At 43.1% G+C, this 72,089-nt stretch overlaps 1 long non-coding RNA gene across 1 annotated transcript; it reads right to left on the reverse strand.

The window, feature by feature from the left end:
- Positions 1-14,890: 14,890 nt before the first annotated feature.
- Positions 14,891-27,024, reverse strand: LOC125961418 (uncharacterized). Its single transcript, XR_007472128.1, has 3 exons — positions 26,732-27,024; positions 16,159-16,592; positions 14,891-14,996 (listed from the first exon to the last, which is right to left on the reverse strand). It is a non-coding gene; the product is annotated as an uncharacterized LOC125961418 (long non-coding RNA).
- Between the last annotated feature and the right edge of the window lie 45,065 nt (positions 27,025-72,089).

Here is a 72,089-nt window from a genome sequence, read left to right on the forward strand (position 1 = left end):
TCCCTGCATCTGGCATGTCCTAGTGAGGTGTATATTCATTCATTCATTCCATAAATCCAATGTATTTATTAGGCTTCTACTATATGTCAGACTCTGTGTTAAGAGTAGGAAGGAGACAGACAAGGACATGAACCTTGCATTCTAGTGGGAAGAGAAGGCAAGTAATTAGATAGGTCCTTGGAAATAATATGGGGGATGGGCTAGGGAAGACATGGGGGTTGGACAAGGCTATACAAATTCAGGTGATCTGGGAAGTCTTTTCTGGGATGAAGTGGGTGAAGTGCTCTGGTTTGAGCCCTTGGGGAGGGGGACTGTGGAGCAAACTGGTTCAGGCCATGGACAGAACCAGAGCAGTTGTTGTGTCTTGCTGGATGTATATCAAATTATGGAATTAAAAAATAAAAATAAAAAAAAATGAGAGAGAAAAAAACCAAGAGGATAAGAAAGAGAAATCAAAGTTGTCATATACCAAAGAAAGTTTGAAGAGGATAAGGCCTCAGACGAGAGCTTGGACTCCTGTGGAAAGAGGAAGAAACCTAAAGACACAGAAGGAAATTGACCTAATATTTATTTAGTATTGGATACTGAGCCAAATGGTTGACATATATTGCTTGATTGAGTTCTTTATCAAAACAAAGAAACAAACAAATCCCCATAATATATCATGATGCCCATTTCACAGATGGGGAAACTGAGGTTCAGGGAGTTTAAATACATTTTTTCTTGGTCATCCTGCTGGGGGGTGGGGGGTGGGATTCAAACCTAGGGCTCATGTCTCTAAAAGGCATGTCCTGTCCATGATGTAAAGCCATATCCCTATGAGGATGAACAGCTGAGTATTTTGTCTGAGGTAGAGTATAAGGAAAATTTTATGGGGTGAAGAAGGGACAGGGTGGTACATGTGTAAACTAGTCAGTGTTGAAACATTTGGTGGGGAGGAGAAAGAGAGTGGGCAGAGAGTGGCTTGAGCGGGTAGGAACCAGAATTCAGATTTAATGAATGGAGCACATCCAACAGATATTGAGTTGTGGTTACTGATCACTTTTTCTTCCATTTTGATCTCTATACCTGTCTTATCCCCTGGACTTGAAGACAAGGGTCATTAACTTTTAAAAAATACATGTTTAGCATGTGCTCATGGTGAACTCAGGCAGTATAATGAGTTACACAGTGAAAATCAGTCTCCCTTCTCCTGTCCCTATATCTCATACTACCCTTATCAGCTAAGGACCATTTCAAACTTTAAGTGTGAGCTTGAGGACTTATAAGCCTTGTTACTTTAGGGGCTCTATTGTACCTTTCTAAGCCTCATTTATTCATTAATTAAACACATAATTACCAAATACCTATTGGGCAAAGTCTTAGTTACTTTTTCTGTATGTTTCCTATTATGCTATAACAAATTATCACAAACTTAGTGACATAAAACAACATAATTTATTACTTTATAGCTCTGGACATCAGAAACCCAAAATGACTTGGTAGAGCTGCATTCCTTCCGGAAGCTTCAGAGGAGAATCAGTTTCCTTGCCTTTTCCAACTTCTAGAAGCCACCTGCATTCCTTGGGTCCTGGTCCCTTCCTCTGTCTTCAAAGCCAGCAGCAAAGCATCTTCAAATCTCTCTTTCTTTGACTCTGATTCTCCCCTTTTCCCTTATAAAGATGTTTGTGAGTAGCTTGAGCCAAACCGGATAATTTAGCATCATTTCCCCATCTCAGGATTCTAAACTGCATCTTCAAAGTCTCTTTTGCTATATAAAGTCACATGCAAATCAAAACTACAATGCGATATCATCTCACGCCAGTCAGAATGGCCATCATCAAAAAGTCTACAAACAACAAATGCTGGAGAGGGTGTGGAGAAAAGGGAATCCTCTTGCACTATTGGTGGGAATGTAAGTTGATACAGCCACTATGGAGAACAGTATGGAGGTTCCACAAAAAATTAAACACAGAACTACCCTACCACCCAGCAATCCCACTACTGAGCATATACCCTGAGAAAACCATAATTCAAAAAGAGTCATGTACTGCAATGTTCATTGCAGCTCTATTTACAATAGCCAGGACTTGGAAGCAACCTAAGTGTCCATCAACAGATGAATGGATAAAGAAGATGTGGCACATATATACAATGGAATATTACTCAGCCATAAAAAGAAAGGAAATTGAGTTATTTGTAGTGAGGTGGTTGGACCTAGAGTCTGTCATACCGAGTGAAGTAAGTCAGAAAGAGAAAAAAAATACAGTATGCTAACACATATATATGGAATCTAAAAAAAAAATGGTCATGAAGAACCTAGGGGCAAAACGGGAATAAAAACACAGACCTACTAGAGAATGGACTTGAGGACACGGGTAGGGGGAAGGGTAAGCTGGAACAAAGTGAGAGAGTGGCATGGACATACATACACTACCAAATGTAAAACAGATAGCTAGTGGGAAGCAGCCACATAGCACAGGGAGATCAGCTCGGTGCTTTGTGACCAGCTAGAGGGGTGGGATAGGGAGGGTGGAAGGGAGGGAGACGCAAGAGAGAAGAGATATGGGGATATATGTATATGTATAACTGATTCGCTTTGTTATAAAGCAGAAACTAACACCATTGTAAAGCAATTGTACTCCAATAAAAATGTTAAAAAAAAATAAAGTCACATATTCACAGGTTCCAGGGATTCGAATGTGAACATCTTTGAGGGGCTAGTATTTAGCCTACCACACCATCTAACATGAATATGAATCTCTATGCCCAGATTTTAAAAAATATCATATCTCCAAAATAAGTTAAAATTCATCCAGTTCTCTTCATTCCATTGATATCACATAGCTGTGTTATCCTTGTCTCTCAGGTCACTGTAAAGACTTCACACTAGGATGCTGGTACCTGGATCAGTTTTCCCATCGAGTCTGCACTCTGCTGCCAGGTGGCCTTTCTAAGCCTACATGCTGTTCATCCTATTCCCCTTTTAAAATATCTCAGTGACCCCCCATTGGCCTCCATATGATGTAAAACCTCCCTTGCAGCATTAACGAGACTTCACAACGCTACCCTGTAGCCTCCTGAACTTCCTCCAGCTCCTCAGGTCTGGTCCGCCTGCCCCCTGGCCTTTGCATGTGCTCTCAGCTTACGTGTTAGCTCCTTAGGGAAGCCACCCCTGACTCTCTACGGCTAGACTAGATTAAATCTTGTCTCTGTGGTCCAACAGCAACTCTGCATCACCTATCAAACCCTCATTGTGCTGAATGGACATCAATCTTGTTCATCTGTGGTTGTTTAATAAGTATTTGTTGACTTAGTGACTGCATGAATGAATGAATGTATGAGCCACACTCTCACCAGACTCACCAGAGAAACAGAGTGTCTGATTTCCACCCCACTCTGATGTTTATCATTAACCTTGATTCTCTGAGTGCAAAGTCTATTTGGAAAGGTAGTAACTGTTATGGAGGGCTGTGGGTTTCAGCTTCTCATTAGAAAAAGAACCATCTGTATATATTCGGCATGCATTTTGGCATGGGGGTGCATCCAGAAACGTTTGAGCTTTTAGAGTCGGGGCCTTGTCTTGCTCTCCAGCTCTAGACAGATCAGTTGTGCAGAGCTGAAAGCCATCAAAAGCTAGAAATAGTTCAACACGAACTATTGCCAGTGTAGACTTGTTATGGACATACTGCATGCTCACAAGGTTTTAATAGACAACCATCCAAAAGCAGTTCTTTGCACCAACATGCATTCTATCTTCCTTAACCTTCCCCTTCCACAGAATATTCCTGGCCTTCCTGAAAGCAAAGGACCAGGTTCAGTGAGCTGAAATTCCCCAGAGAAGGGAGGAGAGTCAAGCAGGGGACTCTGGAAGGGGTGGGGACACTTTTTTCCTCCTTCCGGACATGCCATGGAAGGCAGTAAACCACACACGCAGCTTGTTTGGCTGGAAACAGCAGACCCAGTGCAACGCACGACGTGGCGGCATCTCTCAGGGAGGGTTGCAGCTTACAATATTCCACTATTCTAATGCCAACCTGGCAGCTGAGATGGACAAGCAGGCTTTCCTACCAGGAGAAGTTTCTGCTTCACACAGAAGGTGGATTACAGGAAGGATGTGGACGTGCCATGGTTCATATCAGGAATTCTTCAGCAGGAGAGAGCACGAAAGGTTGTTTATCAGCAGATCTTGCCAAATAGATCAGGCATATTTGATACAGGCTGGCAGCTCACCCAAGCCCTAGGAAAACTATTTCCTCCCCCTTCCTCTCCTAACTTCTCTGGGTCAGCTTATTTGTTCAGCTCTCTAACTGGCCATCCCAGATGAGCAGGTAAAGTAACCTTCCACGTCCTCAGGCAAGGCATAAGTTGTGGCTTTAGTTCCTGATGTCTTCCAAGAAGTAGTCGTTCCAGAGTAGACATTTCATTCTCTTTCTCGTCCCCCAATTACAGGCTCTGGCCATTCATGAACAGAGAACTCAAAAAGCTATTAAAAGGCCAGAGAATATGGGGAGGGGGAAGGGTAAGCTGGGACAAAGGAAGAGAGTGGCATGGACATATATACACTACCAAACGTAAAATCCATAGCTAGTGGGAAGCAGCTGCATAGCACAGGGAGATCAGCTCCATGCTTTGTGACCACCTAGAGGGGTGGGATAGGGAGGGTGGGAGGGAGGGAGATGCAAGAGGGAGGAGATATGGGAACATATGTATAACTGATTCACTTTGTTATAAAGCAGAAACTAACACACCATTGTAAAACAATTATACTCCAATAAAGATGTTAAAAAAAAAAAAAAGGCCGGAGAAAAGCAGAGTGGACTCAATTCACTCCTTGTCTGGTGGTAGGTCTTCCTAACTAAATACTGGCCCAAGAGATTTAATTAACCATGACTAACAATGAGACCCTCCCCATGAGACCCTACCAGTCGCCTGGTAGGTTTGTGAAGCTGCAGCTTTCTGAGTTTTCCCCAGACCTTGTGAATCAGAACCTCTGGGTGTAGGCCTCAGGAATCTGTGTGATGCAGGGGTTAGGGATGGGAATGGAGGTTAATTTTGAGCAAATTTGCCCTTGCACTGAGGATGACCATGGAATGCATGTATCAATTGGTTTTGACTTCGGATGGCTCTGGATGTGAATCTTAGCTCTGCTGCTTACTAAGTGTGTGACCTTGGGGAAGGTACCTCTTCTCTCTTAGTCTCAGCTTTCTCAGCTGTAAAATGGGAACAGTGACAGTATTTCCTATCAAGGCTGCCATGGGCATAAAATGAAGTTGTGCAAATAAAGTGTCTGACACATAGTAAGTGGTCCATAGATGGCAGTGGGTCCTAATGGTGTGGCTTTGAGTAACTATGTCTGAGTAGGGAAAGGATCTCCCATCTTCTCTGGGCCAAATGCTGAGTTTCGCTCTAGGAATAGATGGGCCCCTGATGTCTAGTGAAGTATGCTTCCTATGAGAATTGACATATGTGACTAGAAAGTGACATCTAATCCATGGAAGAATGGCAGGAGGTGGCAGACAGATCTGGGTTTGAGTCTCGCCTCTGACTATGAGATGTTGGGCAAAATTTTCTGTCTTTCTCAACCTCCTTTTTAAAATCAATTTATTTTTTAGTAAAGTGTAGTTGATTTACAATATTGTGTTAGTTTCAGGTACAGTCAAGTGATTCAGTTTTATATACACATATTTTTTTCAGATTCTTTTCCTTTATAGATTATTACAAGGTATTGAATATAGTTCCCTGTGCTCTACAGTAAATCCTTGTTGCTTATCTATATATTTTATGTGCAGTAGTTTGTACCTGTAAATCAGCCTCTTTTATTTGAATTATACAAATAATATTTGTCTTGAAAATTTTCTAGGGAGATCAGGTGAAGCCTCTATAAATTTTAGTGTTTTCATTTTTTTTTGACCTATTCTGGTTCCAAATGATATACTTTTCTGTTCATGGATTACACGTGACAAATACTATTTGGGGAAAGTGAGCAATTTGACGGTATTAATCTTTTACATATTGAAGAAATGTACATTAATCATGGAAACTACAAGGAATATTTGCCAGTCTTTGGGGAGATGGAGTTCATTCATTCATCGTACAGTCATGACACATAAAAGTAATTACTAAAGGGTCATTTAAAAATTAATATTGCTAATATAGTAACATTCATATTAATAATAAAAGTCAGTTTGGACTAGTACATGAAGAATGTGAGTTGAGACGGAGCCAGCTATTCCAGTGGTTAGAAGCTGTGTGACCTTGACTAAGATACTAAACCTCTCTGAGGCTGAGTTGTATCATCTGTAAGAACAGAAGGCTATACCCACATTGCCAGTTTGTAGTGAGAATTAAATGGTGTACATCATGCTACGAAAGACCACAGTCGACATTCAACATATGTGTATATTAAGCCACATATCTTTCTACTTCTCTTAAATATCTTACCAATTTTTTATTTGTCTCTTGGATTTTCCATATAGATAGGATTATCTGCAAATAGTGATACTTTTGCACATTCATTATCCATAGTTAAACCTCCTTTTTTTTTTCTCATTGTGGGGAGTAGGACTTCTAGGACAATGCTAAACTATAATTATAGGTGTCAACTGCTTCTTCTCCTGTTTTGCATCAGTGGGGATGATTCTGGTATTTTATCATTAGGTATGATTTAGTTATCAAACTCTAGTAGCATTATTGTATTCTACATTTTTTTCCTATTTTTACTGTAGTAAATTTTGTTTGTTTGTTTTTTTCCTAATCAGGAATGAACCCTTATTAACTATTTTGTTTTGTTTCTAGCAGTTCTCAAAGTGATGTTATGGTGTCTTCTTCTTTAATCTGCTAATCTGTATGATTGACGCTAAGAATATGCAACCATCCTTGCATTACTGGAATCAACTCTACCTGTTCCACTGAGTGCAAATGAAACACTTTCCTCCTTCTCTTCTAGACCCTGGTCCTGTAGTAGTCTCTCTGTTGTCTGCATCCCCTGTTCCATGGCACGGTCTTTTTAGAGGGAGGGGGAAATGAAGATGGGGCCCATTTGCAAGTGCATATGGGAGGAGATTGTCACAAGACTTGTTAGACATTCGGAGAGAGAAACCCATGAGTTCCTGGTTCCTGTTGATATCAGGTTTAGAGGCCTTTGGAGTCTGTTCTCTTGTGCCATCCCATCCCCTGCAAATTGCTGCTGCAGCAGCCTCCGACCAGCTGCTAGGCACCTGACCTCACGTCCCTCTGACCACAGAGGACCAAGGCCACGTCTGCCCAAGGCCATTTCCATAGAAATGTAAATACATAGCGAGTGCTTCCTCTTCAGGCCATCTTGTCCCTCTCTTCCCTTTTTTTTCTTCTAGATCTTTTATGACAGTAGCTTGGATTTCACAACAGAGAGATGTGTCATTCAGTCACGCAGTTCCCTATGAAGAAATAGATGTACTTTTCTTCTCTCTATTCTTTTTTGAAAGCACGGAAAATAATGACAGATAAACTTCTGGGTCTTGATGAGGATGTCAAGTGCATCTCTCCTACAGGGGACGGGAGAGAAATAGGGGCTAAGCCCAGTGGACTCATTGCACATGGGTCTGATTCCAGGTTTGCCAGATAGAAGGGGAGCTCTCACATAAGGTGATGCATAGTGTTGCATCAGCTCCCAATAGCAGTTCAGACCCAACTCTGTCAACGCTAAGCGTGGGTATAAGGATTTCTGTCTTCCTGGAAGAGGCACGGCTCCTTCTGCCCTCCAGCTTGCCTCCCCCGTGTCAAAGACTGTTAACTCAAAATCTGTATGGCCCCCTGGGAGTGAGGGAGAACCCACTTTTAAGCTTCAAGCTGTGTTGATTGGGGTTGAGTTATTTATATTCAGTTTTCTGAAAGACCAAGCTCTGGGAAGGTGCATAGGCAGGGCATAAACAATGAAGGATTGAAGCCAGGAAGTGTGTCTTAGGTCAGATGCTCAGAAGCAGACTCTGAGATGAGGATTCATTAGCAGGTAACTTATGAAGGGAAACTGGGAAGAGAGGGTCAAATCAGACAGGAATGGGCAGCGGATCAAGCAAGAGTGTGAGCTCAGGCAAAGTCCTACGAGGTCGACTACGGCTTGATCCAGCAATGATACTGGATTCTTAGTTAAACCTCAGAGGTATCCTGATTTGAAGTAAGGAAGTTGAGTTTTCATGCAATTGCACACCACAGTCACATTAAAAGTTCTCAGGGAGGACATACTTTCCTAGGAACTTCCAGCTTTCTGTGCAATCGGACAAAGTGGGCTCAAGTAGCACAAGGGTGGTCCCCTGAGAAAACCACAGGCGCCAAGGGACACCCACAAACGGTTAAAGGGGTTCTGCAAGGATCTGGCTGCACCACCCAAACTGTTTTCCCATAAAGGCATTAGTCATGTAATGGACCTGGGTTAAACCTACAGATGCCCAGCTCTCACCGAGGCCGACGGGATCAGTATTTCTGGGAGTGGAGCCCAGAAACCTGCAGGTTTGTCCAGCTCTCTGTATGATTCTAATGCCTTCTAATGGTGGAGAACCACAGCTTTAAGTGTTGCAAAGGGCTGAGGATTCGATCATGGCAAACAGCAAGTGGGGGGTCAAGGCAACAAGAAGCACAATTCTTTAAATAGGAAGAAAGAGCCATGTGTGAGACTGAAAATGATGCAGGCTTTGCAGCCAAACACACTAGAATCCCTTTCCCGGCCCTGGGATTCTGGGACTTGGAGAAATCCATTTTACCTCAGTTTCTTCATCTCTATGAGTCATAATACTGAATTCATTGAGCTCTGTGGAGTTTATTTATTCATTTGAGAAATATTTATTGAGTACCTATGCATTTTCCCAGACATTTCCCCAAGTTCTGAGGGCACGAGAATAGATCAGACAGATAGGATTCCTGCCCTGGTGGAGCTCAGGGGCTGGGCGGTCACATTCCTGCCCTGTGAGAACAAAGCCTTGCTTTCTTCCCAGCCTTCCTTGAAATCCTCCTCTCAGTCTCCACTGTGGCTTCTCCATCTTCTTGATTTTCTGCAGTTCTTCAGGGCTAAGGAGACATGCTAAATGATCAGAGGTGTTACAGTAAGTTTTGGAGCAAATGCTGCCGTAGAAAACCCACTGATATAAATAGAATAACATGAGACAGAAAGAATTGTCTCTCCGAATGAAGGAAGTGTTTGGAAGCCCTGGTTATATGCATGAAGTTAAAGGTACTAAGTGTATTATCTAGAAAAAAAGAGATAAAAGTACCCAGATATTTCAAAAGATACTTTATAGTACCGTGAAGAGGACCTTGAACAAACAGTAATTCATTCATTTCTTCATTTTTGATTCCTGTAACCCAGATGTCAGCCAACCCCTGGGACTGGGATAAGACAGCCTCAAATGCCCACTTCTGTGGTCCTCCTCAAGATCTCCCTGAATCCTCACCATCTCTCGGATTCACGACCTCCTGCTCTTCAAATGCAATCTTTGTTCTGAACCACGCTGATTTTTTTTTTTTTTTTTTTGCGGTACGCGGGCCTCTCACTGCTGTGGCCTCTCCCGCCGTGGAGGGTTGTCTATTCTTATAAGAAACTTATCTAAGGCTTCCCTGGTGGCGCAGTGGTTGAGAGTCCGCCTGCCGATGCAGGGAACACGCGTTCGTGCCCCGGTCCGGGAAGATCCCACATGCCGCGGAGTGGCTGGGTCCGTGAGCCATGGCCGCTGACCTGAGCCTGCGCGTCCGGAGCCTGTGCTCCGCAAGAGGAGAGGCCACAACAGTGAGAGGCCCGCGTACCGCAAAAAAAGAAACTTATCGAGTCTTTCCCCATGCAGAGATAGTTACCTTCCTCCGAGGAATTCTGACACCCACTGGTGGATATGCAGCCTCATTATAACCCTTTCAATCCGGTAGACACCCATGAATCCCCTTGGTGGTGGTTTCCATTACCCTCTCTTATAACTAGGGATTTACTTTATTTCTTGGGATGACAAGTTTTCTCATATAGAAAACTGGCTCACTTTTGTGTGTGAGAGTATTTTGAACATCCGCAAACATCAACAATGGCTCATCAGTTCTTCTGACCTCAGCGCATGTGTCATGATTCATTTCTGTAGCGTAACCTCTTTTCCGTAAGTTTACTCCACTCCTCACTCACTTTGTAGCAAAGTTTCTCTCTCCTTTCTCGAGGCTTCTAGAACTTATACACTTCTCCAGAGTAATATTTCCCCACTGGATTGTTATTATTCATGTAGGTGGAAAGTTTCTTGAGATGCTTAATTCAGTCATTATTATTATTATTCTAGGAAGTCAGATAGAATGGCAAGGTAATTTTCTCCTCTTCTTGCCTGGGAGAACAACCAAGCCCATGAACCTCAGACAGGCAAGCATCCCTTATCCTAGGGAGAATCAGGACCTTTGGTTTAGGACACTGAACATTATTGAGGCTGACCTGCCTGAGTAACTCCCTTTGGGCTCAAGTTCTAGGAGTTGTGGATTCCTATATCTGCAGAGCATAGACATGGCATGGCTTCTGGTGGGGGTAGTACGTGGCTACCTGCTTAGTGGACAACTGCTATTGTAGCCCGTTCAGCCTCTATTGCCCCTGTTTCTGGTAAGAGGACCACAGCACTCTTTGGGGAAACATATTTCCCCTGTAGTCAGTCTCCCAGGGGTCTCCCAAGGGTTGACTTCATTGTTATTTTCAAGGAAGGGTATTGTCATCGTGTGGCCAGAGTGTTTTTCATACTTCTGGCCTCAGGAGTGGGTCCAGGGATGGGTATACAATTGAAGCCAGATAATGAGGCTTGGTTTCTCACACTGGGAAGGTCCTACTCATCTCTTGAGACCAGAAACTTGAGTTGCTTCCGCAGAGCGCTTTGCTGCCCTCTCAGAGAACCCATCACGTGGGCTCGCTCTTCTCTTTTCTTATCTGCCTTCCTTGGGGGCTGTGACGTGCAGGGCCAAAGATTATTTTTAATTTACTGCCAGCACATAATAGGGAAATTGGCCCATGGTAGGTACTCAGTCAATTTTTATGGAATGGCGGCGGGGCGAGGGTCAGGAAGGAGATTTCAATCTCGGTAACGGGGAGGGTCAGGTTGAGGAAGGACAGGGCCAAGGGCTCTGGGTTCTGGTGAGATCACACTTCAGAGGTGATCACCAAAAAGCCTTATTAAGAAAACAGCAAAACTGAGAACTGCAGTGATGTCTACGGCAGACCTCCAGTTCCCATTACTGACTCCTGTAATAGCTTTTCATTGCCTTCCCTTTCCTTAAGAAAGTCTCACATTGTCATCCAGGCCTATTAAATGTTCTGTGAGCCCATTATCAAAATAGCATTTTCAGCTTCATTGAACACATGTAGGAAATGTTGTTGTGTTTAAAAAAAAAAAGAAAGAGAATTATGAGAATAAGCACAGCTGGTCCTGGGGTAATTATCTCCTCTCCAACAGCCTTTTGGAAAGAAAAGATATTTCTAATTTTTGGAAAGCTGTACGTCTAACAGGGTAAACTGTCACTAATTAGATTAGTAACTCAAAAATTGAAACCCAACATCAAGTTAACTTCTCCTCCCCCTCTGCCCTCCACCGCTCTGGTCAACCCTTCCTTCCCCATCATAAAGAGGGAAATCACACAGGTTTTTGATGGATGCATTCATTTTGTATTGCATTTCTGCAGGAGTATAAAGCAAGTCCGTACATCTAAGTGGTGAATAGATCCCACACTTCTGATGGTGACACTGGTGTTCAGACCGGGGTCACCCTGCATCAAAGGCCTGGCTCAGAGTCACAGATGAGCTGTGGGCAAAGAGGGGTCCTCAGGGACCCTACAGGCCTGGGGAAGAATCGAGGTCTTTGGTTATCTTTAGCCGTTTGATGGCCACTGTCTCCGGTGCTCAGTGTCATGTCGTCACAATATCCCTGCAGATGGGTGGAGCTGAGGTTGAGGCCTGGCTCTGACATCTATCAGCATCACAGTCATCACTTAAGCTTTCACGAGCTCCAGTCTCCTCACCTGTCAGATCTGAGTGACAACATTGCATGGATGGCGTCGTGCAAGCCATCCATAAAGGCAAATACGCACCACGGCTGCTCAGAAAGGCTCACCTTATTTTCACACCATTATCTGACCCTCTTCCCACCCTCCCATCTAATCTGAAGTAGCAGACCCTGCCTGGGTGGCTCCAGATGCCCAGGCCCACAGAGGAAGGTCGTCCACATCATACAAAGATAAGCAAATTGCTATGAACTGCACAGAGAAAGGCACGAGTGGCTCAGCTTTCTGGAGCCAAGGAGGCTTCCTAGAGGGAGTGGCAAGGGAGCTGCCCCTGGGAGAAAGTACAGACATGCCCCAAAGGAGAGAGAAGGAGAGGGTTCCTGGATGTGGGGCTTGAGTGGCATGTCATGGGCACATGGGGAAGATGAGGATGGAGAAGATCAGACTCAGTCACTGAGGGCATCAGGCTGTATCACATGACAAGGGCTTCTGGATTAGTGGCTCTCAGACTTCACGGACGTGCGGATCATCTGGTGAGTTTGTTAAAAATGTAGCACCCTGGGGTGGGGCCCAGGAATCTACATTTAACACCAGCTCCTGGGTGATGCCATGCAGGTGGTCAGAGGAAGACATGGAGAAACAGGGCTACAGATGATGCAGAATGAATATAAGGCAAGAGCTTGGGAATCCCCTCCCTCCCCAGGTAGAGGAGTAGAGTCTGGGTTCTCAGGATCCTGAGCGTGAGGTAAGCTAGACCATGGGCCTGGGGTTGGTGGGTGTGAGGGAATAATCTGAGAGATAGGAGATGGAGGAGCTCCAGAATAAGAACCCCAGACAGATGATCACCAGTGTGTTAGGAATCATCCGTGGCTGGTTGGGTAGCGAGGGCAGATTCAATTATGAGGGTTTCAGTTTTGAGGCGTGACTTGGAGAGGAGAGGAAGCTTGGAGGCAGGAGCACACCAGGAGCAATTTGTGTAGTGATGGGCGTAGAGCAGCAGCCACTGAGGCTCTGGAAAGGGAGGTAAAAAATAGTATATACTAAGTACCTGACTTTATTCTACTTATTAACCCTTTTAATTCTCATAACCACTCTAATTAGAACAGATTGAACGACTCTCAAAGAATAGACAAAGAAACTGAGCCCCAGAACTGAGCTCAGTGAGTCCGTGGCGGATCAGAGTCCCAAACCCAGCCCCTGTGGGTCCAGACCTTGCAGGGGATGTGGGGCTGGGGGTCTCAACAGCCACACTGCTGCAGCGTCACCTTTCACCATGCATGTGGTCCCAGCTCTGCATAGAAGGACCCGGGGTCCTCTGGAGGCTGGGAGGCCAGGGAGGGCCGGGACCTGAGCCCAGGTGAAAGATGCTACAGTCTTCACTGGGGCTCTGGGCCATTGAGAGAGAGTCAGCCTGGAAACGACTTAAAGATGGAGAGAGCAGCACTTGGTCTGCTGCTTGGGGGGCCTCTGAGGGACCAACGCTGGCAATCACCTTCCTTTCGGTGGATGACTCTGACCCTGGTGTAGGCCGGGAGGTGTTTGGTGGGAAAGTGAGGACACTAAACTCAAAACTTGGGATGTAAAGGAAGAGTTAAGAACCCTAGCAGGCAGTATGGAGTTGCCAGGAGAAAAGACTGAGTCTTCTCTCACATTAGCAAAGGCTGGGAGGCAAACCCTCTGCCTCTGGACCCTGTGGCTCCCTCCCCTGCAGCTCTCCGAGAGGGTGGGGCTCAGGTGTGTAGGCTTGCCCCTCCAGCAGAGCCTCTCCAGCCCAGATGTCATCTTTCCTTCAAAGATGAGCGCACATTTGAACACACATTCAAAGCACGATTCTGTTGCTTCTTGACTGTATGATCTCGAGCAAGTTGTTTCCCATCTCTGAGCTTCAGTTTCCTCATCTGTGACATGGATATCATAAGTGACTAGGGACTGGCTTGGCTGTCTCAGGATCCTGGAGGAGGGTGAGGTGAGACAGGGGAAGGGAAAGTGCTTTCTGCACAGGTGGCAGGAGGCATCGTGGCATGTCCTCCAGAGCAAGTTGCATCTGGGTCCCGGGCATCAAGCATCCCTTGAATTCAGAGAGGTGCGCTCTTCTGTCGCCCAGGAAGGTGGTGATGCTGCCTACATTTGGGAGAATCCAGTGGGGATTTCTGGCAAGTTAGCATCTGAGCAAGGTTGAAGAAGCTTCAGGGCAGAAAGAGCAGTGTTGCAGGCGTGTGTCTGTGCTGGTGTGCCACGTGTTAAGTCACAGTGAATAGTAATTGGCCTCTTCGTGTGATCCACCCTGGATGACAACCGAGGAGGTGGGGACAGCCTGTCAATAGCAGAGCCAGCCCACAAACTCCTGCTACCGTCTCAAAGCGAGCCCCCAACCCTGCCGAGTCCCCTGTCAGCTGGCAAGGATGGTTGTGGGAGGCCAGAGGGGAGGCAGGGGAGGGCCAGATGGGCTTCAGGGGCCAGCAGGAGCCTGGCCTGCTCAGAGGCCATGCTGAGCGTTTGGGTTTTTGCTCTGAGCACTGGGAATTCACTGAAGTCTTTGAAGCAAGAAGGTTGTACGATCAGTTTTGTGTTTCAAAAAGCTGGTTCAGGCTGCCAGGTAGAGAATGGACTGAATGAGATAATCTGTGTCAAGGGCTTTGCTCAGATTCTGGGGGTTATAGTAAGTGCTCAGGAAACATAATCCATTGCTGTGATTAATCTGTTAGCTGCCAGGTGCCTGTTGGGAGTGGATGGTAGTTCAGCAAATGGGCCTCAGGCACTTCCTGTCTCTAACAAAGGGACAGAGTCGTTCCAGCCTCCTTGGCCCAGCCTGGCAGCTTTCCTGTGGAGCTGAAGACACTCAAAAGGGAGCCCAGCCAGGCCTGAGACAGGGGCGAGCGAGAGCTTCCAATATGGAAGACAGGGCAAACACGCGGTGGGGAGGAAGGAATCCCTGCCTTGCTGGCTCTGGTGCACGATCCCCGCTTCACAGCCCTCCTGCTGGTCTGGGCCAAGTGACAGCCTATAGTGCTGGGTTCCCATGGGGCTCTGGTTGCCCAGACCTGAAGAAGGAAAGGCAGGGACAGCACAGGGACAAACCACACACTCCAGGGGAGGACCACTTGGGTTGATTCGAGACTCCAGTGGGGAAATGGGTGGCCCTACAACCTGCCAACTCAGGGGTCTCTCTGATCCTCCCCGGGAATATGAACAGGAGACAGCCTGCAGTTGGGGGTCACCCTACCAGGCTCTAGCCACCCAAGGCCACCTGTAGCAGGGGTCCACGAGGCCAGGACTCCAGGGACAGTGCTGCAGGCTCCTTAGGGCTCTTTTCTGTTCCATCCTCAACACAATACGCTGTCTTATACATGCAGGGGTTCTCTGTCCCACAGGGCCTATCGGACGCTTGAAAACTGGCTCATCAAGTTGAGATGTGCTGGAGGTAAAGTACACACTGAATATCCAGGAACTTAGTATGATATAGCTTACTAATAATTTCCCACATTGCTTACATGTTGAAGTGACAATATTTGGGATATATTGGATTAAACAAAATACATCATTAGTATAGATTTCGCCATGTTTCTGTTGGCTTTTTTTTAACGTGACCAGTAACAATTTAAAACTTGTATATTTGGCATTATATTTCTATTGGATAGAGCTGGTCTAGGATTTAAGTAGGTGAAAAGGGTCCAATAAAACAAAGACAAACAAAAATCCCTTTAGTTCTCTCTAAGTTATAAAGAGGAGAAGGGTGAAGTGAATCCCCTTGACTGGTAAGGTGTGCAGAGGGGTCTCCAGTGCCTTGAAGTGGTATGATGAAAAAAAGCACCAGCATTGTAGGGAGAGCTTCACGGATTCATAACCCTGCTCTACCTATTCTTTCTGTGTGATGTTGGGCAAGTCACTTAATTCTCTGAAGTAGGCCAGGCTCCTCTGAATAAAACAAAGTTGGGGATGTAAGCCTAGCAGAACTGCTAAGAGGAGATTAAGTGGAAGAATGGGTGTAAGTTTCCTAGTGGCGTGCTTGACACTAGGAGGCATCAACTTTATTTTCTTTCCCCCCAAAATGTGTGAGAAGGCCACTCCTGGCTGAAATTTCAGAATTGGGAGGATCCTTCTGCAACCAAGGCTGAGAGTCCTTCTGGTCCTTTAGATTCATTCATTCATTCAACGCTTCTTTGAGTTGGCTAGAGTGGTAGATGAGGTGGACAGGATACCTACCATCATGGATACGGGCCACCCTTATGACCTGCATTGGTATGTATGTTGGGGGTTTAGGGATGGGGGTGTGTTCTTTCTTGGAAAATGCCAGGAGTTCTTTCTGCTTTCCTGGCACCACACTCAGCTCCACTTCCAGCTCAGCCAGGCTCTTCCATCCCCACTGGAAATGGCTAAAACCCTCCCCAAGTCACTCATTTGTAACCAACCCTCTTGTCAACGTTGTGAGGCTCAGTGTCACAATTTCTGTAAAGCCAGGCTGAAGGCAGCCTGTTGGTGAGACCCGGTTCCTCATCCCACTTTATTCGGCCTCCAACTCCTGAAGCCCACTTCATGCTGTGCAGGTAGTCCCAGGGGACTTTTCCCACTTCATGGTGATGCCCAAGTGATGAGGGCCTCTTGTCTAGCAGTTCACCTCCCTGCTGAGCAGGTCTGAGCTTCCGGGGAAAACAGAGAAGAGAAAACAGAAGATCAGGGTCTGCAAAAGGGGAAATGGGGTCTAGGGATTCTCTGAACACAGGCAGAAATGAGGCTGGGTTTGAATTCAGAGTGAGGGGCTGTGAAGTCTACCATCATCCTCGTATTGAAACCCTGGAGTATGCTGAATGCATTGCATGTAGTATCTCTGTGAATTCTCCTAAAACCCTTAGGGGTAAATCCTCTACCATTCAGATCTCTCCTGACTCACTCAAGTTCTTTCAGAAAATGAGTGACAGAGTCTTGTTTTAAATGCAAATCTCTTATTCAAGAACCCTATACCAGGCACCATATACCCTACATGCTTGGGCAGAGGGTTGTTAAGAACATTCCCTGCCATTATCTGACTGTTCCATTTGTCAAAACTTAAGCCCACAGGCCAAAATGAAAGTTCAGGAGACAATGTCTGAGTCCTTTTAGGCCCACCCAGGATGCATTGCTGTGCGTGGTGGCTTCCCTTCTTCTCTGCTCTTTCCCTTCTTCTCTGCTCTTCCCTTCTTCTCTGCTCTTTCTCTTCCCTTCTTCTCCGCTCTTTGTCCAGACTGGGTGAATCTACATGGTCATTCTTGGAGGCACAAAGATATGCACACACCAGAGCTATGTGTATTGCTTCCTAACTTCAAACTATTTAGGAGGAAAAGATTTCTTGAAGAGTTTATTCTTATTCAATGCAGTTATCAACATAGTTGTTGGGAGAATTAAAGGCAATGATATTTGAACCTGGCTCAAACAGGGCACAAATTAACGGCATGATCACTTTTAAAGAGTTGATGTATATGAACATTTTTCACAGAATGGTTGGCCTATAGAAGGTGCTCAATAAATTCCCAGGAAGGAGAAGCCGTTATTGACTCATGTGACCTTAGCAAGGATGGAGGCTGCAGTTCTCCATCTTGGGTGTGCAGTGAAGTCGTGGGGAGATCTTCTGAAAATGTAGACTCCTGTAGTCTCCTCCCTGCTATTCTGACTCAGAAGATCATGGGTGAAGCCACAGACACTGCATTTTTAATAAGCTCTCCAAGTGATTCTTATGTGGGTGTTCCCTTTAGGTTACTCTTAGAAATTCACTGGGCTGGGTTGTTGGATTATATGGTAATTAAGCCAGAGAGGTTGGAACACAGGATAAGTAACTCATGCTGGGAGACGTGATTCGGGTGAAAGATGTAAACCTGGATTATGGGATGGAAGCATAGAAGTATTCTAGGAAATGGGGTGGGAGTGAGGGGCAGGATGGTCTTGGGAATGGGGAGAAGGCACTCCAAGGGGAGCTGGTAGTATTAGAATGCACCCAATTCTGGGGTTCTATGCTTTTAGGCTTGGGAATCCCTGTGCCTTTCATAAACCCTCCCTGCTCTGCTGAAATAAGTTTTAAGACCCAGTTCAGCTGTGACCTCTTCTAAGAATTTTGCCTTCAGCCCCTAAGGTAATTTAATTATTCCATGTATCCAGTACAAGAAGATCTCTTTCATGTCTCTATCCCCAGTGACCAAAAAGGAGCTGACAGGTAGGAGGAGTTTAGTCGATCAGTAATGGCGATTGAATGGCCTGTTTTTTAGAATAGCTAGTGAAGACTTTGAGGGGTTAAGCTTCAGCAACGTTATTTTGTGCAAGGATGTAGAGGGCAAGCCACCAGCAATGTGATGAGATTCCCTGATCCTGTGGGTTCAGAACTGGAGGCCAACACAAGGACTCTGGGGGAAGGACTGAAATATTCCCGTTCAAGTGGAAATTGTGTGGGGATAGGTCATCAGAGAAAGTGAGGGGCGAAAGAATGGGATGACTGGCCAGTGTTCAGAGAGTATAAAGGGAAAAAGAAAGAGGGACGGAGGGTGAGAGAAAAAGAGAAGGAGAGATGGAGGTGGAAGTAGAGAGAAGGAGAGATTTGATACCATTAGTCCCTATGCTATGCCTAAAACTAAATTATGTGTATTAATTTCTGAATATTCAGAGCGGCCCCCATTCATAAAAATGAGGAATTTGGACCTGGAATATTGGTTAACTTTTTCAAAGCCACACCATCCATTAAGGGGCCAATCAACTCCTTTGACTCCAAGGCTGGTTCTCTGTCTTCTACACCACAGGGAAAGCAAATGAGCTACATGTTTGTCTTGTTGCCAATTTCCCACTTTTGTGGCCATATTGGACATTACCAGTTAATCATCTTTTTTCCCCCATTGAGCCCAAGTAAAACCTCAGAATCTTCTACCACGTTCCTGCAACATACCACCTCCCTGTAAGATTTAGCATTTTAAATCAGACTTCCTTGCTCTTTTTTTCAAGATTAAACTATTACAGAACTCGAGGGAATTTATTTCCAGTGGCTATTCCATTTGAAAATGCTGGGTATACATATATCAATCATTGTGTTGTATACCTTAAATATATAAGATGTTACTTGTCAATTATATCTCAGTAAGTTTGGAAAAAATTAGTATTTGTCTTTTGCCAAATTAAAATAAATACAACAACAACAACAAAAAACCCTCACAAAAAACTCCAGAACTCTGACTATGTTTACTGGGGGAGAGAAGAAAAAGAGAAATCAAACAGTGTTTGATTCTCGAAACCCAGACTGTGAAAAGACAGGAGTTACAGGGAAAAGGTTTAAGCTATATTGGCAGGGAGAGCTGCCAATGATGTTAACAAAATAAAAATAATAGTGATCACTATTATTTATCGAATGTTTACTATGAGCCAGGAAAAAAAGTAAGTGTATGATATGAGTTCTTTCACTTGCCCTTTACAATAACATTATGACATTTACGGATGAGGAAACTGAGGCACAGAAAGGCTAAGAGCTTTGATCCAGGTCATACACCTGGAATGTTAGAATCAGGATTCCAGGCTGGGTTCTGGAGCTGAGATATTAACCAGTAAACTCCACCCTGTGCAGGTTTAGAAGGAATAGGAACTTTCAGATACCCCAGATACATACAAGTCACCACTTCCTTGGTCATTTCCCCAACATCCCCACTCAGAAAAGGTCAAGGAGTTATGGAACGGGGTTGGAAATCCTAATCCCGGCACCCCCGTGGTTTATTTAGAAGTTAGTCACAATTTTATGTCAGCTCTGGCCACTCCCTTCCCTGCTGTCATGGGCGAGGAGTCTTGTAACTGAGCACCATGGAGGGGAAGTTAGCACATGCAGGAAATGACTGGGCAGTGGATTTCTGGGACCAGAACAGTGATTTGGGGCTCCTGCCCTTCCTTTCCTTCTGCCTCCATGGTTGAGTGGAGGGAGTGGGATAGGCTTTGTGCTCCTTTTTATGGGATCCATGCAGGGTGATTCCCCTCAGGTTGATTCTCCTGTCAGCTCTATGGAGTAGACCCTATGGTTACCCTGTTTTTTTTTTTTTAATTAATTTATTTTATTTTATTTATTTTGGGCTGCGTTGGGTCTTCCTTGCTGCGTGCAGGCTTTCTGTAGTTGTGGCGAGAGGGGGCTACTCTTCGTTGCGGTGCGCGGGCTTCTCATTGCGGTGGCTTCTCTTGTTGCAGAGCACGGGCTGTAGGTAAGCGGGCTTCAGTAGTTGTGGCTTACGGGTTCTACAGTGCAGGCTCAATAGTTGTGGCGCATGGGCTTAGTTGCTCCATGGCATGTGGGATCTTCCCGGACCAGGGCTCGAACCCATGTCCCCTGCATTGGCAGGCGGATTCTTAACCACTGCACCACCGGGGAAGCCCAGTTATCAGTTTTAATGGGAGCAAGCTGAGGTTCAGAGAAAGTGAGGATGCAAACTTGCTTGCTGTCTAACTCTAATCGGGTCCGCACAAGGAGAAATCAGGCTTGAGCATCAGAGAGGGAAAACCAACGAGGAACCAATCAACAGGGACCATGAGGACCGATGCGTTCCAGTGAAATAATTTTGGCGCTTAGAGCCAATTTTGGATTTCGCTTCCCTGGGCCTCAGTTTCTTCACCTTTCCTGTAGGGTTTTAGTGAGGGTCCAATACATCTGCATGGACGCAGACCTCAATATGAAAACTTTCTCCCACTTCCTGCCATAATCAGGATCATTGTAAAATGACAAAATTTTTATTTTTCCTAGAATCATAGGATTTTATAGAAATTGTGTAGTTACTGGTAGAAACTTGGTTGGCATGAATGCCAATTTAGGAAAACATAACCATATTTACAAACCCTCACTTGTTGTTCAAGCTGAAGGTAGCTTTGTAGACTCTCATGGGAACCATTTTTCTTGGATGATTTCCTATATTGACTAAGAGGGATCAGCATGGATGTTGGCTGTCTCATGACTTGGATACAGATGCTCCAGGGTGAGCAATTATATAGATCCTTGATACTCGAGGTGTGGTCAGGCGACAAGCAGCAACAGCAGCATCTAAGATCTTGTGAGAACAGCAGACTCTCAGGCCCCAGCCCAGACCTACCTAGAGAACAGAATCTGCATTTTAACAAGAGCTCCAGGTGACCTGTGTTCACATTACAGCTTGAGACAAGCTGATGCGGATGGTTTTTTTTTCCCTGAGCCTTTAGCTTTGAGTGGAGGTTTCCATTTGAAATTAAGCTATAGGTCTTTCACGGAGTTCCCTCTCTGTACATTTCAGAGTTTAGGTGCTGACCACACTACTTGTCAAAGGTTGGCAGGGGCATAGGAACTTCAAACCTTCATTACTGTAGCACTCAATCTAGTTTTTCTTTGCTGCATCAGACATTGTCGATCAGACATGTCTTGGGCAGAAAGATGCCTTTTCTAAGATGGAAGAAAAATGTTTTCACTCCAGGAAGGTAAATCAGTGTTTATTATTATTTTTATTATGACTTAAAAAAAATGGAGCCCTTCCTACCTTTGATGAAGGGAAAACCATTTAAGCTCATGTTTTGAGCATCATTTGACTCTTCCATGAGCCACCAAAGGCTGCAGAGGGAAAGAAGAGAATTAGCCTTTGATGTGGGTAAGAGGCAGATAGGCTGGGGAGCACAGGGGAGTAGAGGGTCAGCAAAAGATAGAAAGTGAGGTGTCTGTCTGGGGAGGTGCTAGAGAAAGAGCTGAGAAGAGGACCTCTGGGAAGGGGTTGATTTGGGTGCCCAGCACTTGTGTTGGGTTGGAGGTCAAGTCTTCCATGAGCTGGTCTGGTCTGCTGGACACTCAAGATTACCCACACCCAGAGCCTTCATACTAGTGGGAACACGACTACCTTCTCCAAATGCCCTCTCTAGCCAGTGAGAATAATGTCTAATCCACGCCATGGGTGGGTTCTTCCTTCTATAGGACCCTTCCACAGGACCTTGACCTACAACTCTATCATGGGTAGAATTATGTCTCCTGAAATATATGTTCAAACACTAACCACTGGCACCTATGTGAATATGACCTTATTAGGAAATAGAGTCTTTGCAGATATAATCAAGTTCAGATGGGGTCATATTGAATTAGGGTGGTCCCTAATCCAGTGATTGGGAAATTCAGACACAGAGACCCACGGGGAGAAGGCCATGTGCCCATGGAGGTAGAGAGGAGAATAATGCAACTACAAACCAAGGAACACCAAGGATGGCCAGCCACCAACAGAAGCTAGGAAAGAGATAAGGATGATCCTCCCTTCAAGTCTTGGGAGAAAGTATGACCCTGCCTGCACTTTGATTTGAGACTTCTAGGCTCCAGAACTGAAAGAAAATAAATTTCTGTTGTTTTAAAGCCAGCCAGTTTGTGGTAGTTTGTTATGGTAGCCCAAACTGACTAACATAGGTTCTTAGGAGAATCCAGTGGAACCCTGGATACTTAGCAAGGGCCCCCATGTCTATATTTCAGGAAGTGGGCATTGAATGGGGGACCCTGTAGCACTCAGAAAGGCATTACCCTCATAAGAACCCCCATGAACACAGCACAGATGTTTAATCTACCCAATTCTGTGTCCAGCCTACCTCAGCCTGAGAACACCCATCATTCTACATGTCTAGTTTTGCATACAACCCACAAAGCTTGTTGCCACTGATCGAGAAAAAAAAAGCCCCAGTCTCAACTTTCCCTAAGGCTTTGGTCATCAGTAACTGGCCAGAGGAATGGCTTTCAGGGTCCAAAAGTTAGTTACGATTTTCAAGCAATTTCCCCCATTCGTGATGTTGCAATTGCCGGGTGCAGCTTGGCGTGCCTTTGCATAAACCACTCTATCCTTTTCCTCTGGGGTTCTGTAAGCCACCCAGCAACCCCCCACACGTGAGTCACACGAGTGACTCCTGGGTTGGCGGGGGGAAGTGCCTTCAGCAGCTCCTGCACCCTCTCCGGCAGCCCTCCTTTCCCTCTCCCAAGCTGTGCCTAGTTTGCTGCTGGGCAAAACTCAGTCTTACTGCAAACTCGGCGCCTGCCTGCGTGTGTGTAATTGGGTTGGATTTACATTAAGAGGGTTCCCTGTGGTGAAAACCACACTGCTATTTCCAATTTGAAGCTGCATCAAACATTCAATTTTCTAAGTATCCTTCAGCTGCTAGCGCTGTGAAAAACGGAGTCTCCCCGGATGGATAGATTGGGGGCCGCCCACTCAGTCCCGTAAACCCCCAATTATTTGTGCTTCCAGAGGGAATTGTATTATATGGCTGTGGATAATGAAGGGTTATTCATCTAAGTATCCACTCACTCCTTCAACAAGCACGTTTGAGAAGCTAGTCGGCACCAGGCACTGAGTGTCTGATCAGATAAATCCCTCCTCGGTTAAAAACCCTTCACACTGGCTTCTTTCTGCATCCTCAAACTTTTTTGCATCAGCGGACTTTTTCTGTAAAGGGCCAGAGAGTATGTGTTTCCTGGCTTTGTGGGCTATGAGGTGTCTGTTGCACGTACTTGGCCATGCCATTTAGCCTGAGAGCAGCCATAGACGGCATGTAGATGTGTATAGATATGGATGGGTGTGGCTGTGTTCTAACAAAACATGATTTATGGAAACAGACAGCAGGCCAATCTTGGCCTGAGGGCCGTAGTTTGCCGACCTCTAATCTCAATACCTTACTTTGTCCTATTGAGCCCTGTAACCTGCTTCCTCGGGTTTACCATACACGGTCTGCTCTGGGTACGATAATTTCCTTTTATTCCGAGAGCCATCAAGCTCTTCCCTGCCTCAGGACCTTTGCATATCCTATTCCTTCTCCCTGAAGAAATTCTCTCGCCTTGGCTTTTGGCCAAGACTGTGTTTCTTCATTCTTTCTGTCAACATGGGAGCCCCTCAGATGTCACCCTTTGTGTCTCATGTGACATCCTGGTTGAATGGAGCCTCCTTGGAAAGATTTTCCCATCAAAAGCCACTTCCCCTTCATCTCAATCCTTTGGTTTCCATCTTTGGAAGGACATATTACAAATATTAATTATCTTATTGCTTACTTGTACTTTGGTTTTGGTTTCTGTCTCCCTCCCCCCAACCCCCCTTGAATTTAAGTCCTAAGAGGGCAGGTTCCTTGTCTGTCTCACTCTCTGCTCACTCCTATTTTTTGGCACACAAATAGTGGTCTCTGGATTTAAAAAGCAAATACTTAAAACCTCTCGATCAATCATTATTTGATCAATAAGAGACAGTCCCCAACCTCAGGGAGCTCACAATTAAGTAAGGGAGTTAGACGCATAATCACAACTTATAACATGAGGAGGATTAAGACTGCCATATGTCTGAATAATAGAGGGCTGGAGGGATTTCTGAGCAAGAAGCCTGAGAGAGGCAAGTAGCCCCAGAGTGGGTAAAGAATAAAGTAAGGTAAAGAGACAGACACACAGTGAGAAGCAAGGGTGTGGGGCAAGGCAGGAGGGCAAACATCTCACATTCCACAGACGGAAACAAGAAAAGAAAGGAGAAGGTAACTGATATTTATGGAGCGTGATGTTGGTGTCAGCTACTCAGTCAGGGATTATGCATACTTTTCTTTCAACAACCTTCCAACATAAATAGTATTATTGTACCAATTCTACAGCTAAAAATGGAGGATCAGAGAGGGTAAATAACCAGACCAAGGTCACACAGCTGGGAAGTCAGCATTCATACCTAAGTCTTCTTTGGTCTATATATCATGTGACCTGAGATGTAGGGTAGGGGCAATGTATTCATTAATAGGCCTGCATTTTCTTTTCTTTTTTTTCACACATACACACTGTATTTTATTTTTACAAGAGAGAAATAAACTGACACCAAGCATCGTAAATGGATGACCACAACAGAAGGAACAATGATTGCAATTACCAAACACGAAACACACTCACACTATGTCATAATATTGACATTCAGTCCAGTAATCCTCCACTGTAACAGCTCCTTTACTTTGTAGTGAAAATTGATTTGTATATTTTTTGCCTCTGAGTCCTTGTGGGATTTTTTCTTTTTTTTAATTCAAACTGAAAGTTACAAAAATTATAATCATCCTCATCAGTTCACTCAGTCCCATGTATGGCCTGCATTTTCTTCAGGAAGGTGTTTCCTTCTCCCCAAATCTTGTCCTAGATTTAATTACCTTTTAATTATCTTAATTACCTTGGTGGAGCTGTTTGTCTTCTCTAGATGCCCCTTGATCAGTTACGCTGGCTAAGAGGGGAAGGACTGAGGGATCTTTAATGAATGTCTCATCAGCTGTAAACACATGATTCCATGATTCCATTTGCTCCTCATGGCAGTCACCCTGGGATGCAACAAACTGTCCCATTTTACAGAAGGGTTAACTACGGCTGGAGAGGGTCGACAGCCCACGGTCTCCCAGCGACGAAGAGCTGGACCTCCAGTCCCTGTCCTGTATCCCCCACCCCACATGGCCTCAGCACCCTGAAGACCAGTCCAGTTTCTAAAGAATTGAGTGGGATGCAGGGTTCAGAAACGGTGACGAGGGAGCTGGCTTCAGCTGGCCTCTCTAGATGGTGACAGCCCCTCCTAAGTAGAGACTCTGAGAGGGAAAATAAGAGCACACCTGTCTAAGCGGGGAGGTCAAATTGCCTGAGGAGAAGCTATTAGATATATGAGGAAATTCTGAGGCGATTCTACTGGAAAAAAAGTGCTTACCTGTTTTTTTTTCCCCCCCACTGAGTGTTCATATAAACCTTCTGGGCAATGGAGAGGAGAGGATGCTGTGTCTGAAAGCCCGCCAGTCTCCTTCTCCCCAGGGGGACTGGGACTGATTTGATTCTGCCAGCTAACGTTGTTCAAGGCCGACTTCATCTCACCCAGTCTTCGTCAGAGCTGCTAATAGGCCCTTCAGAGCTCATAAAGAGATGACCAAATCTGGAGCTGGGGGACTCCAGCTCATTTATCTTCCACAGGCCCGATCAGATCTGATTTTGTACGCTGACGGCTGGATGCTCAAGTGTGGTCCAGCCTGCGTCTCGGACTCCTGCTCAGCTAGGCTGGGTGTAAGGACCCCAAGGAGGGGCTGGGGCCCTCTGACCTGCTGGGGTCTCACTGTTCTGACATGGAAGACAGACACTTTCCTGCCAGCCCTATTGATCTGTGGATGAGAAAATAAAAGCGTTTAAGCTTGGAAGGGAAGGATGAAGCCCACTAATGGGGGTGTCAGTTACCACTTTGGGTCCTCTGCACGCTGCAGTGGCATCCGTGAGTGTATGGCTGTGTATATCTGCACGATCCCTGTGCCTCTTGTTATGTCTACGTCAATCAATTTGTAAGCTTCTTCCTGGGGAAGATGTCAAACAAACGTGGAGTCACAGCTACACGCACATACCACCTCCCAACACAAATACATGTACCAAATCCATGTTAGCATCTTTAAAAAAACTAATAACATTCTGCAACCTTGCAGACGAATTATTTTTAGCTGAAAATTGGGCTCATCTTTTCCATGAATATCTCTTATTCATCTAATTAGGAGAGGCTGTTTGCGCAAAAAAAATAATTGGGGGATTCTCATCAAATATATTTAACCCATATATTCTTCAATTAACTGAAACGGTGAAAGTGATGATAATAATAATTACCATCATTTGAGTGCTTCCAGTTTGCCAGATGCATGGCCATCATTTACTTTTCATAGAACTCAACAAGGCGGCCACCTTAATGGAACCATTTTACAGATAAGGAAACTGAGGATTAGGGGATGTTCTGCTTAGCTATTGCCACATAACAAACTATCACACAACTTAATAGCATAAAAAAAACACCTGTCTTAGTGGGTTCGTAGAGTCTGTGGATCAGGAATTTGGGCAGGACACAGCAGGGCAGTATTCCCCTGTTCCATGAGGTCTGGAGCCTCTCCTGGGATTTCGTGCGTGGCTGGAGTAATCCAAACAGCTGGGGTTTGGAATAGATGGCTTCTAAGACTTCCAGGATGGCTTCTTCACTCCCATGCCTGGTCCCTGGGCTGGGTTGGCCAAAGGCTGGGCTCAGCTGGAAATGTAGACTGGAGCATCTACCATGGCCACTCCAACGTGGTGGTCTCAGGGTAGTCAGGCTTCTTATATGGTGGCCCAGGAGTCCAAGGGTGAGTGTTCCTAGAAACCAGGAAGAAGTTGCTTGGCCTTTTATGATCTATCCTTGGAACTGTGACATAGCGTTACTTCTATTAAACTCTATAGATCTCTAAGCAGTCCTAAGTCCACTCAGACTTGAGGGAAAGGAACATAATCTTCAACTTTCAATGGGGGAAGAGTCAAAGAACTGGGTACCATGTTTTAAAACTACACCAGAGGGGTTAACTAACCTGCCCAAGATTTCAGAGCGAGGAAGAGGCAGCAGAAAGATACGAAGCCAGGTAATCTGACCCCAGGAGCTTTCTCTCTTAGTAACCGTACAATACTTCAAGCATTGCTGGACAAGCAAGAGATGTTAAATTTATGTGAGTAAAATATGATTCAGTTTAATTTACATTATCAATCTATAGGGCAGACCAAGAAATGGACAAGGAGCGTTGTTTAGGGAGTAGGTGAAAGAGGGGTGACCAACTGGAATCAGGCTGTGAAAGGGAAGTTTCAAAAGTGTTTGCTAACGTGAGTGTTTTCACGATCAAAATTAAAGCCGTGACGCCTTCAAACTATAGAGGAATCAAAGAGATGCATCTCACTGTTGCAGCCCCTCCCGCTGCGGAGCACAGGCTCCGGACGCACAGGCTCAGCGGCCATGGCTCACGGGCCCAGCAGCTCTGCGGCATGTGGGATCTTCCCGGACCGGGGCACGAACCCGCGTCCCCTGCATCGGCAGGCGGACTCTCAACCACTGCGCCACCAGGGAAGCCCGAGATTTTCTTTATTTAAGTCTCCGCATTTACACTATGGAAAAGTTCCTGCCCTCATAGTTGAAAAGACGCATGGTGGCCAGGAACCAGCCAGTTGGCTCAAAGAGTTCGTGGCTCTGTTTCCATGAACACTGGGAGAACCCAGAAGACCTGAGGCTGAAGTTTGCGAAGAACATCTGTGATTCTTCAGAGCCTGTGTCTGCAAGTGCTCAGCCTGAATCCAGCCTTAGGGCTTCTCAAGGGAGTAAAGACTGTGCATCCAGGATGGTTGGGCTGGGCTCAGAGTTTGCAGAGTTTGCAAACCTGCCTGCAAAATTGAAGAGTCTTTGGTGGTGATCCCTCCTGCAATTCTTTCCATGGGAGATAAAGTTCCAGGGAGTGACTTCTGAGGCTTCCAAATGGGCAAGGGGTGAAAAGAAATGTACAGACAGAGTCATGGGAGTGTCCAGTTGAGGCTCTGAATCCAAGTTTTGGACAAAATGTCCTGACTTCACCTTTGATTGGCATCTGGACCAAAGAAGCAACTGGCCAGGCATGTTCTGGCAGCCAGGGCAGGTTAGGGAAGCTTCTTGCCTTACCTGAAGAGACAGGTTTATTCACAGGCCTGTAGTTGGCTTCCCTGGAGGCTGGAGGGTTGTACCTTGGAGGAGCGCCTTGGTGGTCTCCCTCTGCAGGCACTGAGCTCACAGCACATGGAGATAGCCTGGCTGGTGATACATGCGGAAAGGACTGGGCTTTGCTGGCTGACCCAGGCTGATAGTTCACTCTGATGAGCAATGTCAGTGTTTGGGTGGCAGGGAGTGAGGTTTCTCCCACTGAGGTGAGGTGTAGGCTTCTCCTGTAACCCCTAATAGCTGAGCCATTTAATACTGAGGGTTTACAAAAAACCTAGTGCTATGCTGAGGATTTGTCTTGGGGTGGGTTCTCCCAGAAGCAGACCCCAAGACCAAGATTCCAGGACAAGTAGTTTATTAGGGAGGTCCAACCCTCCCTAATAAGGAAATGGGGGAATGAGACAAAGAAATGAAGGCAGCAGGATAGAGTGTAGTATTGCACCAGTTAACATCGGGGGGGATTGGAGCCTACCCCTGTGGGGAAAGTCTGGAGCACTGTGTAATACATGCATTTCAGTCATCCCACATGAGGAGTGAGGGAGCCGTGGTATTAATACATTGGATGCCAAGGTTGCTGCTTGAAGCCTGTTGCCGAAGGTGTAATTTTTAGCACTTCCAGCCTTCTGTGTGTTTGTGTGCATGCACACACACACATACACGCCCACACACACACACACACAGAAACTTTCTGCAGTTTTGGCCAAATTTTAAAAACAGACATGTTGGCCTTCAGTCTTATAAATACAGATTGTGGGAGCTGGAAATCCACTTGAACTCCTTGAAAGCTCCAAGGGACTTGGAGGCACACCCACTAAGGGGCAGCCTCTAATGGTCCCCAGCACACCCTCCTCAGCTCTCGCTAACTCTCAACCCCACTGACCACCATTGCCATCCCAGCATACCTGAGAACCTGGCATAGTGGTGTTGTGACTTTAGTTCTACGCATAAAGATGTGGCATGAAGATGCTTATAAGGCTCTCTTTTTTTTCTTCATTCATTCATTCATTCATCTAGTGCTCTATCCATGCAACCATTCAACCTACTATGTGGCAGGTATTGTGTCAGGGACAGGGCATGTGTCCACGAAGAAAAAAGTCAATGCCTATGCCCCCATGGAGCTTAGCATCTGGAAGTGACAACAGACAAAAAAACAAGCAAGCATAAAATACATTGTAAAAATAACTATTTTGACAAATGAATAAGGCTTCACAATCGAAAAATAAACATGATGAGAATGGGGATCTGCCAAGATAGGAAGGTCAGTGGAGATCTGTCTGTGGAGGAGATATTTTGAAGCTAAGAGCTACCGAACTAATGGCAAGGTGCTAACCATATGAAGAGAGGAAGAGAGCATTCCAGAAGATAGAACAACATGTGTGGGGCTCTTCAGGGGAGAAATAGCTGGGCAAGTTCAGGAACAGAAGTCAGTCCATCCCAGTAGGATCCTAGTGAGTGAGGGGGAAGGTGGCATCAGATAAGGTTGTAGAAGTGGGAAGGAGATGGGTTAAAAGGGCTTTTTGAGCCAAACTGAGGAACTTGCGTTATAGTGGAGGCCTATGAGAAACTGCTTGAGAATTTTCCGTATGGTGCTGACATAATTTTCTTCATTAAAAAAAGTCCCTCAAAAGATGCTCAATATCGCTAATTATTAGAGAAATGCAAATCAAAACTACAATGAGGTATCACCTCACACCAGTTAGAATGTCCATCATCAAAAAGTCTACAAATAATAAATGCTGGAGAGGGTGTGGAGAAAAGGGAACCCTCCTACACTGTTGGTGGGAATGTAAATTGGTGCAGTCACTATGGAGAACAGTATGGAGGTTTCCTAAAAAACTAAAAATAGAACTACCATATGAGCCAGCAATCCCACTACTGAGCATCTGGAGAAAACTCTAATTTGAAAAGATACAGGCACCCTAATGTTCATAGCTGCACTATTTACAATAGCCAAGAATGGAAGCAACCTAAACATCCATTGATAGTTGAATGGATAAAGAGAATGTATTATATCTATATATCTATATATCCATATATCTATATATAAAATGGAATATTACTCAGCCATAAAAAAGAATGAAATAATGCCATTTCAGCAACATGGACAGACCTAGAGATTATCATATTAAGTGAAGTAAGTCAGAAGGGAAAAACATCATATAACATCACTTGCATGTGGAATCTAAAAAAATAATATAAATGAACTTATTTACAAAACAGAAACAGACTCATAGACATAGAAAAAAACTTATGGTTACCAAAGGGGATAGCAGTGGGGGGAGGTGGTGGTGGTGGCAAGAGATAAATTAGGAGATTGGGATTAACGTATATGCACTACTATATATAAAATGGGTAAGTAACTAGGACCTACTGTATAACACATGGAACTACATTCAATATCTTGTAATAACCTATAATGGAAAAGAATCTGAAATGGAATATGTATATATTCCATTTCAGATTCTGAATCATTTTGCTGTACACCTGAAACTAACAAAACATTGTAAGTTAATTATACTTCAATTTAAAAAAATAGTTAATAAAAAAAAGTCCCTCAAGACACTTTATGAAAATTAGATTGAAGCAGTGGAGGGGTGAAACCAAGGAGACCTGCTTGAACTCTGTTGTATTTGTTCTGGTGAGAGATGATGATGGTGGTCTGGCCAGAGGTTAGGTGATGGAAATGCAGACACATGACATATTTGAGGTGTGTTTTGGAAGTAGGAACAGAGGGACTGTTTTTAAAAAAATTAATTTTATTTATTTTTGGCTGCAGTGGGTCTTCGTTGTTGCATGCAGGCTTTCTCTAGTTGCGTCAAGCGGGAGCTACTCTTCGTTGTGGTACGTGGGCTTCTCATCGCGGTGCATGGGCTTCTCATTGCAGTGGCTTCTCTTGCTGCGGAGCATGGGCTCTAGGTGCGCAGTTGCAGCACGTGGGCTCAGTAGCTGTGGCACACGGGCTCAGTTGCTCTGCAGCCTGTGGGATCTTCCCGGACCAGGGATCGAACCCATGTCCCCAGCATTGGCAGGCAGATTCTTAACAACTGCGCCACCAGGGAAGTCCCCAGTGGAACTTTCTGAAGGGCTACATAGGAAACAGCTCAATCCTTTGCCAAGAACCAGGAGTCAGCCTTGTTCAGATTCTGGGCCTCAGAATGAGTGAGAAATGTGTTCACCCAATGTGGTCTGGGGAATAGACAGAAAACAAACAAACAAAAAGTCAGACTTAAATCACACACCAAATCTCTGATAAGCAGAGGACCCTCGCTCTGGAAAATGTACATGTATACTTACGAAAATTTTGGTGTACAATTTCAGTTGACGTTTGGATTCCCAAAGACCCTCCATGGACCTCCGTCCCCCTACATGAAATGTCAGGTGGAAGTGATGTGTATGTAGCAATCCAGGTTGTATCATCCTCCAGCTTCCTTCTTCCCTTGCCTCAGATCCTGACCATCACTGGGAACGTCATAAGTCTCTGCAGCCACGATTTAAAAATGTATAAACTAGAGACTTACACTGACTCTCCATATTCTAGAAATCTATACCTTGAAGAGTGGAAAATGGCAGCCCTCTTTCAGGCAGGTTTATACATAATCAATCTCTAGTCTAAGTTCTCCAGGGACAGAAATTCCAAGCGTCTCCTTCAAGGGGCCCTGCAGTGTTCTGCCATGATTAAAATGCAGTCCTATCCTGTTCCCATTTGTTTTGTCCCCTGAGAGAGGGATGGGCCAGTCAAAGTGAAGCCTTGAAGTAATATGGATATATGAACACATGTGGTTATTAGGGTGGAGGTATTCTGGGTCATTGTTTTCTAATTTTGAGTTTTCTGTTTTGCTGGTATAACACTGCTTGAGTAATACATTTTAAAAAGAACCCCAATGAGATCAGACCTCAGAAATTATCTCTATTTTCAGTTTGAACAAACAAACAAAACAAAATATCCCAACACAATCAGTAAGTCTTTTTTTTTTAAGTCTTTTGCTGTTCACCAGTAGATTAATTTTTTCTCTGTGTGTCAATTTTTTATCGTGTCTCTTTCCCATGTGTCTTTTAAATGCAAAAGGCAACTCCACACATTCAAGGACGTATAAGATATCCTCACCTCATGCTTTAATCACCAGAACTTCTTGCCTTTCCTGATTTGTGAGGCTATTTATGACTCCATGCCTTGCATATACTCTTCCCTCTGCCTATGATGCCCTTCCCACTATGTCTTCCTGGGAAACTTGTACTTTTATTTAGGTCCAGCGGAGAGGTTGTCTCCTCAGCCTTTGTGAATCCATAGACAGAGGTGTTCCTTCTGTTTTCTCTACTTCAGTCTCCTCTCACCCAGCCCTCTGTCGTACTATGGGTCATATTTTATTTTTAATTATTTGTTTCCATGTCTGTCTCTCCCTCTGGATCCTTGAGGGAAGGGATAGAGATTTATTTATACCTTAATTGCAAAACCCAGCCAAAATCTGGCACATAGTCTAAGCACAATAAGTACATGCTGAATGTATGCAATAATTTTGGGGTGCTGATGCAGAAGGTGAGTGATATCCTAACCCTGGCATCTCAGACCCTTACTAACAGTTCCAGTGTCATGTTGATGTCATAAGGAAATGTTTTTACTCATGGAGTGGAGTGCCTTCTCACCCTCCATCTACTTTGACTCATGTCTGTTCTTACAGGCCACTTCTGTTCTGCCTACCTGTGTGATTTTGATGCCCAAGGCTATTCACTTATTCTATCATATATTTACATATTTCAGAAATATTAATCGAGCATCTATTGAGGCTAACACTATGCTGAGCACTGTGATACAACTATGAACAGGATGGACAAAGACCCTGCCCTCTTAGAGCTTGGAGTCTGGCTTGGAAGACAGAAAAGGACCTGGTAACCATAAATTAAGAAGAAAGTTTAAGAAGATGACAAATGTTACCCATGAAGCAAAGACATTGTAATGGTAGAGATATAAGTAGATGGTGTGGTCTGGATTCGAGGCAGGGGAAGAAGGAGGCTGAAGGGTAGTACAGCCCGACTGCTAGATACACATCACCCTACATTTCATTTGCCTAGAAGTAGTCACATGATCACACTGAAAGAATGACCAGCAGGCTGGAAAGTACATTTCTTGGGTGACTTAGAAGAGGGACATGGAAAAGGATTTGGTAGCCCCTTATATAGCATCATTTCTGATGTTTCAGCCAAGACCATAAAGATGAGATGGAAGCATCTAGAAAGACTCCTACATGGAAAGACTATAAGCTAGGGGAAAGCAAATTGGCCCTTGATGACTAAAAGGATGTCATTATGTCTAGCACATAATAAGCAAGGAAGAGAAAACTATGAGATGAATTAGGAGAGGTTGGCAGGAGCCAGGTCATTTAGGATTTGCTTCCGAGAGCTGTAAGAAACCATCAAAATGGGCTTCCCTGGTGGTGCAGTGGTTGAGAATCTGCCTGCTAATGCAGGGGACACGGGTTCGAGCCCTGGTCTGGGAGGATCCCACATGCTGTGGGGCAACTAGGCCCGTGAGCCACAACTACTGAGCCTGCGCGTCTGGAGCCTGTGCTCCGCAACAAGAGAGGCCGCGATAGTGAGAGGTCCGTGCACCACGATGAAGAGTGGCCCCCGCTTGCCACAACTAGAGAAAGCCCTCGTACAGAAACAAAGACCCAACACAGCAAAAATAAATTAATTAATAAACTCCAACCCCCAACATCTTCTAAAAAAAAAAAAAGAAACCATCAAAATGTTTTAAGCCAGGACTGTCATGACCATTTTTAGAAGCTCACCCTAACTGCAGTGTGGAGAAGGGTCTGTGGGGGAATAATAGGAGCAGGGAGACCACTCATGAGGTTGTTACAGGATGTGAGGAAGGAGATGATGGTGGCTAAGAATGGGTGGTAGTGTCAGCGTTTGTATTTCCATTTTCTAAATCACAGAAGTAACAAAGTGGATGTTGCATGCTGAAATTTACTCCTTACAGATCAAATACTCATTTCCCCTATGCTCCATTAATTAGTTGTTTATTGTGTCATTCTTCTGTGTATAATACCATATTGGTTTGTGTCTGTTTTCTAAGCACAAGCATCTATTATCGAGCTTCTGTCTGGCCAAGGGGCATGAACTGGAAGTGCTAAGGAAGTGAAGAGAAGGAAGAAGGGACACTGGCCAGGGATTAAACCAAGGAGCAATTCACAGAGAGTGCAGAGCTTCTGGCAGGGATTTGGAGGATGGAGAAGCCACAGGAACCATAGAAAGAATGGGGATTCCAGAGACAGTGCTCTGGTTTCCTGGGAAGTACCTTTATATGAGTTACTTTAAACTCCCTGGACTTTGTATGGCAGTTTTGAAACTAATTAAAAGGGTGCAGATTTTTAAATCCAATAGAAATGGGTCTAAATTTAGGTTTTACCTCTACAAGTTGTGTGAGCTAGGGAAAGATATGTCTCCCAGCTTCAATTCCTCATTTGTAACATGGCAATTGTATTAGTCAGCTTGGCTGATGTAACAAGCATCCCCAATATCTCATTGACCTACAAGAAACTTTTATTTGTCATTCAGCTGTATGTCCCCTGCTATGCCTCTGCTCCATGTGCTTTCTCATTCTAGGATTAGGCTGTGAGCTATTCTTGGGGCAGAAGGAGAGAGCAAAAGAGAAGGCAGAAATATGTAAGCCTCTGAGAGCTTCTTAGGGCAAATAGCACATCTGTTCTCATTCCATTGGCCTAAGAAAGTCACATGGCCCAATCTTTTATTAGGAGAGGAAAATATATTCTATCTACAAAGAGGCACAATGAGTCATATGACCATGGGAGAGTGTGTATAGTTGGAAACATTAATAAAATATGCCACATCTACCTTGCAGAATCTCTGCAGGAATTAAGTGAATGAAACATACAAAGCACCTAACAGTGTCTGACACAGTAAACACTCTGCAAAAGTCAATTCTTATGAAGTAGCCCAACTTCAATACATATTTGCAAACGTAGAATTAAAATGTGCTTCTCTTTGCCTTCTACTCTCCTCTTTCCTCTCAATAACCACCTTCCTTGCACATAAACAGTACCTTGTGCAAAACGCACATCTTTCAGTGGCAGGTAGACCTTGGTTTGAAAGTCAGGTGTGTTGCATACTCTTGTGTGACTGGCTGAGATCAGCTGTTCTCTCTGAGCCTCAGTCTGCTCATCTGTAAAATGGGGAGAAAAGGATTGATGTAAAGGTTAAATCTTCTTGCTCAAAAAACTCAGAAATTTCTCTTTCCTCAATAGATTTTTCCTAGTTTCTGGCAAGTTCTTAGAATAAGTGTCTTCTATTTCAATTTGAGGCAAGAAAAGCTCATCTTCATGCCAGATACTCAGAGCAAGTAAACCTCGAGGCTTTCTCCAGTAATTATTGCCATTCCCTTTACTGGAAGAAGACTCAGAACTCTTCTCTGACTGTCAAATACATAGAATTTCTTGAGGGTCCCTAGATACTCCAAGCTTTCCCATGACCCCATGCTTTTATTGGTGCTGGTCCTTCCACCTGGGATGCCTTCATTTATCTGAAAAAAAAATTCCTTTGGTGAATGTTCCCAGAGCCTTCTCACCACCCCTCCCCCATCATCAGAGTTAGTTAAGTAATTACTCTTGACTCTATGCTTTTAAAATCAGACATACATTTACTTGGTAACATATGTTAGTGGACTAGGGTATTGACTTTTGGGTGTGATTACTTGGATCAAACCCCATCCCTCCTTCCTCAAACCCCAGGACTGAGGCAAGTAGGGGCCAGTTTGCTATGAGTGAGATGCTGAACAGTGCCCAGGTCATCCTGAGAGATCAGAAACCTACCCGAGGCCAGGTAAGAAAGTGACACGATCATGCTTGCACTTGAGAATGATATCTCCATGGCTCTGAGTGAAATGGACTGGAAGGGAGCAAGGCTAGAGGACACCGTGACCATCCAAGCAAAGGATGGCGCCCTCGGTCTTCAAGAAAACTTGTTGGTAAATACCACGTTTCCTGGCTGGGTTTCTTTTCTTTTGTTGACTGCCTGGGATTGTGGAGTGCCTGGGTTTCTGGCAGATTCATTCTCCTCTAACGCTGCGCTTCTCAAAGTGTGATCTGCCTCTGACTGGAGCTTGTCTGTGGACTTTCGTTACCAGCCCTCTATAAGAGAAGCACAGAAGCTGAGTATAAGCATTCATAAACTTTAATAAGTATTTGGTATCCAAGTTCATGATCTAGTAACTGATTTTTATTTTATTTTATAAAAGTAGTGGCAGGTAATGGATGAGGATGAAATGAACAAACAACGAGCACATTCAACCAGCCCTTCACCAGAGAGAATTCAGTAAGCATGGATGTCATGTTCCCTGTGACATTCTCTCTCTCTTTTTCTTTGCTGGGGCAGGAGAATTTTAGTTATTTTCTGGATTTTAGTGAAATCAGATTACAACACAGTTGAGTTTCAGACACTTCTAATCTTTTACTTTGAGTGTATTTCTTGGAACCTAATGTCCTACTTTCTTCTGGTTACAAGACTGCCAACATTTTGTCTGGATAGGGAGGGACTGTTTAAATGTTTAATCCCACATTCCCACCTACATCTCTCTCTCTCTCTCTCTCTCTCTCTCTCTCTCTCTAATTACTAGACTTTCTTTTTTAAAGTAGTTTTTAGTTTACAGAAAAGTTGAGCAGAAAGTACAGAGTGTTATTACATACCCCTCTCCCCTGCCATGCAGTTTCCCTTATTAACATTTTGCACGAGGGTGGTATATTTGTTGCAACTGATGAGTCAATATTAATACCTTATTATTAACAAAAGCCTATAGTTCACTCTTCGTGTTGTGTATTCTATGAGTTTTGCTAATTGCATAATGGCATGTATCCATGAATACAGGATCAAATAGAAGACTTTCACTGCCCTAAAATCTCTGGAGTTCCATCTACTCATCTTTCCCTCCTCTCCCCAAACCCCTGGCAACCACTGATCCTTTTTCCCATCTCTGTAGTTTTGCCTCTTCTAGAAGGTCATATAATTAGAATCAGACAGTATGCAGTATTTTCAAAGTCTCTTTCTTGTTCTTCTTTTCCCCAAGTCTTCATGCCCCTTCCATCATCTCAGAACACACACACACACACACACACACACACACACACACGTTTCCTCTAAAACAGAATAGAAAAGTTGAGAAAAAGATAAAAGCCTGTAACTAGTACGGCTCACAACCTCATTAAGGGCATTTGGGGGGTCATTTTCTATCTCTGCCTACCTTCCTATCAGGAAGTAAGCATTGACTTTTCACCCCACTTAGGAGAGCCAGGCCTCTCCTCCCAGCTCGGTCTGCTCACTTCTTATTTCCCTAGAAGCAAGGGCCTCTTTGCCTGTGCTGTGTCTGGGTGGTAATTACTTTGTGTCTGTTCTGCTGCCTTCAAATTATTTTTCCCACCTTCAGAGTAATTGCCTCCCACTTCTTGACTGTGATCTTCTACAGGGCGCAGGGGACCTGTCTCTTGACTCTCATGTTTTTGCTTCTGATGTAAAAAAGTCCCCTTGAACTTGCATTTACAGACACCAGCAAAGCCCGAGTGTCTTCACATCAGCGGACAGGTCCCGAGGGAAAGGTGTTTGCAATTACAGCCAGAGCTGGCTGAGGGATCAGAGAGCTGCCAGGCTGGTGAGGCCTGGCCTCGGGAGCATCTCTGATGAGTGATGGGGTCATTATTATGAATGTTATGTGGGGATGTGGGTAAAGTCCCATGGCAGGAACGCTTTTCTCCCTTTATCTTGTCTCCGCTGTAAAGACAGACATACATATACATACATATATGCATAGACTCCAACGCAGCCCAGCTAGGGTGTGGGGAAGTGAAGTTAGACCAAGGATTTCTCATATGTTCTAGAACAATCCTTTCACAGGGCCTCTGTCTTCTCAAAGTCTCCTCCTGCCAGGTCGTCTTCTCTCCGGGGGCATGAGTGTGGCTTAGTCCTAAATTGGAGGATTGATTTCCTTTTTTTCCAGCTTTTTGGTTCTAACATCTAATAATTTATATATTTTGTTGAGATGTAGGTTTTCTCTCTATGGAGATATTTTCTCCGTTTTTGTTTCTTGCAGGGAAGATTAAAAGAATACCTAGTTGATCCTAGCCTCTTGCATCAGTATAGCACTTTTTTGGGGAACCCACCTTTCTCTTGCTCCTCACTGTGTGTGTCTAAGTTCTGTGCTGCAGAACGTTGATAATCATCCCTTCTAGCCTGTTTGGTAAATCTATGTCCCTGTGGGTGGGCCTAGTGTCCCCTGAAGAAAGGAGGCACACCCAGTGTTAACCATATAAGGACCAGGCCATGCTTATCTGGAAAATTCCATTTTAGGAGGCATGGAAGGGACCTCCCAGTCTCTCCACTTTAGTTTCAGCCTTTGAGGAGTCTTGATATCCTTAGGGTGGTCCAGAGTTTCAGGGGTTCAAGATCACCTCCTAGATGGGGAGGTGTGATGGCTGGTCTGCTCTGTGCCTTAAGTTGTCTGGTTATTTCTCGCCTATTCATTCCCTTCAGTTAACCTAAGGCATTTAGAAAAGACCCCTTGGAACCTTACAAATTTATCTCCAAAACACTTCTGAATTCAGGCAAGGTCCTCGCCTCGTCATTTCAGGGGAGTTATAAAGAGACTATAGTGCCTCCCAAGGTCAGCTGCAGTAGCAAGGCGTGTTCAGAGTCCATGTTTTCAAACCATGACTCGTATTTTAAAATAGTCACCATAGCCCATCATTATCTTCTGAATCTTAAAGCATCCTTATAAGGTGATACTACTCTTGCTTCCTTGTTGCAGATGAGGAAACTGAACGTTTGAGACTCTGTACTCCCGCTACCCATTCGCATTTGACATCCTCTATCTTCTGCTATCTTTGGAGGATCTGTGCTGCATATTAGAAGAGGAAGTTGAAATTTTTGTTGGACTTTTTGCAACATGCAAAAGCACCTTTGCATAGTTGGTGTAGCTGGATGGTTGAAGTCTGTGTGCAGAGCAAGACAGAATTGTTTTTTTCCTTTCCTTTCTTTCTTTCTTTCTTTCTTTCTTTCTTTCTTTCTTTCTTTCTTTCTTTCTTTCTTTCTTTCTTTCTTCCTTCCTTCCTTCCTTCCATCCTTCCTTTCTTCCTTTCTTTCTCTCTTTCTTGGAGAATGACACTGCAGTCCCTGGGAGTTATGTGAAATACATGGGGGAGAAACCACATACCAATAGATGGAGGAAGCAGTACTCAAAATTATTTCAAGTCCAGGACTCCTTCCTCTGGTGCTTTATTTTGGCCTAACTCAGAAGATGGCCAGATGTGGAAATGCCCAGGATTGTGAACACAGTGGCAGCACAGAGTCAAATATGGAAGGACCCCCAAGCCCCAGTGGGCCACAGCCCTCCTAAATCAGGGCTTTCTATACATTTGCCTGGCACATCTCCTGGCCATTCTGGAAATGACCACAAGGGCTCCTATGGATGTGTCAAATATCTCAGTGTGTCAGTTCATAGGCTCTGACAAAGGGCCAAAACACTGCGGAGATTTGAAACAATTCTGTGGATACCTTGGTCCTCTACCTGATTTCACCAGCTCACAGAAAACCAAGGGAAGAACTTGATGTTTTTTTCTGCTTCGAGGATCCCAGTGATTATTCTCTTTCTCTGTTTCAGCCACCACAGGCTACTGACAGACTGTAACGCTCTGACAACTCCTGAACACCAGAGGTGAGAAGGATATTTACATCTGAGGATCTTGACTACTTGGTGGGAAGGAATTACCTGCTAAGTATGGTCTCAGAAAGAAGTTCTTTCAGAGGTTGTATGAGGACAAGCTGAAGAAACTAAGCCATAGCTCTTTGGAATCGTAACAATATTGCAAGACAAATGTTTCTCAGGGCCTGGGGTTATATTTCCTACATCTGTCACACACTCAGGGTGTGACATGGGGGAATGTACTTCCCCTTCCTAAGCCACAGATCCTCATCTATAAAGCAGGGAGCTTGGAATTTGAAGGTCCCCAATATCAAGCCTTGACCGGGGTCAGGTTGGCGATTCAGAAGCTCAGGCTTATTGAGAAAGGACGTAACCAGGTTGGGGCAGGGCTTGTATTGAATAACGAGAAAGGGGCATGGTGATCAGGACATGAGCCAGTTTGGAAAGAAAGTCTAAAAAAGTCTAATCTGGTGGCCCAAGAGGACAGCGGACGTCTCCTAGGAGTGACAGCCAAGCCAGGTCAGGCTCTGGGCAGGCTGCCTAGTTTGGGGAATGGCATTGATGTGCGGGGAGAGAGCGGACAGGTGTCAGGGCCCAAGCCAAATGAACTGGAGGTCAGGATGGGGCATTAGTTCTAAACAAGGTGCCTGAGTGCAAAGCAGGCCTGAGTCAAAACCCATTCACCCAGACAACACAGCATGACTGGGTGGCCACAGACAGACCCGCTCTGGGTACAGGGGACCCCGGGTTTAAGACAGCAAGAGTAATTCTGGGCTCATTTGCCTTCTCAGGGCAAATATATGTCTTGGCTGGAGGGTTGGAGAAGCTGGACAGACACTTTTAGAGCTGAAATATGGTATTTCCACTTTAATCTAATTAAAAATAACAATAGCCAGTACACAAGGGTTGCTTTCTCTGTGCCACAGTATTCTAAGTGCATCCCATGTGTGAACCCCTGGGCAGGCTGGTTTTAAAGCTTTTTCTTGTTAAACACTATGGTAGAAAACACTTTTTTGTTGTTGTTGTTGTTGCCAAGATCAAACTATGGCAATATCCATCCCTCTAACTATGACCTATGCCACCACTGAAGAATCCAGGCAAAAATATAGAGAGTGGGGAGGGGTACATGGAAACCTGTTTAGACTGAAGACTCTTAGGAAAGAAGGGCCCTTTCAATGACAGCATCCATGTGGGTTTCATTGTCAGTCCTTCCTTTTCCAGCGCGATCACGTGATTAATCACACTTGCATGCTTCACCCGTCACCCCTGCGTCTTTCCAGCAAGGCGTCCGTGCTCCCAAGCTGGAGGTGTCTCCAGGCACCATCGTCCAATTTCTCCTACAAATGTCTCTTAGGTTCCTCTAGGTTTGGATGTAGGGTGACTGTGGAGAAACTCATGTGGGATATTAAAAATACTATAAGAAATACTTTTTAAATGTTTTAATCACATTTATCACACGTCAGAAAATGTAAAATCACACTTTCCCATAATGTCTGTCGTTTCCGACCACACTCCTGGGGAATCAGGTGTATGGGCACACTTTGGCTTTCTAACACTAATTACATATTATTTTAATTTAAAAAATTTTTTGTATTGAGGTATAGTTGGTTTAAAATGTTCTGTTAGTGTTAAGTGTACAGCAAAGTGATTCAGTTATATGTAGACAGATACTTTTTTCATATTTTTTTCCATATAGATTATTACAGAATATTGAGTAGAGTTCCCTGTACTATACGGTAGGTCCTTGTTGATTATCTACTTTATATATAGTAGTGTGTATATGTTAATCACAAACTCCTAATTTATCCCTCCCTAACCCATATGATATTGACACCATAATCTCTCTTCCATCTCTCTAATCCCACTAAAAACGCCCTAGTTCTGACCTCCTCTATCTCTTTAATCGCTGTCTGACTTACCTCCCTGCCTCTCCTATCTCTTCACTTCAATCTGTCCTCCACGCCCTCAGAAGCAGCAGCTTCTGGCTCAGAATCGTCATAAGCCTCCTGTCACTTACAGATCTATATCCAGAATCCACATTCCACAACTAAATCCCCTAAGAACCCCCCTAAATACCCACTCCTATCTTAGCTTTCACTCATGAGTTTCATACTCTCCAGGCGCAGCAGACCTGATCATGTTCTCAGTGTCCCTAACTTAGTCTTTTCCATCTGTCAAAAATATTCTTTCCCATCTCCATCTGTGAGTAATTAATATTGGAAAGTCCATTTCCGTATTCAGTGTCCAAATCAAAGGCCAACTCCTCCAAGAAGTCTTTTTTTTTTTTTTTTTTTTTTGCGGTACACAGGCCTCTCACTGTTGTGACCTCTCCCGTTGCGGAGCACAGGCTCCGGACGCACAGGCTCAGAGGTCATGGCTCACGGGCCCAGCCGCTCCGCGGCATGTGGGATCTTCCCAGACTAGGGCACGAACCCGTGTCCCCTGCATCGGCAGGCGGACTTTCAACCACTGCGCCACCAGGGAAGCCCAAGAAGTCTTTTTTTAAAAAAAAAATCTATCTATCTATCTATCTATCCATCTATCTATCTACCTATCTATTTTTGGCTTCGTCCAGTCTCAGGTGCGGCATGCAGGATCTTTTGTTGCTTCGCAAGGGCTCTTCATTGTGGCATATGGGCTCCTCTCTAGTTGTGGTGTGTGGGCTCCTCTCTAGTTGTGGTGCGAGGGCTCCTCTCTAGTCGTGGCATGCGGGCTTCTCTCTAGTTGTGGCATGGGCTCCAGAGCGTTTGGGCTTAGTTGCTCCACGGCATGTGGGATCTTAGTTCCCCAACCAGGGATCGAACCCCTGTCCCCTTCATTGGAAGGCGGATTCTTAACCACTGGACCACCAGGGAAGTCCCCCACGAGGCCTTCTTATACCTCCAACCTCATACCTCATCATTAGAAAGGATCACATCCGACTCTAAATCCCCAATGCTAACTTTCTTACCTCTAACTTACTTCCTCTAAGAATTGCAGGTATCCCTGCTATCCAAGAGTAGAGGGTTCCTGGGAGGTCTTTTGTAAGGTGAAATGGCATAAAGTGAAGAAGCAATTACCTTAGGACAGTCTTGCCAATGGATGCACAAAATAAATCGAGTTAAAACAGAGTTGCTCATAGACACAGTTCAAAGCTATGGCAGCTTGATGCTGAGATGCTGAGTGCCATTCTTGGGGAAAAAGCTTGGCAGTGTCTCTCTCGATCCTTGGGGTGGAAGCTGTCTTTATAAGACTTACTGCAAAACCAACACTGAATGCTATTTTTGCTTTTCGTCTTTTTTTTTTTTTTTTTGTAAAAGTGAAAATCCTCTTGGGATTTCTCTCAGTGAAAACAGGTACTAATGTAGGTCGTTTGTAAAGTGAACTTTTGAAAAGTGGGAGAGACCTGTACCTGTGTTTATGTCCACATTAACCACTGGCTGGGATCACCATGAGTGAATGACCATATTCTCCAAACCAAAACTGTCCTGGCACACAATAAGCTCATGGTAGTATGGTAGGTTGCAACAATGGGCCCAATTCTTCATCTCTATCTGCATCTACACTCTTTGCCTTATGATTTCGAAGGGCCTACCCATCCAACTCTGACTCTGGGTTTGGCCATGCTGTTTACTTTGGCCAATAGATGGAGTGGAATGATGATGTGCTAGTTCTAACTTCAAGCCCAAGAGGCATTGCCTGTTTTCAGGTGCTTTCTTGAAGCTCTGCCAAAGTCTTATAAACATGCCTGGATCAGCTGGCTGGAGGGTACGAGACACATGGAACAGAGCAGAGCCACTCCGTTTGCTACAGTTGAGACCATCATAGGTAAGTTAGACATGTGAGCAACCCCAGCCAAAAATCAGCAGAGCCTCTAGATTACTTCCCAACTTACCCAGAAGCATAAGCAAAAAGTTCTTATATTGGATGCCACCAAGGTGTTGTGGGTGTTGGTGACATGGCATTTTTTTTAGCCAGAGGTAACTGATGCAGGTGAACCAAAATGCATCCAGCCATCTTAGGTGTCAGTAGATCCTCCTCCCTAAAAGTTTTACATATAATGATGAAGAAAAGAATATATATACATATATATGTATATGTACATATATATATGGCACATATATATATCAATATATACATACACACAATTGTACCAAATTATATGTGTAGTTAAATTAAAATACTAAATATGCATACACACTATAAATATAAAACACATATATGTATGATGTTTCTATACATATATGACATCTGTGTATTTATATAGATGTGTCCCTGAAGGTGCACATAAGAAACTGTGGTAAACTCCTGGAGAATGGGATAGGCGAGTGGGGTAAAGGAGAGAATTTAGAGTTTGTTTTTTATTCCTTTATGTATTTCTTGACCTTATAATGAATGTATCATAATTTAATAAGTTAGAATCTGATTAAAATAAATAAAATAATTCATGCTAACTGTAGAAAATTTGTCTGTAAGAAAGAATAAAGCAAACATTTTAAAAGCCTCTCATGCATATTCTTTATGGATTCTCTCTCGAGATGACACACATACTATATTTTCGTCAATTCTTTTAGCATTTCATCTTTACTCTTTGAAATTTTAGTCAGTTTAAATCAAATTAGGTCAATTATATGAGGTAAGTGGTGGTGGGGGGTATTTGTCTTTCTCTAAACCCCAAAATATTTAACCAATCATCCATGCCATATTTATTTAATTTAATAATCCTACCCCACACTTTGAATTATTTAATACTCATATATTTATTCTGTATTTGAATTACTGTAGCTTTTTAGTATGTTTTGACATCTGGTAGGGCAGATTTTACCTTTTACATTGTATTTTTTTTTTTTACATTTTGAGCCATTTTCATGCATTTCTTTTGTCTAGCTGAATCAGAAACAGGCTGTCAAGTTTTCAACAAAGATACATGTAGAATTTTGAAACTGTTTCTCTCACTAAGTTGGGCATTTTGTTCTTTTCCTCCTCCTTCTCCTTCTTTTCCTTCTTCCTCCTTTACCTCTTTTTAAGAATCTCCATCTCTCCCTCACCCTCCTCCTCTCCTTCTCATGCTCCTTCATCTTGCTCATTTCTTCATCTTAATCTTCATCTCTTTATGGATTGCTATTTACAAGATAAATATTCAAGCATACAGAAAATAAAAATATCGGTCAAATCTTGACAGGTTGTGTTTGGTGTATACGTTAGATACCTTAAGATGGAGATCTGAAATGTTACAGAAACAGGCATACTCCTCCACCCAAATTTCCCTCCACCCTCCACAGTAACCACAGTTATGAAATTGGAGTGTACTCTGTCTGTGCATGTATTAACATTTACTTTCACAACACACATTTACCTGTGCATGTATTAACATTTACTTTCACAACACACATTTACCCATAATCATGTGTAGTATTGTTTTGTATATTTAAAACTTTCGTACAAAATGTTCCATGCTGAGCATGTCCTTTTGCATCTTGATTGTGTGTGCATGGGGCGGGGGGCAATATAGGTAACTTGTCTTCATGAAGATCCTGCATATATCTTGTTTAGTTTTACTCTCGATTATTTAGACTATTTTCATGGTCTTAATGCTAAATTTACATGACTCCAACTTTGTTGATGGCCAATGCAACCAAATACCAGATGAGATCAGTCTTTTCCTGTTGAAGTTTGATTTCATCATATCAACCTGGTATCCAAAGTATGAGGGAACCTGTTCCATCTGGAGAATGCACATGCTCGGGCTTCTCCTTTCCTATTAGGGAACTCCTGCAGGGGAGCCCTGCCTGTGATCTTCATCTAGAAGACTAGTCCCTAACCACTGCTTGGTTCTCATCCATCCCCTGTCCATTGAGCCTAGGACTATGCCTGTTTGATCAGAATTGTGGTCCCAGTCTTACCCTGTATTTGGTACCAGTATAGTACAACCTTTAAGCCCCTAAACTATGCACCAACTAGATTTTCCCAGATATGTCTCCATAGACATCCCCAACTTCATCTTAAACCAGATTGAACCTCTCATATTCCAGACTGGCTGTTGTCCCACCAGGTATTTTGGTGGTGTAGTGATTTATTTTGTTTTTATGTATTCATTTGAGTTCCTACCACCTCTATCATCTAGGTTCACATTTTCTCCTGATTCTAACATCCTGATTTGGCCAGATACAGAAACTATACCCAAGATGGCAAAAGCACTTTTCCCACATGATAACCATAAATTAATGGTGGTGATTTAATGAAAAAACTGTGTTCAGAATAATTTAGAAGTAATATCTGGATTTGGTCAGAAAGAGCTATCTGCCACTGGCAGGTCCAATCCTTATGTTCTTGCTATCACTTGTTTTATGCCTTCCAAGACGAGAATTAATGATTATAATACTTTTAACCATAAACAAATATGAGCCAATGAGGGTAGTAAGAAAACAACAAGGTGCAAAAAGAAAATAACAGTCTAGGTGGGGCACCATTTTACTATTTCCATATATTCATGTACACATAGTTACTTTCTATGTGTAAAATAATCACACTATAGTACGTATAGAGAGGTGGAAAGGTGGAAGCAGTCCTTAGAGTTATTTCATGTGGCATTTTATGTCTTCCAAAGAGGGTTGCAACTATCTCTCTCATATCTCAGGCTTTTCTGGAACATTAGAATTATACCCTATCAAGGGACAGTGTCTATGTCTGCTCCTCTTGAATCTGGGTGGGTCTCTGTGACTACTTCAACACACAAAGTACAGTAGAAGTGATGCTATATGGCTTCTGAGGCTAGATTATAAGAATGCCATGCCATTCACTTTGCTCTTTGAGGGACTCCAGCTCTTGGAACCCAGCCACCATATTGGTAGGAAGCTCAAGTGTCTGTGGAGAGGTTCTCATAGAGAGAAACCAATGCCCACTGACTGGGCTGAGTTCCCAGCCAGCAGTCATCTTCAACTTGCCAGCCGTATGAGTGAGGCATCTTGAAAGTAGCTCCATCAGTGCCAAGTCAAGCAGCTTCATTGTGTTACCAAAGATCACCTCTTTCCTATCATCTTCCTTCTGAGATGGATGTAGAACTAGATTGGAAGCTGTGTTTTGATCCTGAAGATTCAAGATAAGAAAGCACTGCTCAAGTTCTGGATGAAGCAGCTACTGAAGTAATCTCCTGTGATGTTTTTTTCCTCCAGGAATCCTTGCCTATTTGCTCAGGTAACTCATAAACCTTCTTATATCAGCATCCTAAGGATACTTATCGTGTGGTTGTGTATTGTTCTCTAGCCACCTCAAAGTGCTCCTCTTGCTTTCAAGTAATGTTTTCATGTTTTCCTGCTAGTATTCTTTCAAAGGTACAAGGTGAATATCATTAAGTGTTCAATAAAACAATCAGGTATTGCTAAGATGTGTAACAGAACTCACATTTAAAATAAGACTGTGTCGGTCAAGAAAAATAGATAAAAGTGAACGCCTTGAATTCATGACTAGAAATATACATTTCTGCTTTTATGTTAGTGTCGTCTGTTTTACCTACCTTAGTGCAAGAGATATCTAACTTCATACATGGCAACTCAACTTCTAAAACTGCTCATAAAATCCAGGCAAAATCAACTATAAGTAGTGTCAAGACTAAAGAAGGTGAAAGTCCCTGTGTTTGGCCTAGGACAGACCAAGTTTTGATTTATATGTTTATTTCTCAACACTACAAGTTGAGGGGGAATCTTAAGAAAGCATGCTGATAATGGAATGGGTTTCCATTCAAAGCAGTGAACTCCTATTTTACTAGAAGCTAAAGTGTTCTCTGCCAGAAACTTTGTGTAGTTCAGAGGCACAAATAAATTTTTAGGTCCTTTCAAACACTGTGATATTCTATATTAGAATTTAATCCTGCCCCCAAGTGCCAGTTCTTCACATTGTCACACAAGTAATCGTCCTGGGGACCTGGTCTTCCAAGAACATAGTGATCTTCATGCCTCAAGTGTGAGGCATAGATCTCTTCTTGTTAACAAGGGATAAGGTATGAATTTTCATAGGCAGAATACTCAGACGTGCAAAAATGTAACTTTATTAATTTCATTATTACTGAAACTAGTTTAGCTCTTTAGTCTCTATTTCCACTTGGCAGGGAACTTAATCTTGCTAACCTAAAGTAATTCGCCATTTCCATTTTAAAGTTTAGTTTATCTTGGGTAAAATCTTAAATTCACAATGTTATTTCTGACCTCGTTCTTTCCTTCACACAGAGGTTATTTTAACTTCCCAGTGAGTTTTACTTTTATTGCTGTTATATCTTTTTAAAAATCAAAATTATTTGATTGGTGTATAATTATAGGAGTCTGACTTACAAACATAAAATTCACCCATTTTTAGTGTACAGTTTGTCATTTTCTACACAGATGGTCTCTGGAGGTTTTGATTGAGATAGTGCTGAATGTATAGATCACTTCTGGGAGAATTATTATAGCAACACTGAGTCTTCCAGTCCATGAACATGGCATATCTCTCATTTTATTTAGGTTTTCTGTAATATCTCTGAGCATTGCACTGTGACTTTAGGTTTAGATGTCTTGCACATATTTTGGTAAACTTTCCTTAAAGATTTAAAGCTGCATATAATTTTAGAAAGTGCTATGTTTTCTGGATATACTCACCAGTTTTTCATTATGAAATGTCCCACTTTATCCCTGATAATATTGCTTATGCTGAAATCTATGTTGTATAATATAAACACAGACATTTTAGCTTATTGTCCAGTGTTTGCATGGTACATAATTTTTCATTCCCTTACCTGTCTATGACTTTATATTTAAAGTGGGTGTTGTCCTATTGTCATACACTTGGGTATTGTTTTTCTACCCCCTCCCACAATCTGTCTTCCATTGGAGTGTCAAGGTGAGTGAACTTTAATGTAATTATTGGTGTGATAGGTTTAAATCTACAGTTTTCCTCTTTGTTTTTTATCTGTTCTATCTGTTCTTTCTTTTTTCTGCTTTCTGCCTGCTTTGGTGTTAATTATCAGTGCCATATTATTTCCACTATTGGCTTATTAGCTATTCCTTATTTTTATTTTTAGTAACTGCTCTAGGGAATACAATACACATCTTTAATGTATCCCATTTTACCTTTAAATAATATCATAAATAATTTAATGAATAATGTAAAAATCTTACAACCATATACTTCCATTTATCCCCTCCCATTTTTGTTTTCATTCACTTTTTATTTATGCACATGTTATAAATAGTGTTATTTTTACTTTAAACATATATCTTTTAAAGAAATTAAAAGTGAGAAAAAAGAGTATTATATTTACTCAGATGTATACCATTTCTAATGCTTTTCATTCTTATTGTATAGATCTAAGTTTTCATCTGGTACCATTTTCCTTTTATCTGAAGAACTTTTAATATTTATTGTTCTGAATTTCTGCTGGTGATAAATTGCTTCAGCAATTTATTTATCTGAAACATTATTTCATCTTTATTTTTAAAATATGATTTTGTTGGTATGGAATTCCAGGTTGGCAGTTCTGTTTTGCACTTTTCCCTGTGGAAGGGAAGTTGAAGGGTTTAACTTGGGGGGGGGGCAGGTGGTTATAAGTGCCATGACTATATTTGTATTTCAGGAATATTCTGTGGACAATATTATAAAGAGTTGTTTGGCTTGGGGAAACAGAAGTGTAAAAGTGTAAAACAGAAGTGTAAAAGCAACAGAAACAGCTAGGAGGTTGTTAAAATAATCCAGGGAAGATATCATGGGGTCTCAAATAAGTCAAAGCAGGTGGGAATGGTGATAAGAATACTGATTTGGAAGATATATTGTGTTATTAGAATGTGGGGATCATATATAAAAGGTGATGGAGAAGATGAATCCTTGTACCTTGGTTGTGGCACGTGAGTGAGAAGAGGTCCCATTTATTGAGATGGGGATTTACAGGAGGAGAAACAGGTTTGTGAGGTCAGTGATGACTATCTCCATAGTGGCTTAGGTTCTAGATTCAGGTAACTGTCTCGCATGCCATATCTGGCATTCAGGTCCTCCACTAGGATGAACCCCTCATCTATCTGGGGACAAGGTACACTTCTAGCTCTTGCCACACTACTCTGCCAGTGAGATAAACTTACTTTTATCTAAGCTACTGAGCATGGGCTCTTGCTTTGGAATCTGTACACACAATATTGAGGGTCTCCTACTTCCAGGGCTCTGGTTCTGACTCCCTCCTTCTAACCTGGACTGGGCAGTTATGGATAACATCCTTAAGGTAAACTCAGTTCAGGTCAGCACCTTTGTACGTGGTGCTTGTCCTGTGGCTACTAGTCAGGGGCATCTTTTATCATGTTAGCCTCCCCAGGCTCTCGGTTCGTCTGCTTCAATCTCCCACTGGTTCCAACTCGTACAGCTGAGTTCACCCCAACTTATGACATTATTTAGACTTTTCCTTTCAACTTAGAATAGAAACAAGGATAAATCATTCAACCTCCGTGGCCCATTTAACCCCTGTGTAAACTGTCTGAGGGATAGAATTATAATTACCTTTTTCAGGGACAGAGTTGACGGGGGAGACAATTAAGTCTTGCCCTGTGCTTTGAGATCTTTCAATGAAAGGCTCGGGATTATTACCATTAACAAGATACTGAAGGGCTATTTGCAAGAAATGACTCCTTTTGAGCCAGCATGTCTGTCATTAGTAATTTGGGGGCTTGGCACAGAGTCATGGGAATGTTTTAATGGCTTCTGTTCAACCCCAGAAATAGATCTCGAGGTTGCAAAAAGAAATGCTTGTTTTCTCTGTTCTCCTCTATTTCTGTACAAGTGGTGACCCTCGGGGAGACCTCAGGTTCTCTGGAAGGGGCCAATAAGTGGGCAACAGGGTCTTAAGCTGCCCCAATAAACTCTGACAGCTGACAGTGCTGGGGCTCTGTCTCACAGACTAATTTAGAGATGGGTTATACCACCAGATAGTAACCGTGGCCTAAGCTGAATTTCTGGAGCCACCTGGAGAACTTGCTAACTCAGTGAGGTTTGGGAATTATACGTAGGAAACTCTTTCTTTAAGAAATATTTGGAAATTGTTTGCTAATTCGAACAAGTTATTTTATTCCTAAGCCAACTCCCAAATGCTTTTTCAGAGCTGTCTTTATGAGTCAAGAAAAAAAGTATTTTATGTCTAGGAGGCCTGGACTTGTTTCTAGAGAAGTGGGCAAGGAATATGTGTGTCCATCCAGGCTTGTGTTTGGCCCCCCATTGGGTAAGTCCATGCTATAGCTTTGTTTTCAATTAATTAATTAAATTGTTCTTTTAAAAACTCCCTCTGCTCCAGATTTTTCCTTCAATTTTGCTCCATTCTTCGCTTTATGTTTAATCAATTATTTTCTCTGTTTGTCAAGGTATGATATACTGGAAAAAGCAGTAGCTCTGTTGAGATAAGAAATAACTTTGACTGTTACTGACGGTGAACTTGGGCAAGTTGTTTAATGTCTATGAATTTCATTTCATTCTCTGAAAGATCGGATGTAACACAGGGGCCCAGCAGGATGTCTGGAATGATTGAGCCAATATAAACATAGTTATCTAAGGTGTTGCAGATACAAAAGGTGTCATAAACCTGTGAAACAGATGAATATAAGCAATAGGGCATGGTGGGGACTGTGGCAAACTGGAGCATACATGCCCCATCCTCAAGGAGCTGTCATTATTCTGCTCTAATAAATGTTTGCCAGACTTCCTTCCTTCCTCCCTCCCTTCCTTCCTCCCTTCCTTCCTTCCTTCCTCCCTTCCTTCCTTCCCTCCCTCCCTCCCCCCTCCCTCCGTCCCTCCCTCCCTCCTTCCTTTCTTCTTTCTTTCCTTTCTCTCTCTCTCTTTCTTCCTTCCTTTCTTTTTTTTTTTTTTAACAAATAGGAAACTCAGAAAGTGATACAAAGTTTCCTGATTTTTAAGTGTTCGAACTAATTCATTTCCTTTTGAAAAACAGTCTCGAACAGTAGAAAGATGGTTGTGGCCCGGGTTTGGCTAACAAACCACTGGTTTAACATTTATGATTTATTTTACTCTTCGTTATAAATTTCTGCCTTCTCCTTTTCTTCATCCTTCTCTAATACTTTGCTTTTTCCTCCCATTTTCCCCTGACATCAACGACGTTTTCTTTACATTCTCCTAAGGTAACACCAGGTTCTTTGTTTGGGGCATATTCACATAAACCACAATCTCTACATTCTTCCATCAGTCCAACTCAAATTCCCATCTCTTTTCTCATGGCCAAAAATACAAAGACAACAACAAGCCCACTGAGTTTTGAAGGAGCTAAGTCTACTCTTCCACTCCCAAGAGGAAAGTAAAGAACTACCCTTCTGACTTTTACTCAACAACAAAAAAAATTTTGGCTGTAGATATGATCACCAGGAATGCTAACTCATCAGCCACTTGGGGCCATAACTGTGGCTGCATTCACTAATCCTTGGCCACATAAATGATGCCAATCCTGAGCCTGGTAAGGAGTTGGCCTGAAGAAGTCATGACAGAGTGGCTCCATTGCCTTTCTGGAAAAATATGCTAAAGATGTCCCAACCACTGATTGTTTAATAATAAACTGTACCCTACAAGGTATGTTCTTCACCAAAAATGAAGCGATTCTTCCTAGTCGCAACGTTTTGCCTTCTTTTAACTCTGTTTTTGGGAGAAATGTGACTATCCCTTTTAGAACTAGAAGACACCCCTTTGGAAATGATGTAATCATACTTTGCGTGCATGCCTCAATTTTCTGCCCCCCCACCATGGGCAGACATTACTAATTGTTAAGGGCACTCCTTCAACTGAGTCTAGATGTAGTGCAAGGTCTTTAATCTACGTGACAGCCATCACCAGTCATGTGGGGTTGGGCTGTGTGTTAAAATACAATAGGCCCAAAGTGAAAACAACCCAAATATACATTAACTGGTGAATAGATAATAACAGGTGGCCATTCATATAATGGACTACTATTTGTTAATAAAAATGAATGGAGTATGAATACATACAGCAATGGGAATGAACCTCAAAATGTCAGGCTAAGTGAAGGAAACCAGACACATAAGACATATTGTATGAGTCCACATATATGAAATGTCCAGAAAAGGCAAATCAGACAGAAAGTAGACTAGTAATTGTCTGGGGCTGGGGTAGGAATGAGGAGTGACTGCAAACCAGCTCAAGCTTTCTATTTCAGGGTGATGGAAAAGTTCTAAAATTAGATGGCAATAATTGTACAACTTTGTAAATATACAAAAGGTGATGGAACTGTACACTTAAAACAAGTGAATTCAATGTTATGTAAATTATATTTCAACAAAAGCTGTTAAAATGTGCACACAATAGGCTTGCAGACATCAGCTATGCAGAGTCAGGGAGCCATGGAGGACAAGTTATTCCAGAATCTTCCACTGACTTGCTGTGTGATGTTAAAAAAGGGCTTCCTTTCTCTCTGTAGTTTCTTCATTTGTAGTTTGAGGTCTTTGAGCTGATGTTCTGTTAGGAACTTTTAAGCTCTGACAGCACCTAAGAAGAAGCAAAAGGAAGGATGGCTGCTGCTGTAATTTTGCCACAGTCACCTACCAGGCTGTCAGCTTTGGGGGAGGAGCAGAGATTAGGGACTTGCTCCCCTGTCAATGCCTGGCTCAGTGCCCTGTACAGAATGTCGAACAGCACCTGACTATTGGTATAAGGAGATTAGGATTATGAACATCTAAGTGAGTCCAAAAACAATATGAAAGCTATTTTCTAAGACTTTCATATGGAACATGATGAATGACAGTGTGACATTTCTTCCCTGACAATTGTTTTTTTGTTGTTGTTGTTGTTTTTTCTCAGAGGGTATAAAACATTGGGAGTAAAACATCACCCATTACAACCTGTTCTGGTTGGGTAAGTAGTTACAGTGAGGAGAAGAGGGGTGTGTGTGTGGGCGGGGGTCATGTTGGGTGTGTTGTGTTGGGTGGGGATGGGCTTTGGAGAAAGACAAACCCAAATTTCCTTCCTGGTCTTATCATTACATCCTGTGTAACATGCATTTAACTTTTCTGAGTCGTCTGTAAATGGGGGTAATCTAACCTACCTCACAAGATATTTTGAAGTTTTAAGAGATCTACACTAAATAGCTAGTGCTGTTCCAGAAACATATTGGGTACCTCCTCAATGTTTGTCTCCTATATTCCTGTTCCCTATGCCCTCCTCTACCAAATTCAGGGGCTGCTTGGAGATGGTTTGGTCTGGATAGCAAAGACAAAGGAAGTCGTGCAATTGTCTGTTAATTAGATACACAAATGTAGTCAATGGAAGAGGCCATGTTAGTTGTAGGGGAACCTGGCTCTTCTGAGGGACTGTTAGCTTAGCTTTCTGACCTGTGACTTAGGAAATCACTCCTGCATTGCTACTTTACCCTTCTTTTCTTGTCTCTTTGACCTTCAGCTTCTCAAATTGGAGTTATACCTTTTTGGTAAAGATTTTTGGAATAATGAATATTCCTTTGCACCAAAGCCAGGCCAAAACCTCAGAGAATTCTAAGACAAATGCCCCAGGAGCCCACCCAAACCTTTGACTTCACATTTGACCAAAGCATCCAAGTTTCTGTTTCTGCTTTGGGACAAACCAGTGGCTGTGCTTTCAACGCATGTGTCCTTTTAAGACCAAGCCAGAAAACTCTGGAAGACTGGGTGCTGTCAGATTTTGCAGGGCCACACACACTAAGGGACAAAACCAACTTTAGCAGGACTTTGCAAATCTTTGCATGTCTCATTCCAGTCACAGAGATGCAGGGGTGTGATAAATATTCTTTAGGGCCACGGGAGGAAAGGGGATGAACGTTTATGGGGCCTACTTTATGTATGACACTTAAAATGTTTATTTGGTCTTCTAGTCACTTATTTAAGATGTAAGAATAATTTTTATTGCACTTTTACATAAGGAAAGTGTCTCAGGCTCCTTGTCAGAACAAATCAACAATGTAAAATGCACAGGGTAAAAAGTGAAAATATTCCTACACTAGCAACCACATTTCCTCCTCCACTTGCCCTTCCTTGTTGAGATTTTTATTGTTTATTTTATTGAAGTATAGTTGATTTACAATGTTGTGTTAATTTCTGCTATACAGCAAAGTGATTCAGTTATATGTATATATATACATTCCTTTTTTTTTATTTTTTGGCTGTGGCGTGCAGCTTGTGGGATCTTAGTTCCCCAACCAGTGGTTGAACTTGTGCCCTCAGCAGGGAAAGCACGGAGTCCTAACCACTGGACCACCAGGGAATTCCCTATATACATTCTTTTTAATATGCTTTTCCATTATGGTTTATCTCAGGATATGAAATATAGTTCCCTGTGCTATACAGTAGGACCTTGATGTTTATCCATTCTATGTATAATAGTTTGCATCTGTTAATCCCAAACTCCCCCTCCATCCCTCCTCCCTCCTCCTCCCCCTAGGCAACCACAAGTCTGTTCTCTGTGGCTGTGAGTCTGTTTCTGTTTTGTAGATAAGTTCGTCTGTGTCATATCCTTGTTGAAATTTTAATCTCAAGGGGATTGTCAAGAATGTGACCATAAATGCATATTGTTCCGCAATCCGCCTATTTGTATACCCTGCTTACCTTTCTACATGATTACGTATAGAGCTGCCTCCCTCTTTTTAATGACTACCTAGCAGTCTATTTCATGCAAGTCCTCACATTTGTATAGCTGTGCCCCATCCGTGGTCATATGCACTGTTTCCTGCTGGTTGTACACGTAACCCTCAACCTGTTTATTTGTACACCCTTGTATGTATATCCTTCAACAGAAATTTATTGAGCAAAGTATGTATCAGGCGGAGGACTAGATGCTATGAATACAGCAGGAACAAGGTATAATTGCTTCCTGCCTTCATAGAGTTTGCCATCTACCTGACTATTGCATTTCAGATATATACTCCACCTTGTCCCCACCCCTGCCCTGCCCACCAATGTAATAAGAACTACCCCTGGTTTATAGGTATGAAGATTACAGCTTAAAGAAGTTTCTGATCATTCCCAAGGCCACCCAGTCCATCTGCGGCATGGCTGGGAGATATCCCCATGTCTGACTCCGGTACTCCCATGTTGCCTGTTACCTGGCCAATGACCAATATTTGGTCAGTTTCAAGCACCCAAGGAAGATATGTCAAATTTACATGTCTGGCATTGGATCTTTAGAGATCTAGGTGAGGGTAACAGAAGCAAAGAGGTTAGTTCCTGTTGTTTGTAGAACCATGACCCTACAGTCCATAAGGAGGGGCAGGGAGACGCCTGCCCCCACTATTCATTGCGGGTCTGCCCTGGAGTTCAGCATGTCAGGTTTGCCTGAGGGCTGCTGTTTTCATTTGAAAAGCCTTGGGGAAGTCAATTCCCTGTCAGACTCAGGCTTCCTCATCTGTAAGGTGGAAAATATCAAGATCAACTGTCCTGAGTGGTTCTAAGGTTTCAGTGAGCCAAGGGGGTAAAATGTTTAGCATAAAATGTCAGCTGTTATTATTGTTCTTATATTATTTTTTTTCTTGTGCTAAATCTGATTGCCCTCTGACTTGTTCTGACAGCTCTGAGCCCAGCACCTGCTTCCTCACCACCTTTGCTGTCCTTAGGAGCCCTTGGGCATTTCTTGGTATGGCCTTAGTTTCCATCTTAAGAGAATGTGAACATGATCTGGCCTCAGTATAGTCCAGGGGTGCAAGGAGGCTGCTAATTAGAAATGGAAGGGTAGGCACAGCTAATGGTTTTCTGAGCAGCCATTTACACTCACAGTTTGGGAACTGGGTGTGATTTCTTCTTAGAATAACTCCATAGAGATTTGTGGCCTGTGGTCATCTACTTTCCAGAGTCTCCTCTGTCCTTTGAAGACCCAGCTTTGGAACTTGGCCCTTTGGCCCGGCTCTCACTGCCAGGCTAGACAAGCACAGATATTATTTGTCAAGCTTGGGCCGGATTATACGGCCAGGACATTTACCAGTGGGCCAGGCCATCCCTTTCCCGAGCTGGGCTCTCAGCCACGGCTGGAGAGATGCCAGCAGGGAGGAGGCATGGCCTGTGCAGGGCTGAGATGGGTGATGGCTGCTGGGAGCCCGAGCTGGCCCGCAGCTAAGTGGGAGGAATGAGTGACATCAGCCCCTCCCAGGCAGCAGGTTCAGACAGGAGGAGAGGGAGGCCGCCTGCTCTGGGTCAGTGGGGGCACTGGCAGCCAGGAGAAGGGCCCTCCCAGCCTGGACTCCTCAGGGCCTGCCCGTTCTGTTGGGGAAACCTGTTGGGTAAGCTCCCATGTGTTTCCCCATAAGGCTGAGTCTTGTGGTCCAGGTTGGAAAGTGGAGCGGGGGGAGGGAGCTCTTTTTTGACTCTGACTTGTACTTGAGAAGCTGCCAAAGGGTGGTTTATGTTTATTAAACAGAGATGTGTTATGATAGGGAGGCTGCTTCTGTGGAGGTGATGGCGAGCCGTGCCCGAGGCTGGGCCTCCTTGGCGTGTCGCTTTGCCAAGCCCGTGGGCAGCATGGTAAAGGGAGCCGATGGCCGGATTTCGGGGGGAGCCCGTTCAGCCGCCCCCGACACAGAGTGTGTGGCATTGGGGGTAGTCAGATCACCTCATTGGATTCCGCGTTCCCCGTCAGCTAGATGGGAATAATGGTCTCCCCCTCTCAGGGCTCCTTAGCGAGTGTTCCTTTGCTACCTCTGTAGCAAAGGAGGCTTCCTCTGTACCATTCCATCTCTCTTACAAATATGATCTCACTTAATCCTATAAAGACTAACTTGATGCAGGTGCTATTATTAGCCACATTTCACAGAGGAGGCACCGACCAAATAATTTGGCCAAGGTCTTATAGCAAAATTGGCAGAAGTGAGATTTGTCCCCATGCCGACTGGCTCCGACGTCTCCAATCTTAACCACCATGCTATGCTTCCCAGAACTTGCCTAGGACGCTGGTCCTCTCCCTTCAAACATGTAACTCACTTTGGAAGAGCCCAATTGTGGATGTGATGATCTGATGAATACATGTCTCTTTTATTGGATTTTGAGCTATCCCTCTTGGTTTTCATTCACCGCCGTATCCCCGGGTCCTAGCTCTGGAACTAAGACGAAACTTTCCTGCAGCACATGTATGAGAGACTGAGGGCAAGATCAAACAAGATAAAGAAATAATGGGTGATTCCATCTGAAGCCACCTGGCACTGCTCTGAGCTCACAGTAGGCACTTGGGAAATGTTTAAACCTGGGGCATACTCGCTGTGGGGCTGACTTTACCCAGTGACTTCATTCCTCGGTGTAGCATGATTGTTCATGAGTGGAATCACCCCCATGTGGCAGCCATTGGAGGGATTTATTTGCCTCAGCCACAGATGAGGAAGAAGCGCAGGGAGCACGTTTTGCAGGCAGGCCAGAACCGTGGACCTCACAGACCTTCCAAAGCTTTCAAGGGTGGCCTCACCCAGTATCTCCCCGAAGTACCTCCTGCTGAGCCTTGAAAGCTGACTCAGCCCAAGCTGCCTTGGGGAAGAACATTTCCGATACTCTGCTCAGCAATCTAAATCCTGTCTTCAGCTTCTCCTTCAGCCCTAATGAGAAGCATCTCCAAAGTGCCAGGTGGTTGAACGTCCTCAAGAAGGAGGCAGGGGAGAACCCGGCTTCCAGGTTGTATGTTCTCCCCCTCGCTTCTGCAGCCTCTGTGTTTGTGGAGCCTGCAGGTGTGAGAGAAGTCGAGGGCCAGCCTTGCACTGTGGTCCTTAGATGGACACTCTCTGCAGCCTGTTTGCATCTTTTCCGTTCTCCTGGAGGCAGAAGCAAAAGGACGGTGCATGTGTGTATCCATGCAAGGAGATACTCAGCACCCCATTTCTAATTCTGAGGACTCACATGTTCGTGGGAAATCTGATGTCTCGTCAAAAATTCTGCTAAACTTGGCAAGGGTAATTCCCTCTTCTATCACACTCCCCCCGAGCCTCCCAGTCAAGTTCCTGAGCACATTGAACGCTGCCTCTGGGAATGGCAGGCTTTGCGGAGGGTTTGGCTGGTACAATGCAAACATGCTACCAGTCTGACAGACAGACAGGCTCCAACGAAAGCCTAGATCTAATCGCTCTCTAAGTCAGAATGGATAATTTGGTTAGATAACATCAGAAAAATAAATCTGCCGGCATATTATGTTTACATGTATTTAAGTTCTGTTAGCAAAGAGAATATTGGAGGAACGGGTTTGAAACAACACTTCATAGGAATAGCATCAGGCAATGAATAAATAATGACTTTGGTTTCTTTGCCCAAAGGGAAACCCAGTCAATCAGAAAGTCAACACAGATTTCTTAAGAGCCGCGTTTTGGAACCAGGGAAGCCCTTCAATGGGACTCGCTTGCCCCTGCCCTAAATTCTGCATCTGGAGTGGTAATAAAGCCAGAGAAAGACTGTGTCAGTAGGAGAAATTGATTTGATTCTTTTCCTCAGCAAATGCCTTCATCACCTGTTTGAAGAGTTCACCAGGAGCCAGGCTGGCTGTTTAAGTTAGAAAGTGATCTTATACTGGGGCAAGATAGTTCTCGGGATTTGTGGCTGAGGATTTTATTTTTCAGGGAGGTGTCCTCATGTGCTAAAGACAATATCTTGGTTCAGAAAAAACAGCTCAATAGTTATGTGGATGCTTGGACGGGACTGTTGCCTCCTAACATTGCTACACCTGGGGTATGTGCCAGGGCCCCTGATTTGCAGCATGAATCTCTTTATCCATTTAGGGTGAGGGGGTGGCAGTTTCTGCTACACTCCCCACAGGTGGCTTGACTCTTAATCAAACTCCTTTGGATTCACATGAGGAGTCATCTCCAGGAATCTGATGGCTGCTCAAAAGTGTATACCTGTTGATGTGGGCAGTGTGAGTCTCAGAAGATCTGAGGGCTCACCTGCTAACATGAGGCTGTGATCTTGTCAACAAAAGCAGTATATAAATCTGTGTGATTGAATTTATAACTTAGACTTTTATACAAAGGCTATTCCAAAATAGAGAAATATAATATTTGGTTAGATTACGTTGACTTAAGAATATGGTTATTAATCTTAAAGGGAGGAAGGTTGGAATCAGTCATTTCAGAAATGTTAGAAGTCTTGCATTGTGGATGAATCAAATGTACCCATGGTGTCTTGCACAATCTTGTTTCTTTCTTTCTTTTTTAATTTTACATACTTATATTTCTCCAAAATTATTATACCTAGTATTATCTCAACAATTTATATTAATCATTCCCTTACTAAAGTAAGCAGCTTTTGTTTTTCCAGAGGTAAGAGAAAACTAGAATACAGGAACCAAAAACAGTCCAGCTAATTTTTTCCACACACATTTTAGATCACTTTGACAATTTTTAAGGTAGAAAAATCAGCATATACATTATACCACTTAAAGATATTGTCAGGGCTTCCCTGGTGGTGCAGTGGTTGAGAATCTGCCTGCTAATGCAGGGGACATGGGTTCAAACCCTGGTCTAGGAGGATCCCACATGCCGCGGAGCAACTAGGCCCGTGAGCCACAACTACTGAGCCTGCGCGTCTGGAGCCTGTGCTCCGCAACAGGAGAGGCCACAATAGTGAGAGGCCCGTGCACCGCGATGAAGAGTGGCCCCCGCTTGCCACAACTAGAGAAAGCCCTTGCACAGAAACGAAGACCCAACACAGCAAAAATAAATAAAATTAATTAATAAAGATATTTTCATATCTTGTTAAGGTACAGTCATTTATATATAAAATAAAGGTCAATTAAAATTATATTTAATAACTAATATTTACATCTTTTTCTTTCTTAAGAATTGCCCACAAATCCAAAGCTTATGGATTAATTAACTTAATATTAATTAACTAAATGTTAGCCTAAAGTTGACTAAACATATGGAAATTACAATTTAAGCAAATACATTATGACCATACATACGATTTGCAGCATTACAAGAATTCAGAAGATCAACATTTTGGAAAAGGCATGTATTATTACAAGTTCATACAATTAAACATGATTCTATATTGTTGTAATTTTAAATAATTTGTAGAAACAATGATAACTTTCTGAGTTCACAGAATTTATGTAGGAAGTTTTAAACTCTTAGAAAATCCTAAATTATGATAAACTAAATCCAAATCTTGCCTTAAAATATTGTGCTAACATTACATTTACATGTTTTTTGTTTTTTTTTTTTTTTAGAGAAATAGCAGTATATTTGAGAAGGGGAAAAATTGTAACCTGGAGTGATTTTCACCGCAAGAATAAACATTTCAGGCATGATGAATATTTCATTTTTTAAAAAAAATTTTAAATTTAATTTATTTTTTTATATAGCAGGTTCTTATTAGTCATCAATTTTATACACATCAGTGTATACATGTCAATCCCAATCGCCCAATTCAGCACACCAACACCCCCAGTCCCCCATGGCTTTCCCCACTTGGTGTCCATACATTTGTTGTCTACATCTGTGTCTCAACTTCTGCCCTGCAAACTGGTTCATCTGTACCATTTTTCTAGGTTCCACATACATGCGTTAATATACGATATTTGTTTTTCTCTTTCTGACTTACTTCACTCTGTATGACAGTCTCTAGATCCATCCACGTCTCAACAAATGACTCAATTTCGTTCCTTTTTATGGCTGGGTAATATTCCATTGTATATATGTACCACAGCTTCTTTATCCATTGGTCTGTCGATGGGCATTTAGGTTGCTTCCATAACATGGGTATTGTAAATAGTGCTGCAATGAACATTGGGGTGCCTGTGCCTTTTTGAATTATGGTTTTCTCTGGGTATATGCCCAGTAATGGGATTGCTGGATCATACGGTAATTCTTTTTTAGTTTTTTAAGGAACCTCTGTACTGTTCTCCACAGTGGCTGTATCAATTTACATTCCCACCAACAGTGCAGGAGGGTTCCCTTTTCTCCACACCCTCTCCAGCATTTGATGTTTGTAGTTTTTCTGATGATGCCCATTCTAACTGGTGTGAGGTGATACTTCATTGTAGTTTTGATTTTCATTTCTCTAATAATTAGTGATGTTGAGCAGCTTTTCATGTGCTTCTTGGCCATCTGTATGTCTTCTTTGCAGAAATGTCTATTTAGGTCTTCTGCCCATTTTTGGATTGGGTTGTTTGTTTCTTTAATATTGAGCTGCATGAGCTGTTTATATATTTTGGAGATAAATGTTTTGTCCGTTGATTTGTTTGCAATACTTTCTCCCATTCTGAGGGTTGTCTTTTCGTCTTGTTTATGGTTTCCTTTGCTGTGCAAATGCTTTTAAGTTTCATTAGGTCACATTTGTTTATTTTTGTCTTTATTTCCATTACTCTAGGAGGTGGATCAAAAAAGATCTTTCTGTGATTTATGTCAAAGAGTGTTCTGCCTAGGTTTTCCTCTAAGAGTTTTATAGTGTCCAGTCTTACATTTAGGTCTCTAATCCATCTTGAGTTTATTTTTGTATATGGTGTTTGGGAGTGTTCTAATTTCATTCTTTTACGTGTAGCTGTCCAGTTTTCCCAGCACCACTTATTGAAGAGACTGTCTTTTCTCCATTGTATATCCTTTCCTCCTTTGTCATAGATTAGTTGACCATAGGTGCATGGGTTTATCTCTGGGCTTTCTATCTTGTTCCGTTGATCTATGTTTCTGCTTTTGTGCCAGTACCATATGGTCTTGATTACTGTAGCTTTGTAGTATAGTCTGAAGTCAGGGAGCCTGATTCCTCATACAAATTGTGAAATTTTTTGTTCTAGTTCTGGGAAAAATACCATTGGTAGTTTGATAGGGGTTGCATTGAATCTGTAGATTGTTTTGAGAAGTATAGTCATTTTCACAATGTTGATTCTTCCAATCCAAGAACATGGTATAATCTCTCCATCTGTTTGTGTCATCTTTAATTTCTTTCATCAGTGTCTTATAGTTTTCTGCATACAGGTCATTTGTCTCCTTAGGTAGGTTTATTTTATTCTTTTTGTTGCAATGGTAAATGGGAGTGTTTCCTTAATTTCTCTTTCAGATTTTTGATCATTAATTTATAGGAATGCAAGAGATTTTGTGCATTAATTTTGTATCCTGCTACTTTACCAAATTCATTGATTAGCCCTAGTAGTTTTCTGGCAGCATTTTTAGGCTTCTCTATGTATATTATCATGTCATCTGCAAACAGTGACAGTTTTACTTCTTCTTTTCCAATTTGTATTCCTTTTATTTCTTCTTCTGTGACTGCCATGGCTAGGAATTCCAAAATTATGTTGAATAATAGTGGTGAGAGTGGACATCCTTGTCTTGTTCCTGATCTTAGAGGAAATGCTTTCAGTTTTTCACCATTGAGAATGATGTTTGCTGTGGGTTTGTCGTATATGGCCTTCATTATGTTGAGGTAGGTTCCCTCTATGCCCACTTTCTGGAGAGTTTTTATCATAAATGCGTGTTGAATTTTGTCAAAAGCTTTTTCTGTATCTATTGAGATGATCATATGGTTTTTATTCTTCAATTTGTTAATATGATGTATCTCGTTGATTGATTTGCATATATTGAAGAATCCTTGCATCCCTGGGATAAATCCCACTTGATCATGGTGTATGATCCTTTTAATGTGTTGTTGCATTCTGTTTGCTAGTATTTTGTTGAGGATTTTTGCATTTATATTCATGAGTGATATTGGCCTGTAATTTTCTTTTTCTGTAGTATCTTTGTCTGGTTTTGGTATCAGGGTGATGGTGGCCTCATAGAATTAGTTTGGGAGTGTTCCTTCCTCTGTAATTTTTTGGAAGAGTTTGACAAGGATGGGTGTTAGCTCTTCTCTAAATGTTTGAAAGAATTCACCTCTGAAGCCATCTGGTCCTGGACTTTTGTTTGTTGGAAGATTTTTTTTTTTTTTTTTTTTGCAGTACACAGGCCTCTCACTGTTGTGGCCTCTCTCGTTGTGTGGCACAGGCTCCGGATGCGCAGGCTCAGCTGCCATGGCTCACGGGCCTAGTCATTCCACGGCATGTGGGATCTTCCCAGACCGGGGCACGAACCCGTGTCCCCTGCATCAGCAGGTGGACTCTCAACCACTGCGCCACCAGGGAAACCCTGTTGGAAGATTTTTAATCACAGTTTCAATTTCCTTACTTGTGATTGGTCTGTTCATATTTTCTATTTCTTCCTGGTTCAGTCTTGGAAGGTTATACCTTTCTAAGAATTTGTCCATTTCTTCCAGGTTGTCCATTTTGTTGGAATAGAGTTGCTTGTAGTAGTCTCTTAGTATGCTTTGTATTTTTATGGTGTCTGTTGTAACTTCTCCTTTTTCATTTCTACTTTTATTGATTTGAATCCTCTCCCTCTTTTTCTTGCTGAGTCTGGCTAATGGTTTATCAATTTTGTTTATCTTCTCAAAGAACCAGCTTTTAGTTTTATTGATCTTTGCTATTGTTTTCTTTGTTTCTATTTCATTTATTTCTGCTCTGATCTTTATGATTTCTTTCCTTCTGCTACTTTTGAGTTTTGTTTGTTCTTCTTTCTCTAGTTCCTTTAGGTGTAAGGTTAGATTGTTTACTTGAGATTCTTTTTGTTCTTGAGGTAGGCTTGTATAGCTATAAACTTCCCTCTTAGAACGGCTTTTGCTGCATCCCATGGGTTTTGGATCATCATGCTTTCATTGTCATTTGTCTCTAGGTGTTTTTTGATTCCCTCTTTGTTTTCTTCATTGATCTCTTGGTTATTTAGTAAGGTATTGTTTAGCCTCCATGTGTTTCTGTTATTTTACTTTTTTTTCCCTGTTATTCATTTTTAATCTCATAACATTGTGGACAGAAAAGATGCTTGATATGATTTCAATTTTCTGAAATTTACTGAGGCTTGATTTGTGACCCAAGATGTTATCTATCCTGGAGAATGTTCCATGCGCACTTGAGAAGAAAGAGTAATCTGCTGTTTTTGAATGGAATGTCCTATAAATATCAATTAAATCTATCTGGTCTATTGTGTCATTTAAAGCTTCTCTTTCCTTATTTATTTTTATTTTGGATGATCTGTCCATTGGTGTAAGTGAGGTGTGAAAGTCCCCCACTATTATTGTGTTACTGTCGAGTTCCTCTTTTATAGCTGTTAGCAGTTGCCTTATATATTGAGGTGCTCCTATGTTGGGTGCATGTATATTTATAATGGTTATATCTTCTTCTTGGAATGATCCCTTGATCATTATGTAGTGTCCTTCCTTGTCTCTTGTAACATTCTTTATTTTAAAGCCTATTTTATCTGATATGAGTATTGCTACTCCAGCTTTCTTTAGAATTCCATTTGCATTGAATATCTTTTTCCATGTCCTCACTTTCAGTCCATATGTGTCCCTAGGTCTGAAGTGGGTCTCTTGTAGACAGCATATATATGGGTCTTGTTTTTGTATCCATTCAACAAGCCTGTGTCTTTTGGTTGGAGCACTTAATCCATTCACATTTAAGGTAATTATAGATATGTATGTTCCTATGACCATTTTCTTAATTGTTTTGGGTTTGTTTTTGTAGGTCCTTTTCTTCTTTTGTGTTTCCCACTTAGAGAAGTTCCTTTAGCATTTGTTGTAGAGCTGGTTTGGTGGTGCTGAATTCTCTTAGCTTTTGCTTGTCTGTAAAGCTTTTGATTTCTCCATCAAATCTGAAAGAGATCCTTGCCAGGTAGAGTAATCTTGGTTGTAGGTTCTTCCCTTTCATCACTTTAAGTATATCGTGCCACTCCCTTCTGGCTTGTAGTTTCTGCTGAGAAATCAGCTGTTAACCTTATGGGAGTTCCCTTGCATGTTATTTGTCATTTTTCCCTTGCTTCTTTCCATAATTTTTCTTTGTCTTTAATTTTTGCCAATTTGATTACTATGTGTCTCGGCATGTTTCTCCTTGGGTTTATCCTCTATGGGACTTTCTGCCCTTCCTGAACTTGGGTGCCTATTTCCTTTCCCATGTTAGGGAAGTTTTCGACTATAATCTCTTCAAATATTTTCTCTGGTCCTTTCTCCCTCTCTTCTCCTTCTGGGACCCCTATAATGCGAATATTGTTGCGTTTAATGTTGTCCCAAATGTCTCTTAGGCTGTCTTCATTTCTTTTCATTCTTTTTTCTTTATTCTGTTCCGCAGCAGTGAATTCCACCATTCTGTCTTCCAGGTCACTTATCCATTCTTCTGCCTCAGTTATTCTGCTATTGATTCCTTCTAGTGTAGTTTTCATTTCAGTTATTGTATTGTTCATCTCTGTCTGTTTTTTCTTTAATTCTTCTAGGTCTTTATTAAACATTTCTTGCATCTTCTTGATCTTTGCCTCCATTCTTTTTCTGAGGTCCTGGATCATCTTCACTATCATTATTCTGAATTCTTTTTCTGGAAGGTTGCCTATCTCCACTTCGTTTAGTTGATTTTCTGGGGTTTTATCTTGTTCCTTCATCTGGTACATAGCCCTCTGCCTTTTCTTCTTGTCTATCTTTCTGTGAATGTGGTTTTTGTTCCACAAGCTGCAGGATTGTAGTTCTTCTTGTTTCTGCTGTCTGCCCTCTCGTGGATGAGGCTATCTAAGAGGCTTGTGTAAGTTTCCTGATGGGAGGTACTGGTGGTGGATAGAGCTGACTGTTGCTCTGTGGGCAAAGCTCAGTAAAACTTTAATCCACTTGACTGCTGATGGGTGGGGCTGGGCTCCCTCCCTATTGATTGTTTGGCCTGAGGCGACCCAACACTGGAGCCTTCCTGGGCTCTTTGGTGGGGCTAATAACAGATTCTGGGAGGGCTCACGCCAAGGAGTACTTCCCAGAACTTCTGCTGTCAGTGTCCTTGTCCCCACGGTGAGCCACAGCCCCCACTCCACCTCTGCAGGAGACCCTCCGACACTAGCAGGTAGGTCTGGTTCAGTCTCCCCTGGGGTCATTGCTACTTCCCCTGGGTCCTGATGTGTACACTACTTTGTGTGTGCCCTCCAAGAGTGGAGTCTCTGTTTCCCCAGTCCTGTCAAAGTCCTGCAATCAATTCCCACTAGGCTTCAAAGTCTGATTCTCTAGGAATTCCTCCTCCCGTTGCCAGACCCCCAGGTTGGGAAGCCTGACGTGGGGCTCAGAACCTTCACTCCAGTGGGTGGACTTCTGTGGTATAAGTGTTCTCCAGTCTGTGAATCAGCCACCCAGCAGTTACGGGATTTGATTTTACTGTGATTGTGCCCCTCCTACCATCTCATTGTGGCTTCTCCTTTGTCTTTGGATGTGGTATCTTTTTGGTGAGTTCCAGTGTCTTACGGTCAATGACTGTCCAGCAGCTAGTTGTGATTCTGGTGTTCTCACAAGACAGAGTGAGAGCACATCCTCCTACTCCACCATCTTGGTTCCTCTCTCCACATTTACATGTTGCTTATTAACTGACTGGTATAGAAGACAGGAAGTGGGAAGAATCAAGAGCAGCTCTAGGGTTTAAGCTGGTAAACCTTAAAGAATAATTCCACAATCTTGTTTCTTAATGGCTGCAGAGAATGGATTTTCATGCATGAATGTGCATACACATATGAGTGCATGTGCGCGCGCACACACACACATACACACATTTCCTCTTTTTCTTGTTCTCTTTGGACAGCTCTGTATTTTCTCTTGAGAAGTAGTTCTGATTCTAACCCTAATTCTAACCCAACTATCACTCTTAATCCTTTGGGCGCTATTGACACTCATCTACCTGGCTCTGTATTTAACAGGAGCTCTTGTGTTTTAACTTTTGGGTACCTGACACCAAAGTTTCCAGTTTCCAGAAGGTGGTCACAACTAGGGCATTAGATACTTGTTCTTACCTTGTCCCAGTTCTGCTCTCCATCTGAGCTGTCACATTAGCCCTTGACCTTCAACTGAAAGTTCTGCTCAACAAACCCTCAAATGGACACAGGGGCCTCTAGGGGATGCTCCTCCTTTCTTGGTGTGATCAACTTCAAGGCCAAATAATGGTGTGCAGTCCATGCTGGTGATTTTCCCAGGTACTCTTACCAAGCCAGTCTGAAGGGAGGGGAATCCTCACTAGCAAAAGGCCCTGGGCTTAGCAGAGACTCATTCCCACACCTTCCAAGGGCACCGCAAGGAAAGCCTCATCTGGAAGCCTGAATCTTCAGGCCAGATTACCAACCAGGTGCTATGGAGGGAGCAGAAGATGGAAAGCAGCCATGGGGAGAATTAGAAAGAGTGGGACCAGATCCTGGAACCCTGGGCCGCACATGGGCCACCTTGAGAAATGTTCATATGCCAAATAAGCATGTTAGGTAGGATCCTTGGATTTTAGGTTGATTCTGAGAACTATTCATAGGCCCAGTTGGTGGAGAAACTCCTTGGACAGCATACGTAGTATTTTAGAACACCGACAATAATAACTGTTATGTTGATTAACACTAACCGTTTGCCTGGCAGTGTGCTATTCTCTATATTAGATTGGCTTATTTAATCCTTGCATCCACCAAATGTGATAAATGAGTGTTTCCATTTTACAGATGTGGAAACTAAGATCCAGATAAGTTAAATAACTTGCTCAGAGTTCCAAAGCTAGTAAGTGATAAAACCAGCATTTAAACCCAGGCAGCCTTACTCCAGAGCCTGTGCTTACCCATAATACTAAAGTGTCCCAGGAAGATATAAACCAGGGGTTTATACATCTGTTGTATAAAGGACCAGATAATAAATATTTTAGGCTTTGTGGTCTTTGTGGCTACTATTTCACTCTGCTTTTGTAGCACAAAAGCCTTCAATAGACAATATGTAAATTAACATTGTAGTTCTATTCCAATAAAGCTTTATTTATAAAAACAAGCCATGGGCTGGACTTGACCCATAGGCTATAGATTGCTGACTCCTGGCATAAACCAAAGAGGGGATTGAAGTTTCATAATCAACAAACATTCATTGGAACACTTACTATGTGTCAGATACTTCAGTTAATTTATTTTTATTGAGTCCTTCAAGAGCTATGAAGTAGGAAAGGAATCCCCAGTTTACAAATGACAAAACCGAGGCTTAGTGAGGTCAATTTTTCAAGAGACATATAACTAGTAAATGGCAAAAGAGAACTAAATATAACTCGTCATAACTCATGTTCCTTTGTCATTTTTCTCTGTATGCTTTCCAAGTAGACTGCAGCCCCATAAATAATCAAGTCTCCAGAAGCTATATTGGTACCTTTTTCAGAGCAGTGTGAATGTGTCATAACTTGGCCAGGACAGGCTCACAGGCATGCTGGGACCTCAGAAGTATGAGGCGTCTGGAAGAGGATGGAGGGAATTTGCCCAGCTGGAAAGCTGACCATTGATGGACAGAGAGGTCCCAGTTGTCCACATGAATATGGGAAATTCTGTCAGGTTCCAGGGCAGTCTCACTTCTACAGTGGGGCACTGTGGGATTGGGGTTGTGAGCCAAGGGACCAGAAATTTCCGGGGCATGATTATGCTGGAGTGGCATCCTTGTTTGGAGCAGGACCCTGGTTAGAAGCTCTGGGGAGGAGGGAGCTGGGAGAGACTTACCACTGGAGGGGTCTGCTTCTCAAGAATGAGTTCTAGGCACAGGAAACAGCTGGAATGAGAAACAGAAATGCGAATAGGAACACAGTCCTGTGACAGGTAGAAACACTGCCTCAGCCTCCCACCTCAGCTTAAAGGCCATCTCCTCACAAGGGCCTTTGTTGACCACTCCAAATAGATACCCCTGTGCTTCCTTATTGATGTGCTATATTTTCTTTACTCAGATACACTCACTTCAAGGCCTTCCCACTTGCCATTTCCTCTTCCAGGAAAGTTCTTCTCTTAAACATCTGTAGGCCTTGTGCCCTCACTGCTTCAAAGTCCTTTTTCAAAAATCACTCTCAAGGAGGCATTCCCCGACCCCCTCATTTAAAAATTCAAACCCTCCCCCTCCCCCAATATTTTATTACCCCCTTTTCCTGCTTTACAGTTTTTCTCCTTAGCATTGACCACTAAATTATGTCATTTGTTTCCTTTTTATCTTGTTCCTTGACTGATCTCTAGAAGGTCTAGGAAGTTCGGAAATGGATGTAATTTTATCCCCATGTCCACAGTGTTTAGAACAGTGTCTGAGACATGTCAGGCCCTCAATAAATATCTGTTGAATTAATTTATCACAGGTTGTAATTACATATTTAATCATTTACTATCTCCATCTCTCGCTAGACTGTAAACTCTGTGAGAGTGAAAAAATGTGTCCGTGTTTCCATTACTGCATCCTCAGGGCCTAGAATATATTCAGTGCTCAAGAAATACTTTTTGAGTGAAAGACTGGCAGAAGAAGCCCAAGAACCTGTATAGCTCACCATCTGAGCCCTTTTCAAGTTGTATTGTGTTTATTATAATTATTTGCAAAGGAGTTTATTTTTCCCACTAATCTAATAGTTCTTTAAAGGGCAAATGTTGAGTCTTATTCATCTCTGAATTTAAGATCTTTGACACCAGCTAGCACTTAGTAGGAGATGGTTAATTATCTACTAAATGGATAACACGTACACAGCAGCAAAAGCCATGTGTAAGAGTGCAAAACTCAGTGAAGAGCCTACTCCCTGCTAAGGCTGAGCCTACCTTGTTTGGGACTGACACAGGAAAGGCAAGGGTGTAGTTGTAGGAGGCAAGTGTCAGAGATACCACCTGGGATGGGTTAGGATGACCAGACACAGAGGACTCTGGGAGACCTTATCCCAGAGGATAAGATCCTTCCAGGCCAGGCTGGTCCTGGCTGGAGCAGCAAAGGCAGCCAAAGGAAAGGAGGCAGGCAGGTGAAGTGGAGTGAGATGGGATCATGGAAAGACCAGGCAAAAACCCATGGTCACCAGGGTTTCTCACGCTGATTCACTGAGCACTGAGAAGCAACAGGGAAGACTTGGGGCCCTGGGGCTCCAGAGAAGAGGCCAGGAGTCAAGGTGCCCTTCACGTCTCAAAATCAGTCGGGATGTGATGCTAACCCCATTCTCACCTACTTCATGAAGCATGTGTCCTAATTTGCTTTTCTTAGCACTCTAAAACCTGTAGAACACCCTGCCCAATACGAGTTGCTTACACAGAATTGCTAAGTTGCAAGCCATCCATGGATTGGATCCAGGATGATTCTTGGAGTTAGCAGTGGTTATCAGGGATGCCTTTGGGTGGTTCCTTATCTTAAATAGCTGAATGTCTTAAATAAATGAAAGAATGCATCAATGAATGAATGACCACATGAGCAAATGGATTAATGAATGAATGAAACAAATTTTCTGCAATTTTTTAAGGTGAGGCACAAGGGAAGGGTGCATTTAGGAACCATGGAAGCCTTCGCAATGAAAGGCAAGGCAAACTGAGCTTCAGACAAGTAATCATATCCACATTGCATGCAGGTCTAAGAGAAGGCTTAAAAGAGGAAGAAAGTGAGTTGGGCTCTGAATAGTGCACACAGTTTCTTGTTGTTTAATTGATTTTTGACTTTGGGACATATTAAGAGTTTCTGTGTTGGCTCATATATGGATGATAGTTGATGTCCCATGGATATTTTACAAAACCAGTTATTTTCTGTTTGTAGCCTATGTATATTTCCTGAAAAGGCATATTGGGGTGAGGAAGATGAGGTTAAGTCTCTTGATCTTATGAACGTGTCTCCATTGATGCCTCCTTGTTATTTATTTTTGGGTGGAGGCATGCCTTGCAGCTTGTGGGATCTTAGTTCCCCACCAGAGATCGAACCCAGGCCCTTGGCAGTGGAAGTGTGGAGTCCTAACCGTTGGACTGCCAGGGAATTCCTCCTTGTTATTTCTACAGTTGTTTCATTGTACATTTTGGTGCTATGCTACCAAAAGATATATGAGTGGTTTGCTCTGAATTTTGTTTTTCCCATTGTCCTTATAGAGTGGATTGGTTTAATATATATAGTTAGTGGGGGGGAAAAAAACATGAGCAACAGAGGGTGAAGCAAAGAGATGACACAAAATGTGGAGAACTGTGAGGATACTATCCCACCTATGAGGGACAAAATGTTACATGAAAGTGGAAAGAAAGAAAG

This window comes from Orcinus orca, chromosome 16 (genome assembly GCF_937001465.1).
Source record: "Orcinus orca chromosome 16, mOrcOrc1.1, whole genome shotgun sequence".
Classification (NCBI taxonomy): Eukaryota; Metazoa; Chordata; class Mammalia; order Artiodactyla; family Delphinidae; genus Orcinus; species Orcinus orca.